The following is a 71633-nucleotide window of genomic DNA, read 5'->3' on the forward strand; positions in this document are numbered from 1 at the left end:
ATCGATAATTGTGTTTTTATTTCAAGACAATTATATTATTAGCAATGGGCTTTTAATGCAAATGAGGCTTATCCATTATGACCAATCCAATTTAATCAGGGTTAGTTTCATTGATTCAACCCCACTAACTTTACTGATTACTATTAAACCGAGTGGTCAACTCTCATCATTCAGAGCAATTCACACAAGGCTTTGGGCCCACGTCTATTCCTAGGGTTAGATCATTCTTCAATGCAACGTCATGATGACAACACCATGACAACAGTGAGAACATCTTATATGCACCATGACCACCATGACCATGGCAGTAGGCAGCGGGGCTCCAGTGGGAGACAATTGCGGGCAACAATCCCTTTCTCCTCCATGTCGCGGTTCAGTCTACTTCAGATTGATGTGGAAGAGGAAAAACCAGAGACGTCGGAGAACCCGACGCAGTCGTTTGAGATTCAAAATATCGTCTGGAGGTGCACACAGCTTTTGGCCGTGATAATATATATATATGATATGATATGATATAGATATCTATGTATAATATGATATTATTTAGATATAGAGCTCCAGGACTCCCACCAGAGCACCCGGAGTGTTCTAGTTATTTACAGAACACGGCCAAAAGCTGTGGGCACCTCCGGATGATATAATGAATCCGAGCCATTGCGATGCATCCACTGTTAACACGAGCGCATGGTACCGTGGCCGCAAGCTGCTCAGGGCCACATCCCCAACCTCCACCTTGACCCGCCTACACAAACGGCACGTTTTGGGAAAGCTCATTGTGGGACTGGCTCGTAGTGGCTGTAATTCTGCACCATGGCTGAATTTCTTGAACGTCTTCGTAAGTACTGTATTAGGGGACCACTAACACCTATATAAAAGCATCCATAAAGTAGCATGCCATGGGACCTTTAACCTCCAATTTTCCACTGTTTGGATTAACTGTGATTAAATGGTTATAGAGGATTAAGATAATATCGCCTAAGACATTTCTTACTTTGCCTTGTCTAGGCACATTGCTCATATAGGCTTCTGTCTGCTTCATGATGTAAACAAAATAATTATGTTTACTTAAAGCATTGTAATAAAAATACAAATTAGTTTTTGATTTATTGCTCCAAGATATATAATTCTTTGCCTAAATTTTTAGTATGCATCTGTAATATGATACTTTCTGCCATTTAAAGTTTAAACTACAGCTTGAGTTATTTGCATTATGTTGGTTCATACATTGAGTGACTACATATAGAGTTTATTGTATGAACGACTGGTTTATTATTTTTTTTTAAGTTCTTGAATCTTTTTAATTAGAAGCAAAACAAGAAATAACATTAAAAAGGAATTCCAAATTAGAAAATGCATTATTATTATGGTTTCTAATACTACTACTACTACTGCTACTACTGGAGTTTGTATATATACGGAAAAAAAAACAAGGCCCAATAGCATATGATAACGAGCATAAGGATAATGATTACAATGATGACAAGTATGTACAGTATATATACATGTATATAATTGTAGTATTATACTATATAATACTACTACTACTCATACAACTCCTACTGATCCTAGTACTACTACTACTCCGAATAAAATCAACAAACTTAAACAATTCCAAACTCCTCTCTGTAAATGGTCCAGTAAAACAAATATGTAATAGTGTAGTAATAAAGATGTTAAGGGTCATCCTAATAATAAATAAATATTGTCAAATATAATAGGACCGGAAAAAGCCCAAGGCCTAATAGCATATGATAAGGTGCATGATGAGGATAATCATAACAATGTATAGTTTGGATGAGGCATGAGCTTACCTTTTCATTTTCATGTCACATAAGACTACCATGGCTCTACCGTTCACTCTTGCTAAGATTTGAGGAATAGAGTTCTCTTTAAATGCCACTCTGACTTCCTGTTATGACACAATCATGTCTCACTTGCATGGTTGACACTTTACTCACTCCCTCTGTGCCTTGCTGGGGATAAGTAGATTACATGTCTGCTCATTTGTGTTTCTAGTCCTCGAAGATGCAATACTTTTTGAATACAAAATAGGATGCGATTTGATAAAGATCCTTATTTCTCTGTGTTCAGGTCAACGATCAAATCTGACAGCGTTATGGCTTAATAATTAATCATGCCTATGAAAAGGAGGAGGTAAACAATCCCCGGTCTGTGCTGGTGAAGGCAACAGCTGTGCAGCTAAATTCGAAATAGGGTTGGCAATTGAAATTGTAGTTCTGGCAATAAGCAGTGATCCTAGACTAATGGTTCAACCACACACATTTAAAACAAGGCCCAGGCTGTATCTGAGGATGTACACTCTTGAGGCAGCACATGTTAATGGGTCGGCTAGCTACACATTCTGCCTGTGGCATCCTTGTCCTCATCCTTCAATGAACACTTACAGCTTTGTTTACAAGATGGATGCCAAAGCAAAAAGTTCAGCACAGTTTTTTGCTTGTTTTAGTTTTTATCTCGTATACAAATGTGTTTGTTGTGGTGGGGCGGGTGGACATTCCTGGTCAAGTTATTTGTGTCCTCGTCCAGCCAACTGCAAAACATCATAGAAAATATAAAGAATATGAAGTATATCTATTTTAAGTGTGACAAACCTTCTTGGAGGGTACATGTCCGTATGGCTTCACTTGGGATATTTCAAGGTTTATTAGTATGATACTTATTGTTTCACACCGACGCATGCACTTCTACTTTAGTTAATCACTTTTTTGTTTATCTTCCTGTTGATTGGTTCTTTATTCTAATTGTTGAGGATATATTTCTGAAACGTGTTAAGCAGATATGTATCGACCTGTGTCTCATTTGTGATTCAATAGTGCCAAAGTGTCGGAAAAAATGTTGGAAAAAAATAGTTGCTGTTTAAAATGGTTGTCTAGTTTGACTTTCAAAGAGTTTCCACCCTATATGTAGCATTGCTAGCTGCAACCCGAAAATGGGAAGCTATGGGGTCATGATTCAACTGTTTCCATCCTGAAACCGGCCCTAAAAATGGAGCTTCCTATTTCCGACCATCTTCTCTCCTCTGCACGCTAGCTTCCTGTAGCCCCCCTGAGCCACTGATTAGCACCCAAACAGCATGTAGCAGTGGCACCTATTTACCATCCAAATATGAATGTGCAATAGCCATTTTGAACAAAACAGGAACCTAAACATTGTATGTCTTAACAGTGAATAACATTTGATTTGACTGAGAAAAAAAAACACATATCTGAGGTGCATAAAAGCGTAAATAATGTATTACCAGATGATAAACGATAATAAACATAGTCTTCCAAAACATTATCCAAGAACACATTTGACATGGCAGTCTCATAATTGACCCGTTGGATGTGTGTGAGTCATAAATATGATCTACTGAGCCGAGTAATGGGCTGCTAATGCCAGCAATGGTATGATGCATTGAAAGTAGAACTTGTTTCCTTATTTAATGAAGCTTGAAAAATCGTTCTGCTGACTGCTGGTCAAAATACAAATGTCTTATTCATAGCATCTAATGTAATACTATTCATTATTTGACAGTGAATCAACTATTTGCACATCATTTAAAAACTGAAAAGCGGAGACGATGGACAACAACTCTAAGCAAGATGATAATGCGCTAGAAACAAATCAGGAAGAAAAAAAGGAAAGGTAAAGAGGTTTTTTTCCATAATGCAATATCGTCATTGAATGAATTGATCATTAAAACGAAATAGCATTGTGTTGGCTTTGGTTGATGGTTCTGACCTCACTGTTTCATTGGTCACTATTATACTGTTTCAGAACAATGTAAGTCAACTGACATGAACCTGCTTGCTTCATGTCCTGGCTTTGTTCATCACATACAAAGCAAATTGATTATGAACGGCAGGAAGACGCATGCACACACACACACACACACACACACACACACACACACACACACACACACACACACACACACACACACACACACACATACACAGGGTCGCCGCTCCCCATATGCGGAGTGCGCAGAGCGCGTGGGGCCCCAAGTACCTGGCGGGGGCCCCCAAAATTAAGGTTGCTAAAAAAATGTTGTGATGATTATTACATTATTACATTACAAAAAATATATAAATTAGTTATGAACAGGCCCACCGTTGTTTTTTCTTAATTGCATACCCTATCACTCAATTCGGGCAAATTACATGTTTTTACCTAATATATAAAAAGAGTCTCCCCCGCTTCCTTGAAATGGTACAGACTTCAAAGCGCTCGTCTTTTTGCATTGGAGGTGGAGCATCCCTTATCGGCGTTTTTTTTCTATACTGAACCTCATACATATACGGCCAACAATGGCACAAGAGCGCTTAAGTGGCACATAGGGTGTCTTATGATGACTTGATTAGCAATTTTAGAAAAGTCGTTGTGCACCTTTGTAAAGCCTCCTGCAGCTGCTGAGAATGCAGACACAATTTAGTATTGCACACTATCCAACAGTTACAGTTCTGCATAGTGTAAGGAAAATATTTTGATTAGGACAATACTGCACTTGTTGTTGTGTGTGTGTGTGTGTTTGTTTTGATGACTTCCTTCCTTTTCCTTTTTTTTTTAACTTATTCTTGTGCATAATTATATTATTATTGAGGCCTCCCTGACCAATTTATGACAAATTATGCTTAGGGCCTCCAAAAGCCTTTCAGCGGCCTTGCAAATACACACATATACACACACACACACGATTGATCACACATGTGCAGACAACCACTCTTTTCAAAGTCAGATGTTTAGAGCTCAATTGTATTATTGACTAGAATTTTGGTATTTCCTCTGTTGGAATTTCTTGTGATTTGCTTTAGTATTAATGTAGTTTCCAATGTCAAGCACTTTAAATTGACCAATGTGTTGAACAGACTATAGCCACTAGATGGTGCCAGTATCTACCATGAAGAATATTGTCTGTGATGCAAAATGTCTCATGTAGTTGCCAATTAGGGTCATTATTGCCATTTGGCATCATAAGCCTCATTTTGATCTCAAAGCGTTCCCTGAGTGAAGCCAGAAGCTCCTGGCTTCGTCTCTCTTTTCACCCATAGCCGACAGGAAAAAGACACGGGTCATCTTCCTTTTTGCCAGGAATACAGACAATTAACAGACAGGTTTCATTCCCGAGGAGCTGGGATGTATTGACTGTGTTGGAGAGCCAATATTCATGAACAGTATCATGAAATATGTGTTTTAAATGGTCGAAGCATTGTCAATCACATTTCCTACAAATTTCTTAATGTACAAATCTCACACTAATGCATCATTCATAGAAACTGTTAATTCCACTCTGTCAAAGGGGAGGGCAGGAACTCTGAAATTGTTATGAATACATCATCTTTGTTTCTTTAATGTATTTATGTGTGTGTCTTTGCATGAGTAAAGATGTGTGTTACAAAGTACATGTAGTGGAATCAGTGGGGGTCCCCAAGAACTCAAAGTAAATGAGCCGTCACTGCTGAACCTATTGGCAGCAGTGACCTGGCAAACATAAAGGAGGCATCGAAATGACCATGGCAGTGCAGAAGAATAGGAGCTGGTGGCATGGGGCGGGGGGCAATACTTGGTGCTTGGAGGCTTTTCTAGAAATGGATACTTAGCAAGAGATGGGAGGGTCTTGTTAGCATGGCTTGTTTACTGCCCAGATCTCATTGGTCCAGATTCAGGTATTGACAAAGAGAGCTCTCCCACCTCTGTCTCCCTGGGAGTTTATATGAGAGTGCATGACACAAGGGGGACCACTGTATCTGGGCTGATCTACTTCAATGTTGCAGCCATTTGGTAGAGTCTATCATGTGTGTGCGTGTGTGTGTGCGTGTGCACATGCGTATGTGTGTGTTGTATGAGAGTGCATGACAAAAGAGGGATGACCGTATCTGGGCTGATCTACCTCAATCTTGGTGCCATTGGGTAGAGTGTATCTGTGTGTGCGGGTGCATGCGTGCGTGCGTTTGTGTGTGTGTTGGGGGTGGGGTATGTTAGAAAGATGGCATGAAAACTAACAATGAACCAGGACTGGCACAGTGTGTCAATCAAGGCTGTGTGTGTGTGTGTGTGTGTGTGTGTGTGTGTGTGTGTGTGTGTGTGTGTGTGTCTGAGTGTGTGTGTGTGTGTGTGTGTGTGTGTGTGTGTGTTTGGGGGAAGGTTAGCGCAACACCCCTGTGTCTTCCCTAAGAACACGGCTCCCCTCACACCCCTTATCTGCTGCGCTCATGTGTTTCAGCAGAACATGGTACAGGCATTATGAATATTACAATTCTACAGATTTTTTTTGTTGATGTTGATGATTATTATTGGCACATATATTAACATTGCCTGCTCTTTGTTTATTTATTGCTACAAATAATTACACACAAGGAAATACATAGGTATTTGTATGTGTGCATATATCTATATATATATTTATATATAGATATATGGAAATAAACAAAAATTTGAAAAAGGTTTTGTTAAAAAATTATCTATCTCCTAAAATATTTTCATAGTATACTTTTTTTATAGTATAAAATAAAACAAAAGGTTTGTTTTAAAATGAAGGGATTATCGGACAATGGGAGCAGCACCTCATTTGCCCTCTTCTGCGGACTAATGACATGTGTAACCTACAAGAAATGTCATCCGAACAATAGCAAGTAGGATAATCTCAACTGGTGCTAAGGCCAAGAGGCGCTTTAAGGGGATGGGGGGGGGGGGGGGGGGGGGGGGGGGGTCAGTGCGTGTGTGTGTGTGTGTGTGTGTGTGTGTGTGTTTGTAGGGGGGTGTTACTTGGTGAATACATGGGCTGTGCCTAATCAAGGGCTAGCAGAAATCCTCACAAATGAAGGGGGGGGGGGGGGGGAGTCTCTTGGGAGTCTCTTGGGTGACTCATTTAGAGGCTTTGAAGGAAGCTTTTTTCCCTCCCTTGCTCCAGTAACAAAACAAGCCTTCTGCCTAGACACAAAGAAAGGTATTCGTTCTCCTTTCTGTCTGTATGTTCCCACCGTGCACCACCACGATTGGCCCAGACCTCATAGGGGGTTCTGTACCCACTGTCCTGGTCCAGCGAGCCCACATCAATTCGAGACACGGTACACCCCCCCCCCCCCCCCCCCCCCTCTACATTTCCTATGGAGAGATTACTGGGCTTTTCCATTGTTCCACTGGCTGAGTCCCCAACAGCACGCCACTCCTTTCCTTCCTTGTGTATTCTCATAAAAGTGTGAAATTCGTCATTTTTTTTCAAAGTCCCACAACGGCCAAAAAAATGAAGAGCTGTTTGTGATATTTCATTAGGAGTGATTCTTCTTATTCTTCTTTTTACTTTTCTTTGTTTTTCTTTTTGATTCGCAAGCATTTTTTGAAAATCTGGCTCGGGAGAGACAGATCAGGGGATAGCATAATTTGATTACTCAGAAAAATATATAAATGTGTAAAGATGCTATCCGACAATTTAATCTTGAATATTTACTCAAATATTCAATTGTGTTACGAAACCACAAACTCATTTCGGTTGGGTCATGAATAAAAAAACAATACACGTGTGTAATCAAATTGCAGTGCTGCATCTTAAAGTTTAACGTTTATTAGTCACCACAACATATTACTATATTCTATAGGCATAGTAGCTTTGCCTTTGCCAATTCACGCCTGCTCAGTAGCCTACACACACAAGTTCAAACTAACAAGGTTCTCTTTATTCCTGGAGAGATTTGAACTGCGTTAACGGTCACTCTGGACAGGCGTGGTGGAGCGCCAGAGGTCGCCAGAGAGCACTCTTCCATTGGACGGCGGATATTTGCTCAGCGAGGGACGGAGGGAGATTCGTCTGGTGGATGAATTGGCTGAGGGTGGCAGGAGGATAGGAGGCGGGGTGTGTGTTTGTGTATGTGTGTATTTGTGTACAGATGGGACTGTGTACGGCAAGGTTATGTCGACAAGGCATCGTTCTTTACCCGAAATCAACAGACCATTTAAGCGCACAGCTTTAGTTCTTTTTTTCGGAAGACTTGTGACATTGAAACAGAGTTATTGGATGTATTTTTCTACTCGCCGGTGACGAGGAAGCACCCGCTTCTTACAATAAGTGGAGTTGACTGTGTCTGTGTCCATACACAGCGGCAGGCTGCCAACAAAGGAAATAAGGTGAGAGATATTTCAACCTGTTTGCTTTTTTGAATAGAACAACATTGATATGGTCCTGATCGGAATTGTGTGTCGAGCGGCTTTGGCTCACCTGCTCCAGGGCGCACCATTTGTAACTATCTGGAGTGGGGTTAGTGGGTCGCCCGGCCGGACTTTGTTATCGGCATTGGACAATAATAGTTGCGTTGTGCCTTCTGTTAGTGTAGCCGGCTACAGTGTATATAGTTGTGTTTTGGGTGATCAGTAGGCTAGACGTGTAGTCCACAAGTGTAACGCAAATTGTCCAAATATGCTAGGTTTTATGCATATTGTTAATTTTTAATAAGGCTCCGCTTGTCATTCAAATAATCTTATGATTGGCTAAAAAAGTTAAATGGATTTTTTTGAGGAGTGCACTACGTGATATGACAATGTGTTTTTCGTGTTGGACAGTCAAGTAATGTCCCATGATTGCGATTTTATGTGATGTTTGAATTAAATTGTGGAGCGTGTAACAGCGTGGAAAGCTGAATGCTTTTCATGTGGAGATACGGTCAGACGCCCTCTAGTAGGATGACAGAAATGCAGACCGCTTTTTGATGCTCTTGGTTTCTGCTCCGCAGCCTGTGTGAATATCCTGTTTCCTGGCCTCAAGAAACAATGGGAGAGAGGGCAGGCATGTGACATCCTGCATGGGTCTTGTGTCACTCTTGACCATAAACATAGGGGTTGAAGAACTAGGCCAGACTCGATCTCGTTCACACCAGACCAGAAAACAAACAAAAGGGGTTTCCCCAGTATATAAAGTATGTACAAACAACTTGTGGCTGGAGTAAATCTCTTGTCAGGTGTAATTTTTTCCTTGTAAATTGGGATGGCAAAGCAAAGCTGGATTCTAAACAATCTTTGCCAATGAATTTGTCATAGAACAATAAGAAAAGTATTTGGTATGTGGTTTAATCACTGACTCACAGTCACTGACTCACTCACCCACTCACTTAGAAACACAAAGTGACGCATGTATAAAATTGCAAAGGCAGCGGGACATTGTCCTGTACTTAGTCTGGGACGTTCATTCGCTTTAATGGGGTCAGCGCTTTCAATTCAATCAAACTATCAATTGTCAGAGAACATTCCAACGCTGTTTGGGTAGCCAGTAGAGGCAGATGTTCGCTATCAATCAATGTGAATCCATTCACTCTATAACCATAACATTAATTTAGAAAATATCAACAACATGCTTCCGTTTCCAAGCTGTGGTACTAGCAGAGAGATTACGAGGCCTCCTGACAACCTGTGAACGGCCATCCTCATATGTTCCCACTCCCATGTCGTCCCTTGCTTTGTCCTTAAACAAAAAGTCAAATAAGCATTTTTCGTGTGTGTGTGTGTTTGTGTTTTACTAATTTCTTTACTAAGTGTCCTCAATGCAAAAGAAGATCGGCAGTCATATGATACTTCGCCAGAAACGAGTGTACCTGCTAGGCAGGTTTGGACAGCAGGATATACCTCTGCACAGACCACAGGTGAAACTCTTTATCAAGTACAAAGAGAGCACATACAAAGATAGGACGACGATTATTCTCTTTGTTCACCCGTCGGTTTTTATATAGTCTACACGTGACTTAAAAATAGACCTACAAAAGCATTTTGCTGTTTTCTGATAAAGCGTTCTTGGTTGTTTTTTGGTTAGACCGTTTGACTGGAGCAATGGCAAATTGTCGTTCAATAGTTGTTTGTGGGTCAACTGTAGTTGATGGGCTTAGCAGCTGCATCAATCAATGCAGTTCCTCATTCTGAAGCGGGGCATCTAAGGTAAAGGGTGTTAAAGATAAAGAATAAAACAGCCCAGACAGATTGCAGTACCCGCCATCAAAGTATCACAGCGCAATAAGGGTGTTTCCAAAGATGACATCCAGGTCTGTCAGATATTAAGCAATAGAGTAGGTACAGACGGTGCTGCGTATGGAATAATCAGTATTTGTTGTTGAGGGGGATGATGGGGGAAAGGGGGTCAATGTTATGACCATCAACTGGACTGCCGGTTCATCGGATGGCTCTAATTCGGCCCTTGATTGATCCATTGGGGATAGGCGTGTGGTGAAAGCAAGGTTCATAACGCCGCAAGTCATGTCAACAGGAATCTGCTCCTCGTTGGCTGTGGAGCCCAGGCCGTCCATCTCCCAGCCTGTTCCTTCTCTCACGACCGTCTTTGTTCTCTCAGACAGGATGTCCTGCATGAAAACAGTCTGTACCTTACATTTTTCACAGCGCATGCTACACAGTGTTGCAGACATATTCTGCGATATCCCACGGCCATGGTGTGCACTTTGGAGGATTTACTCTGGATTTGGATTTGGAAAGCCCCAGAAATTGCAACTTCCATGAATACATGTTTTGTAGTGGAGGTCCGTTATACAATACAAAAAACATGCTGGTTTAACGAGTTCAGAGTTATCATACTATATAATTAAGGCATGGTTCTGAACATTTCTCTGTATTTTATGACTAATTCAATTCAGTTTTGGGTCGGATTGCAAGGTTGCATTGACCCTGTTATTTGTGTGACAGATTTCAATATTCAAATACCTATTTTGGTTCTTTGGTTGCCCATAGCAGCATTTATATTCAACGCTGACCAGTGCATTTGAGTAACAAATTCCCTGGGATGCGCACTCTCATTCGGTCTGAGGAGGCTCTCCAAGCAATTCCTTTGGGACACTGTTTCCATTTCATTTAAGACCAAAGAGACTGTATTAAGCCACTGCAATATACTTCAGTCTTTTAATAGACAGAGAGGCAATCCCAGGCAGTTCGTAACACACACACACACACTCTTGATTTATGTACAGTAGGCCATCGATTGGGCCCACTTCATAGTGGTGTAGTCGTAGTAGTAGTAGTAGAAGTAGTGCTCTCAGGGGGATTGTGTAAAATACAGCCGGGGATGTCTTTGTTTACATACAGAACGGCAACTTGGAAATTGTAAAGCTCCTCATTATTCTTTAGTGAGTAGACTTTGTTTATTTTGTCATTCGAAAAACCTACCAATCCAGCCAAGCATTGGTTTCAGGCCCTGTGTGTTATCTCGTACAGGTGAAATGGTCGTTGGCAGTGGGTTCCGGTGTCTGTTGCTCTGTGAGCCAGGAGCTGTGATGTCTCCCAAAGCAAAACAGCTGTCTGTACTGTACTCTGTACTGTGTTGTTTCCATACATCTCTATCTGCTATATTAATCCCAGTCTGGTTCCGAGTGGACCCATTGCTCCCTTAGTGGTTCCCATTGCTCCAGGCTTTTGTTGTTGTTGTTGTTGTGGAGGGAGAGACATGAACCTGTGCCGGCCTGCTGTGGTTCCCTGTAGATAAACAACACCATAGCCTTAGGCACATCTCATAGGAGGGCACTGCCCTCTCTGGTCTTGTTCTCAGACAAGCAGAGTATAGCTCTGAGGCAGGGAAAATGGAAATAGCAACAATACAAAGCCCTCTGACATCTATTTCTCTCTCTCCCTGTCTTCCTAGCTCTCTGTCTATCTCTCTCTCTTTCAGCTCTGGGTTTTGTGTGTGGGTGTGCATAGTGTTTTTTGTTATAAGTGGGGTCTTTGCTTTGGGGTTTGTAGAATCGGGGGGGGGGGGATGGATAGAGAGTGATTCTTCCTGTAATCATGCTGCTTCTCTCAACCCATTCACCGCTCTCTGACTTTCTCGGCAACACACACACACACACACACACACACACACACACAGCACCCGTAGAGTCAGTACTCTGGGTAATTATTATTGAGAGGGAGGGGGTGTTGGAGATACTAAATGGTAATGGCCAATAAGAGACTCCGAACGGGAGTGGGAAGCGCTCATCAACGGATGGAGCGGGAGTGGAGGGCCTAGCCCTGTCATTATCACCCCTGTCAGGGGCCAATGAAGACGTACACAATATCGAGTGTGGAGGAGCCCTTCGTGCTCCCTGAACACATGTACCCCAAGGCCGCACGCCGACCCGGGTCAATAAATGCTCACCGCTAAAGGTCCCGCGCGACTCCTTCACACGGAAGCTCCCCGCAGGGGGGGGGAGGGGGACAAGGGAGAGGGAGGGAGGATGGAGAGGAGAGGTCCTGTCCATATATACACCTCCTTTCTTCTCAAGCCAGAATAACGGTTTGTTTTCTTGCCGTGCTGATCGTATGTTGGGGGATCTGTAGTATCTCTCCCTCTCTCTCTCTCTCGCTCTCTCTCTGAGAAGCTTAGGATTTAGTGTTAATAGTGTCACATGAGCCTCTTCCTTTACCGGGTTAATCCGACCTCCCCCTTCCACCCTTCACTCAAACCTACCCCACCACTACTGAGCTAATACATAACCCCCCCCCCCCCCCCCCCCCCCTTGCTCGCACATACATGGGCTCCTTCACCTGACCATGGCAATCGGCCTATAAACTCCTCAGTTGCGCTGCAGTGAAGAGTCACCTTGCAGCCTCCCAGGATGGTGAGCGTGTGTGTGGGGAGGGGTGGTCATTATCACCTGGCCGGTGATCCAGAACAGAGGGGAGCCCTCCTGCTGTTGGGCCCAGCCAAACCCCTCCCAGAGCAGGGAGATGGAGACAGGACCTTACTGTGGGGGAGGAGGGGATGCACAGAGCCTGGCAGTCTCCCAGTGGGTGGACAGTGACAGGCGGCCTGGGAGTGGACAGGCGGGGTGGTCTGGTCCTTTGATGATACAGTAGGAAGCAGGGAGTCTGTTAAGGGCTAAACGGTCTTAAATTCAATGGGGATATTCGTCATAAGAGCGATTGTTATTTTTAATTACACACTGTTCATAGGCTGCTTCCTGTATGGGCTGAGCACAGGGGATATCCTATGAGCAGGAGTGTTTGCCGTAGCCTTTCACCCAGTACAGTCCATTGTTGTGAGTACAACCCCATACACACGGCCTGCATAGTAGCCACTGCCACGTTCACAGAGGCTGGGGCCCTGGTGGGCATTTATAAAGACAACAACTAAAGATAGCCATCAGCAACATTCGCAGCCTCTCACATGCTTTCCATGCCCTGGGGGCCGTCGTATCGCGCTAGTGGATGATAAACCGATGATTGTGGGCCGGCGTTAACATGACCTGGATACTGAGAGAAAGGGGATACAGTGGCAACATGCGCCGTGCACCCCTAAGCAGGCACCCTTCCAGGTTGTGACAGGTGTAGGCCACCCTGGGTTGTAAGGGAATACCGGTAAGGTAATATGGCAAGCTTAGTGCACAGGCCAGGGCTGCGTCGTCTTTTAGAGAAAGATTATTAGATTGAAGGGCTTGGGTTTAGACTTTGTACTCTGAGGTGTGAATTTAAGCGCTGAGGTGCAGTTAAGCCATTACCTCTCGCTAAAAAGAGATAGCATTGTTAATGTTGCGGGGGATTTAAACTGAACTTTATTACAGTTATCACTGCAGCAGTGGTAAAGCATTGGCTCTTGCGGGCCAATCGTTTAAATTCCAATTCAAGCTTCATTTCCGCTCTCAGACACGCATTGTGAGAAACGGAGTGGGGTTTCAGACCACCATGGAGGGACACACATTTGTCAGGTGGATTCACGTATGTCTCCGTACAACAATAATCTAAACAACAACATTTCATAGAACAAGGGTCTGTTAGGAACAGCAGTCCTAAATTAGTGTTGTGATTGGGCATGTATGTTTTCATTGGCCAGTGAGAGCCGTAGCAGGGATCCTATTAGGTAGTTAGTCAATTAGATTGGCTGCGATAAGCCAGAGGGTCCCATGATGTCATCATCACTAATCACAACCCCCCAAACCCGCTAATTAGTCATTATATCCTCATAATGGCTTCCGCTGTTGCTGCAGTGATGCAGTACATGCTTAGTAGTTTTGACTATTCATTTATAAAGGACACACGCTACAGACACATCAATATTACGTTGAGTCGCCGATACCAAGCTACCAAGCTATTAACCTTTGAATACCACACGCATTCGCAAATGGGTATTAGTCTGGATCCTTTGATTTCCGAAGAGTGTTATTAATGGGCACAGACCAAAAAGCCATTCGATAGACCTGCAACAAAGTCATTGTATCAAACCCGGCCCATATTTGACAAACGGTTGTGATTGGCAAGACCCGGGCCAGTTCTTCTGGAAATGTGTCTGAACAGGAGGGGGGCCAGACGCATCTGCCAGAGCAAATAAAACGAGCTCGCAGATTCATCTGGTTCCCAGGAGTACATACCAGTATTGATTTTATTATTTTTTTCATCTGAAAGTTAAATAGCCACCCATAACCAAAGGCTCGGAATTCGCCAGATAGACAATATTAGCAGGACTAACAGAAAGTGCTTGTGTGGCACAGTTATTGTAAACCGGTGAATATCGGCACATCAGTGGCCAATATATCTGTGAATAAGAACAAATGGTCAAATCAGTGTTTTTCGAAGGGTAGGTTTGTCCCATCCCCTGTGCTGTCTGGGCCTCCTTCCCTGTATGTTCCCATAGGGTTTCAGCAGGGCTGTGACACTAGACTCTTGCCTTGCCATGGGTTAATAAATATTTAACAATGGCCGCAGCACTAAACACGATGTTTCGGTTCATGGTTCCAAAACATTCAATTGGTTATTGTGATTTTGACTGATGACTATCACACTATGCGTTACCGTATAAATATGGTAACGCATAGTAATATTTAGGGTGGCTTTGTGCTGCCGCCGCTGTGCTCTGCGGTGTTGTCATACAGACGCTGATCCTTATCCCTGCCTCAGAGGGTTTCCTTGGCACATATTCAACACGGAAATTGGACGTAATGTGTTTATGTCGTCTGTGCTACCGGCTTGTAATTTGTCCATATTTATAGATATATGGCCAATGTCATGTCAGCCACATTGGCCGGTCCTGAAACAAACAATGGAATCAGCATGGGGGGGTTGAACATAGTGCCAACCAAACCAAAAAAAAGGAAAGGTTACGACAGATTTCAGAGCGATATGCTCCACTTTATGGATCCTGCTGCGTTCCATTTGTCTCCCAGTCAAAGCGCGTTCTTAATGAAGACATTAAACTATGATGCATGAACCAGAAAACCAACACTTTGAGGTCACGCTATTCGTATTTTTGCCATCCATTCAGGTCTCTTTCATTTCCCCCCTAAAGGCTCATTACCGATGATCTGTGTTGCTGCTTCTTCCCCATCACTCCCTCCCTCCCCCCCTCACTCTCTCTCTCCCTCTCTTTCTCACATCATCTCATTCTCTCTCGTCCTTTGTCTCTCTCTGCTGCCCTGTGGTGCTGCTAAAGCCAAGCCATTCATATTCAGGCATTCTCTTGTTGATGATATTCAACACCAGTGGCCCGGGCCTACTGTCTCTTCTGGCCTTCTGGTGGTGGTGGAACAGCCTCCACCACTGATCCGGGCGTCCTCCGTCCCCCCAGGGAGGCTGGGCGGGTGGGTGGGGGTGGAGGGGCATATTCTGACACGGCAGACTGCATGCGGGCCAACACGGTGGCCTCTGTTACTACCCCCCCCCCCCCTTGCTGTCCTCCACCTCCCCCCTCTTCAGAGCATCTGGTTTACACACACACACACACACACACACACACACACACACACACACACACACACACACACACACACACACACACACACACACACACAGATAGCCATGGCCTCTCACAGCTCCAGCGTTGGTCTCAGTGCTGTCCTGTATCACAAATAAAGGGCGCCCCAAATCCTGAGCCACAATCGGGACAAGTCAATGGGTCCAGTGGTGGCCGACTAAGCCCCTCAAGGTCTCTTCCCCCACCCCCTTTAGCCTCTTTCATACTGCAGTAGCCCCCCGACCCCTGGCAGGCCACACAAAGCAGAGCCTGACTGTATATTACCACCCAAAATGAGAAAGGAAAAAGCTTTGTGTGTCTCTCCATTCACTCGGCGGCACAGAGCTTCATCACATGGCTGTAATTGGCTGTGATTGAGACGCCTTGTGGTTTTAGCTTAAGCTGATATGGTTGCGCCTAAAGTCGATTTTATTCCAAAATGGATGGATGATTGTCTCACAGTAACAGAGGGGGATGTTAGTCCTCGGGATAGACGGCTCCTGGAGGCGGGAGCGTGTTTCAATATTGATCAAGCTGTCGCAGTGGGGGGTACCAGCCACAAGTTATTTAGGGTCAGCGTGAAGGAGCTGATGGTGGCAGCAGACACAAGGGTTATGTTGACCAAACAGGCTGGAGCGAGGAGAGAATGTACCCAATGTACTGCTGGAGTTCATTCACCCTCAGGTTTTCTGAAATGCTTTTAACCAGCACCATGTATAATTAATGGATACAAAACCGTCCCCTGGGTGTGCTGCTGTTAGACAGGGACTGTATACATTCCAGCTGACAGTCCCAGAATGTACAGTGGGGCAAAGACCAGGTCCACTATGGCAGCTCACCACTAGATCACTGGAATAGGGATGTGCACATTGAACCGTGTGTGTGTGTATTAATATGAATGTGTTTTATATATGTGAATATCAATGTGAGTGTGTGTTTCAGTGTGTGTGTGTGTGTGTGTGTGTGTTTGGATGTGAATATGAGCGTGTGTGTGTTCATGCGTGTACGCCCGGCCGCGGTGCCAGCCAGGTGTATGGTGCGGTGAGCGTGGTGCTTGGCCTGTCAGCTGTGCGTACCATGGAGGCCAATAGCCTGTCATCTGCAGACCTGCGCTGGATGACAGCTGTTTCCCCGGCCCGCATTCAGCCCCACAGGAGGCCTTCCCCCTTTTTAGTCAATTAATCTGCCACTTACTGTACGGGGTGATTGCCATCCATATGAAACAAGCCCAAGGGGAGGGGGGGGGGGGGGGGGGAGGGAGCGAGAGAGCGAGAGAGTGAGAGAGCGAGAGAGCGAGAGAGAGAGAGAGAGAGAATCTTGGCAGCAGGGGCTGTTCATGACACGGCCCATCTAGTATCATCCGCAGAGAACCGGGCTGTTAGGGGACCACGCAGACCTCAGAGAGGGTTAAATTGGCACCCGCAGCCTTTCTCATTCGTCTATCTTTTTTTTCTAGGCCACGCCTGAGTGTGTCAAACACGCCCGGTTTTGCATGTTCAATGAGAGGCACACAGTAGGAGAGAAGAGGCCTGGGTGGGTATGGTATTAAAGAGGGGAATTGCAGATAGGCCAGTAATGACACATTTGAGACTTCGCGAGGTAAATGCATTGGCTAAGTGCTCTGCTATTGTGCCAAGAAATATGGATGGTAGAAGTTCTCCATCTGCTGGCCGTGAATAAGAGCTGCAGCAAATCAGAACGACGGGAACATAATAGCAGAGTTGACAAGCGCCACAATCGATGTGTGCTGCCTAACTTGGAATGTACCTCGATGCATTATTGCGTCTTAGGGTAGCAAAAAATGTGAAACAACACGTTGTTCAGGATGTAAGCTGCACAGTCATCAGTATGTTTGACACATTTGAGTTGGGCTTGGCAGACTGGAGCCTGAGGTCATGCTGTTTACGGCTGTGGTGCCAGGCTGGGGACAGAGACGGAGAGCTCAGAGTGGTTCCACTGCAATTTCCTTGACAAGTGGCAGCGAAATGTTTTTTCTAGAGAACAATTAATGTTACATTTACAAAAAATATTTAGAAAAGCTTGTGTAGGCTACTAGGCTCTCTATTTGCCTTCAAATTGCTTCAGGTAAACAGATCCTGTTTTGAACTCATTTAGCATTAGCAATTCAATTTGGCCTTTTAATGATGACATGCTAAATTTGGAACCAGTACAACAGTGGTTTTTAAAATCCAATCATGTGGCGATTTGGAATGAATATTGCTCTCTGAGCATTTGTTCCAACCATCGCAACCACTAACTGAATCTTAGCGGCACACGCGCGTGTAGGGGATAAAGAATTACTTGTGCCCGACACATCTGCTGTCGTCACGGCTGATGTCACTCAGGACAGCTGTGTCCCGGCGTACACGTGCCTCTCGTCTTTGTCCTAATTGATTCTGTTCACCAACGGTCTCGGCTGCGCGGCCGGTCTAAATATGGATGCCAAATGAAATTGAACCTCCAGAAATTGATTCATCCACTTCCTGCGGTGACTGATGTGAATGTTATAGCATTAGTGCCGGGTGATGTTGCCATATCCATTTGCTGAATGCTTTTTGATAAAATGATACCACAAACATGCATGGTTGTTTGCACTTCAGATCGACGAGTGTGTCCAATGAGATGTCTGCAATTTATTTTGCGCTAAACCTGTATGTCATTCATCCCTGTACTACAAAGCTCATTTTCAAAATGTGATCTGCACAAGGTTCTAGGCACAAGGTCATTCAAGGCAGAGTTTTCTCAAACCGTGGGTCGGGGCCCCATCACTGGGCCATGGTGCACGAGCTCCTGGGACTACAAAAAGAAAAAATATGTGCATTTGACAAATCCCATTTCCCATCCCTCTGAAGACTGATTGAACCAAAGTTCTATATATATATTATTATTAACCTATGTAATTGAGAAAGCTGGTGTAAGGCTCCATAGAGAAATAACCGTTTCATACAGTACATGACTCAAAGTCTAAAAGGAATCAACACATAAATACATTTGCATAATGTATGTTAATTGCTCATGGTTTCATTTCCAAATCTTCTGCAGCTGCAAATGTTCAAAAGAGACCATCCTAGTCACACAGGAAAAGTAGTCGTACAGCAAAAGCTGTCACCTTTGAGGCTGTGTGATGATGCTTCGCAGAAGCAGGGCCAAGTCTGACACCCACACACACACACACCCACCCACACACTCACCAGCTCTCCAGACCTCAGTTTCTCTGAACTCGCAGCTAAAGGTCCTGGATTCGATCCCCCAATGATTACAACCTATTTATTATAGACCAGCTAATGTCATTTATCTGAATTCAGTTCACTGTAATTAGCTTTGGATTAAAGTGTCTCTACCTACTGATTTATTTGTAAATTAACATGGTATGTTTAGTGAAAGCAGAGGTCCCTCTGCTTCTCCCCCTGTTTGCCGACTGTTGTTGTCAAGGATTCCAGGAAACTGTTTGTGTGTTTGATGGGTCACACAAACAAACAGCAGGAGATAGCTTCCAGATGACACGCAGCGCCCTGTAGACGCACAGGGCAGCCCTCTAAGCCCTGCACGTATTTTGTCTTGTCTTGTCTCGCTCGTTTTACTGAGAAAGAGTGAGTTTTACTGAGAAAGCACCCCAGGACGCTTATGCAATGCAAACATATAGGGATATTTACTGGAGGCAAAAGGGGCTTCCCGTAGAAAAGGTCAGTGGGTGTGGTAATGTTGCTCTCACCAAGAATTATCCCCAGTCACATATATCACCTGTCCCTATGCAAAGGTGAGCAATTATTATTTTCCACAGTAGTTAACTTGAGCCGGAAATTACAACCTAGCTGCTAAGAAAATGACTGATGGGCCGTCCCCCCAGGCAAGATGAACATTGTATGATGCCGAGATACAGCAATAAAAAGTAATAAAGGGGATTTAATCATTCCGAGGCTATACTATTTGCTTTCTTAATGAAAAACTCTAGAAAACATTCTAAGAATATATTAACCCCCCCCTCCCCCCTCCTAAATAAAAACAAACAAACACACCAAAAAAAAAATGGCAACGGCAAGCAAATTTCCACCAAAGCACTAAAATAAATTCAACCACTACAACGGTTTGTGGGCGAGAATGAGTCACACCCAGCCAGTCCTCCCTGGTCACCCTGGGTGTTGATGATGTTTGTATACAAGAGGGACTCAGTGAGTTCCCTGTATGCTCCGGTCCTGGTCCCTTGAACTGCACTGCATCCACTGAGGCTGCGTGATGATGCTTTGCAGAAGCAGGGCCAAGTCTGACACCCACACACACACACACCCACCCACACACACACCAGCTCTCCAGACCTCCAGTTTCTCTGGGAAAATGACCTCATCTGAAAGTCACAGTGGAACGTTCTGTTTTTTTTCTTTGGTCTTTGCCATTAAAACACAAGCACACAACAGCCTCCAGTGAGAGGCTGTGGTGCTCAGAGAAGGCACAGCAGAGGAGGGCTGTGTTCACTCACAAGGGCCGAGGTGGGGGAAGCACATTGGAGCCCTTTTACACAAGCATCACTGGTCATCACCTCTCTGCTAAACGGTGGGCAATCCGAGCTTCAAGGTGCAGCTTCAGTTTCCGTCGGTCGGCGATCGGTAGGAAGGCTGGCGAGCAGAGGGCAGAAGGCACTGCCGGCCCTGGCAATGCGCATCATGTCTGGGGTGGAAGACCTGGTGGCGTCGAGCGGCCAGCTAGCCTGGTCCCTGGCCCAGCAGAGCCTGAAGAGGTGGTACCAGCGGGGGGTGGTCGCCCCTTGCCGACAGCTGATGGACGCCTGGCTCCAGGTCGGAGGATGCTACCAGGTGGGGCCGACGCTAAACCAATTGATCAGAGATGAGGATGAGGATTGCTTGCTTGTTGGGGTTGGATGGGGGTGGGGGGTGGTTGTGATTTGTTTGACTGACCGCGACGATTGGTACCTGCTCGTTGCCAGATGTGTTGTGTTGTTTTTTTTTTAAAGTTCGAAATATTCATGTAGTTTGGATTCCCTGAGACTTTCCCCTTTCAACTCAAGTTGAGGTTGACAATGTGTGATTTAGTGCTGACTCGGTCAGCACTAAGGGCAGGTGTGGGTGCACGTGTGGGTATCTGTGTGTATTTTTAACAAGGGTCTGAGAGCACATATGGAGCTGATTAGAGAGAGCCGTGTCCGACCGTTTGATCTCAAGTGTCCGGCTGGAAGTGGCCTTTGAAATGCCGCTCACTGTGGAAGACCTGATCAGTTTTCCGGTCCAGTTGTTTTAGGTTGTTTATTTTCCATTCTGGTGAAGGTTCTCGGTTTCAAGCCCGATGTTCACAGTCTACCTGTTTAAGGCATCTTGCTCAATGACGCCTACATGCAGAGGTTAGACTTGTCATGTATCACAAAAGGTTGTCTCACACTATTTCCCAGAATCCCTCTGTGGCTGTTTTTCTTTATGTACCTACAAATCATCCGCTTTTGAACGCTTTCTGTCTTTAGCCTCTGGTGACGGTAATGTGAGAATTAATCATAGAACCCAAAATGTTGGTTGGGATGGGGGCTGGGGAGGTGGAAGGGGAGGTTTAGCTGAAGGGTTTGTGGTTTGCCTATAGGCCGGGTCCCCCTGACCCCTCTGTGGGTCAAAGAGAAGGCTGGGGGGAGGTCAGGGGTGTGTGTGTGTGTGTGTGTGGGGGGGGGGTCATGTGAAGGTGGTAGCATCAGAGAAGCCAGTCAAGTAATGGTGAGAGATTTTCAGGGAAAGGGCAGGACCTCCCCAATCATGGTCAGGACATAGCGTTGACCTCCCTCTTTTAACACCATGACCTGCTCTCCAAGGAAGCCCTGCACTCTTCAAACCACGGCTGGGCCCAGCGATGGCGCTTCACTTCTAGAGCCAGTGGGCCAGATCACCACTATAGCTTTGGTTTCCAGGACTTCAAAAACGCAGTTCTGTTTTTTGAATGAAATGCTAAAAAGGTAAATGAGTGCTGATTAAATAAATATTTGACTCAGGCAGAGGAGCTAACGAGCCTTTCGTGTTGTGGTATGGTTGTGATGTCACCGAGGCACTAAACAAAGCGCCATTGATTAATTGATCCAAACGAGTATTGTGCAAAGAGCCTTGGACACAATACCTTGTAAGAGACACTAGGGGTGACCAGGGGTGATTCATGCTGGGACAATGGTTCTTCTCTAACCGACCGCAGTAACAATTATTTGATTTAACCAGCCACTCAGAATTCAGCTCTTTGTCCGTTGGTTCAGTTATTCTTCCCTCTTTTGAATATTCATTCATTCAACGTTTTCGAATTTGGGCCCGATCTGCAATCTTATGCTATATACTTTATTATGTCCCCACTGTTACTATGAAGATATGGTGCTTTCATGTCCTTTTAGGAACATATACATATAGGAAAAATGCCTGAGACATTGAGTCAGCATGAACGACATAGGACATATGTAGAAATTGAGCAATTCACAGATGTCAAAGAAGTTAAAACCATATACCAAGTCATTGCGGCGGAGACTAAAACAAGCCTTCAGACTTTCCGTTGTCTGAGGAGTAATTCATGGAACAAACGTAGAGACCTTTGTACAAAAAAAAGAAAAAGGTTAAAGTCATGTCTATAAAAACGACGGCCAGCCCTGTTGTTGTTTTATGAGCCAATGTGTCGTGGCGGGGCAGCCTTTAACACCAGACCTTTTGAGGCCCACCCGTCCTGCGGTTGCGCTGGGCGTCAACACCCAGCCCTGTTTCCACGACCACAGAGGCACCGGGCAGGCCGCCGCGGTGGTACACACACACACCATGTGGTTTCCACTCTCTCACAGATTGTAGTGGATGTTCCTGATGTCTCTTCCCGTGCCACGCCGTTAAGCACTCAGTCACCTGTTAAGCCAGGCTGCACAGCACTCTCAAGGTTTTCCGAGTTTCTCTTTTTTACTGAGAATGGGAGAAAAATGTGTTGATTCTCTTTCTGATAGTTGAATCAATTATGAATCGCATCAAAGCAATTCGTACTCGGGCACGGTACAGATGCCCTTGTGTGAGTGCGCCCTCAGCCCTGTCAGAGAGGAGCCACTAATGAAAGCGTCTATTTCTGCAGATGACGGAAGGCCGCCTGTGCCAGATCCACCTGCTGGACGACAGGAACCTGGAGCTGCTGGTACAGGTAGGAGACCTCACCTGCGTTCTACTTCCTGGTGGTCAGGCTGTTAATATGTCTGTGATGCATCAGAGTCATTTCAGGGTGTGAATGATGTTTGGCTGCATAGCAGGTTACACTGTACATGTGAGGACGTGGTCGATAGGATAAACACGTAATTCTTTCAAAATCGTGTTTTTGTCTTTTTTTCCAGCCCAAGCTCCTGTCCCGTGAGCTTCTAGATTTGGTGTCTTCACATTTTAACCTCAAAGAAAAGGAGTACTTTGGGTTAAGCTTCATCGACGACACGTAAGTGCATTTATAGTCTGCTTTACAGGCTAACATCGAACAGACAAGTTAGTTATCGTGGCATATTTGCAGCCTTGCTGTGTCATAGTTTGTGTTGATAGACTTACTACACATCCTTTCAAACCCTGTTTCAAAATGGTCAGGCCTACTTTATGCTGATTAATAATGTACAATAGAGGATATAGGCTTGGTAGAAGGCAATTGGCTGCATGCCACGAGCGACCATCTTGGTTGTAAATGCTTGCAAAGTAGGGGAAATGAATACATTGACAACCAAGATGGAAACAAGATGGCCGCTAGGGGAATAATGCCCATAGACATCGACATCTAGATAACTTGACTATCTCTCCCCAGTGGTCAGAACAACTGGCTGCAGTTTGAACGTAGAGTCCTTGACCACGACTTTAACAAGAAGAGTGGCCCTTTGGAGCTGCGCTTCCTGGTCAGGTAAGGTCTCTAACAGCAGGATTATGGGGATTGTACATTACAGTGTCAAATTACAATGCCTGCCGCAAGTTTTAGTAATTCATCATGAAATGAATTGTCATTATGGGGATAAATTGCTGTGTTTGACACTGCCACAGTGTTTCAAAACAGACATGGAAAAACAAAGTTTTCCCCCTTTGAGAGGACTCAACGCCCTTGAGTCCTCTCAAAATCCACAAAAACTCTCATGATGCATTCTGATGTACCCGCCCTATAGTAAAATAATGCCACTCTTGAAATATCTGTTTTGTTTACAATCATACAATTGACATTCTAACTGAATAAATCAATAATACGATATGGTTAAAAATAAGTGGATGAATGCCTAGAAGTTTTCTTTTACTTTTGAAGTGGTAACTGTCATGATTTGATAGGGCGATTGCTGGGGCAATAGTAAGTCGTGTCCAGCAGGTGGCAGCAATCAACAATGTTTTAGTTATCTTCACAAGGCTATAATTGGCTTACGGATGCTCTAGCAATACAGGCTTAGATTTTAAGTTTATTTTTTGTTGACAGATTCTACATCGAGAAGATTACATTCTTGAAAGACAATACAACGGTGGAGCTTTTCTATCTGAATGCAAAATCTTCTGTGTGTAATGTAAGTCTTTGACCGTCTTTTAAATATTATTATGTTCATATGATGTTCTTTAGAAAATATTGTACTATATGTGTATATATATATATATATATATATATATATATATATATATATATATATATATATATATATATATATATATATATATATATATATATGTATATATATATATATATGTATGTATATGTTAGTTGCTCGAGAGCCCCCAATACATCTGAATCCACTGTGTGATAAAATAAACTATAGTTATCGATTCATTAGTAGCTTATCAGGTTACACGTAATAGTATTTATTTGAAGGGCACATGTGGAGAGGTGAAGTGCATTTGTAAGAAAATATTGAACGCAAAGGTTATTTTATGCTTTGTCAGTCATGCTTCAATTTATGTACAGCAATCTTTTCTCTCTCTCTCTCTCTCTCTCTCTCTCTCTCTTCTCTCTCTCTCTCTCTCTCTCTCTCTCTCTCTCTCGCTCTCTCACACACACATAACCCTCTGGAAATTTGTAATTCAAGTATTACATGAAGCAAAGGAGGCGTGGTAGGCTACCAACCGATTTGTTTTACATTTTATATGAACGCCTAAACAGGGTCTTATCTGTGATCGTTCGTGTCAATAGGACCTTGAAGTCCTTTTTAAATTATAAAACCGTTCCCCTTTTAAACGTTTGTTTTCAGTGCTATTAGTAATTAATTGTGTGGTTCTAGACTGCACGCGGTCAGGCAAGTCTTTGTAGTATGTGGTAATGCAGACTTTTCGCGGGGTGGCAGACTTGTCTCCACGGGAGACGGAAGATTGTTGAACCTGCTCTCAGAATGTACCATTTTCAAAAAGGGGTGTGGTGTAGTTTAATCTATAACGTCCGACCAAAGTTTGGTTTTGCACTAAACAAACTAAACGCTGTTATTTTAATAGTTTACCGCTATATGGAGGATTACCTAAACGTACCTTTACACATTTAATTATGCAACATTTTTAACCGCAACCTCAATGTCAAAGACAATGGTTCAGTCGGTAACAGTGGGACGAGGTACGGTGGGGCTGAGAAGATTTCTCTCAAGTCAAGTGTTTCCGATGTGCTAAGCCTGTTTTTCCACCTACCGTCTCTCTTTCTACGCCAGGAAACCATTGAAGTGGAGAGCGAACACGTTTTCAAGTTAGCGGCATTGGCGTTGCAAGTAAGTACACGAGACGTGGCGTGAGTGGAAACGGCGTAAACGTTAACCCACGCGTACGGTCGGGCCATTTGAAAGCAGACGTCCACGGGACAGTCCGGTCCCGCTATTGTTAACTCCGTGTGCTTCGTTATTTCGTCTCCATTGAACCCACTGGGTATACATTTAGTAGCCCATTACATGGTATTAGGACGAGCTTGTCGTAGTCTGCGAGCGTTGTTTTAGTTTAAGTTTGAAAGGGTTGATGCGTGACGCTGTCGTCCCACTTGACTCATTGTGGGACTTTCTTTTTGTAGGAAGCCAAAGGAGAACACACAAGGTAAGCAAGCATCGTCTGTCCTCTCTTACTCTCTCAAACTGTGACTCGTTGTTTATAGTTTGTATGTGTTCATAGTGGCTCAATCTGAACCACGTAATACGTTTTCAATGTTTTTGTTTAGAAATAATGGCAATGGAAGAAAATAGTTTTTTATGCTGAACTGTTTGCTCAGTGTAAGGTTTCAAGCTATAGCTGGGCTAATGGATAATGTTCAGCTTCATAGGTTAAGCTTTAAGTTGAACTTCCCTTAGGTTAATCATTGTCTCTGTGTTGTGCTAGAGTGACATTGAACCGAAGCCTCGGTGGTCTGGTGCTATCAACGTGTTATGGGTTTTTCTCTTGGCAACATACCTGCGGTTCTTCCCCAAACACTTGTGTGCTTAGGTCCGTATGGTTGTGTGTTTAGCTTTTAAGGGCTGGGAAATTTATTTTCGAAAAGCTTTATTTGTGTGTGTGTGTGTGTGTGTGTGTGTGTGTGTGTGTGTGTGTGTGAGAGGTTGTATGTTTCGGGGATTGTGCATGGACTACTAGGAATCATTAATCAAGTCACCAGGAGAGATATTTATTTATATTTTATTTCTCTAAGCGATAAGAGAGAGTCATGACCTTGTGATTAGAGTGTGTGGTTTATTAGTTGGACCTATGTTGTCCAGAGGAGTGAAGGACGCAGACCAACGCTGCCTCTGTCCAGTAAACATAACACCTTCCTCAGTAAACGACAAAGCATGGGTGCCACCATTGTACCCAAAAAGGCCTCTGCGCTTTATCACAAACACAAAGCTTAGTGCTCAGTAAGGAGTTATACATGTATGGTTTGAATACCCATGCTACCTTCTTTTATTCTCAGTCACTCCAACTCACTCTCTTCCTTTCCTTCTCCTGCCTCTCTCTCTCTCCCTTTTCTTCTCTCACTCTCCCCAAAAAGTGAAATGCTTCTATTTCTGTTGTGTCACCCTATAATCTTTTACAAGCATGGCTGGTTTTTTGGTAATTAGTGATTGCAGATTGCTCGCTGATGCTCAGAGAACCTTCATGCACCAATATGTTTTCTGCTTTTATACCGCAACGTTTAATCCTCAAAGCGTAGCCTGTGTGAGTTACTTCAGTTGTGACCCCTGCAAGTTCATGTATGTAGGTGTAGGGTTGGGCTGTACTTTGTCCTGTCTATGAAAGCACAATAAAGCAAAAGCTGCCAACATATAATCTGCCAGATTTCATCCATCTGGATGGATATGCATACTACAAGTCCTACTGCTTTCTTACTGAGATACCAAAATAATCTTTTTTGACTACTAATCCTGATTCAAAACAGGATGTTCTGAAACCCTTCCCTGCTTTATGAACCCTTTTACATTATCATTTAGGTGTGGAAATTATTTGTGGATAAGGGCAATGTTGCCTGGACATTCAGTGCTGTAACGAAGCAGTGGTAGTACAATACAGTACTACAATCTTCTTTGGTCGTACAGTTCTCAAAACGTCCAATGTTCCCATGAGTATGTTCATTACTACATTATGTTATCAGACTTCTTCCTTTTATTTTTTGTCTTGCGGAAGCAGAGGGCTAGTAGTGCAACATGTGCGTTTCCTCTGAGCCAGAGAGAGGTGAAAGGTGGAGCGCTGGGAGATAAGTTGTGGAGGAGTGGATGCAGGCCTCCCTTCTTTCCAGCCGGGGCTTTAGTTGTCTGGGTGGGATGAGTCAGGCGTGAGGCCCTAGCCATAGTGCTGTTATTACACGGGTCTTAGAACCGGGTTTTAGAACACACATAAAACTAATGGTCACCCGTTCACGTGGTGGGTTTTACTGCTGTTTGTACCGTCTAGCTTGACATTAACGCTGATGAAGAAAATTAAAGTGGTGCGTCTCTCCATTAGTGCTGAACAGCCCCTTTTTTTTAATCAAATTAAATACCAAACGTTGACTGCTTATAGTTTTGTTGACTGCTCGTCAGGACAAACTACTCTAATTAAGGAAATAAGTAGCCCCTGCTACGGGACTCTGCCATTATGGATGACATTTAATCAACGAAATGATGTACTGATTCACATAGAAAAATAATCAATGGATGACTGGCCAACAATAATATACGTAAGGGGCAGGACTGTAGCGTCCACTGACTGATGTAACTGGCAGCCTTCACTTCCACTTCCTCTATTCAATGAACCCTGGGAGAGCTTTCCTCCTAATTATTAAACTACCTAGCCACCCACCCCGTCTCTCAGCCCACTGGAAATAGCTGACACATACAAACTGCCCCCCACACGCTACGTGGGCACACAGGCCATGCCAGGGCCCGGGGCTGGGCGTCTCCCTGGCGCAGGAGCCACCGCCACGCTGCGGGGAGATAGCAGACGTCCTAATGAATTCCAGATTGCTGACAGGGCGGCTGTGGAGCGCATTGCCCTGGCAACGCCGGGCCCCTGCACCCCCTCCCCCCATAAAAACGTACACCATCGAACTGCCAGTGAAATGCCATGGCAGCAGAACCCACTCAACCCAACAGAGGTATCTACTGGGGGTAGGGGGGCGCGGGGGAGGGGCAGTTGTCCTGTGGATTTTATTTTTTTTCTTCCAAACCATTTAGTCCCGTAAACTGGTTCCCATAACTGTATCGTCATGAGCCTTGCTTCAACATCAGCAGATGTTAAATCCCATTATTTTCAGGGGCCTTGAGTGAAGCAGACTCGCTGCCTTCACTTTCATGAAGGTCTTGTTTGGGTCATACGACAGTTGGCCCAACAGGATTTACGGTAGTAATTTTATTTATGGCTAGGGCAGTCGACTTCCTGCCGAAAGGTACTGGGTTTGATCCCCATTTCCTTAGCCTACCTTCAGGGCCCCTTTAGCCAGATGCCCCTATCGGCTCCTTAATGACATGTATTTGAATTCACTCTGGGTTGATATGGATAAAACATAGCGAGAAAATAGTAAATATAATTGGATGTTCACCGGTACCTTATGATAGTACATCACGTGCAGTACATAGCACTACACAAAGTACCTAGTACATCAAGCGTATTCTGGTTTGTCTAGCCCACAGGCTTGAGTCCTGTCTTTGAGGCCTATGCCTCAACTGAAGAATCATACAGGACTTGTCCAGTACCTTTCACCACTAGCTCAGTCTGCCAAGAGCTGCTCAATGGGGTCTGTTCAGGCCTCTGGTGCACCTTCCGTCGACCCCATAGTCGACCGTTGTTTGGCAGTAATCGTAGAACCAGTTAATGCCCTCTCTCTCCCTCTGTCAGACTATCACTCCCTCTGTCTATCTCTCGCGCGCGCGCGCACACACACACACACACACACACACACACACACACACACACACACACACACACACACACACACACACACACACACACACACACACACACACACACACACACACCACAGGGTGTTGGACCTATTATTGTGTTCATAAGCTCAGTGCTAAACTTTGTTCATACATCTGGCTCAATCATTGTTTAATCTGCACTGGGAAAATAACATACTATGGCTCTCTGGCTTTACATAAGATAACACTGAAGTACATAGCCTTCTGAGAACCTACCTTCAAGAACAGCACTTTCTTCTTCAACCTCATTTCAAAGAGCCACGAGTCAAAAGATAAATGAGTTTTGGCAACACATGAGTGGATCCCGTACCTAGACTTGGCGTGCACCGGTCGTCTACTAGATAAGAGACGAGGAAGGGGAAAGAAAAATTGCCTGATGCTGCACCTTTCCCTCTGTTTTACATGTGAGTGAAGGCTGTCTTGCATTAAGACATATCAATTCAAACCACACTGTGAAAGCACAGAGACCTAGAGGGAGGGCTCTCCACTGTGGGAGGCTAACTGGGGGTTAGCTGCGACACTTGTTTCTTCTTGTCATGTCGTGAGACTTTGGCCTCCCGGGAAAGTATTTGTATGTAGAGGCGCACGTCATTACACAGCAGTAACATGCTAGTAGTCACGGTACCCCGTTTGACCCTTATACAATTGATTAATTCATTAAGCCTTTACATTGAATAGTGTTTTTTTATTATTAACTGGTAGGGGTTAGGCATCTTGCTAAGGGATACCATTGGGGTTTATAACTAGAACCTTTCGGCTGGGCGCTAAAAAATCCAGAGAAACCTGCGTACTTCACACAGAAGAGGAGCGCCCCCCAGGTCAACCAGACAAGTCACAACCCAGAGCCCCCCTGCTGAGAGGCTGCAATGCCAACGCCCCTGAGCTGCCCTGCCAACACCAATAACACCCTTCTGACCCGCTGTAACTCATTGTAGCTCAACGCGTCTCAACACCACTCCGCCGTTAAGACGGAGATGAGTTGCAGCTCTTATCCACAGTCATAACAATGCTTTCAAGGTACCGCCTGGCTCCATCTGCATGCATTTATTGTTCTTGTTTCTCTCTGTTCCTCTCCAGCTCTGAGACCGCCAGGGAAGACCTGAAGCAGCTCACCCTCCTGCCCACCAGAGTCCTGAGGGAACACCCTTCCCTGACCTACTGGTGAGACCTGTCATATAAACCCCATCTGCTCACCTTGGAGCAGACCAACACAAGCGTGGGGGGGGGGGTGGTTGGTCAACTAATCCTTGGGGATTACATGGACCCCCATAGATACCCCTGGGTCACCCAAGACCACCCTTGCCACACCCCCTGATAGACCCCCTAGCACTAAGTGGGGTTGATGGTCGTTAACACCTGGTTGCACAAAGCAATTTGTGAGGCTGCAGGCCGTGAGGTGTGCAGGGCGAGAGGGGTTTAGTCTCTGGTGGGGCGTCTAATTAACCCTCATGCTTTGATAATTAAGTTTAGCCCCTCAACGCCCTGGCCTACATAAGGAAGGTGCATAAACCCTGTCCATCTGAAAATATCTGGTATATTCTGCGCTTACCCCTGCCCTTCTTACATTATTCCTAAACTTTGTCTAAGGCCCATCGCAACATGTTAAACCACAACACTTCAAATCAATAGGCAGTTTATTATAGTATGTCATTTTGTGTTCATGTGTGTTTGCGTGTGTGTGTGCATGTGTGTGTACGCACTTTGCCTCACGGTCTACCACCCATGCTGCAGTGAGTCTGCAATCCCTGCAGCCCTGTGAAAAGGAGCGATTACTGTGTGTGTGTCTGTCTGTCTGTGTGTGGGTCTGCGAGCAAGAAAGAGAGAGTGAGCCAGAGAGCGATGGAGAGGGCAGTGAGTGCCATCGGCGGGCCAGGATGTATTTTCTGCATGAGCAGACAGAATGGAGTTTTGGGAGGCCCATCCCACACTCCTCTCGTATTTTTTGGGGGGGGGTGGCGAGGCCCTTGATGGATTATTCATTTAAAAGTCTTATCTTTTCCATTGCAGCGAGGACCGAGTTATTGAACATTACAAGAAACTGCAAGGAGTGAGCAGAGGAGGGGCCATCGTTCAGTAAGTCAAGAGCGCATTCCAGCTTTTGAGTAAGAATGGATTGTGATCGACCAGCCTGTTCCCGAGTGCCTGCTTATTTTTCTTATGTAATACTTTCCTTTTATCAATAGCGATTATTATTTTCCTCTTCAGCTGCTCTATGCTCTAGAGGAAGAAGGCGCTCTCCACTATGCTGGGAAGTCTAATTAATTAGGACAGGCCTCTTTTTAAACTGGGCAGCCAGCCAATGGGCTGGGATGGGGAGGGGGGAGAGGTGCAGTCCTCTGTTATGCATGCGCTTTCTCTCAAAGCAGCCGTAACTCGAAGCAATCGGAGGTCGAGTCGATCAATGTACCCCCCCTCGCCCCTATGTCTCTTGTGCGGCCACTGAAACAAATTGATGGGCGGGCTACTGTAAAACGGCTGTACTCTGAATGGGCTGTGGCTTGAATCCCCCTCAGCCCGCCGTGTGATGGCCACTGGCTGACAGTGATGAAGTGTTTAACCGGCAGTATGGCCGCTAATGTCTGCCATTCTTCCTGAAGGTATCTGTCCCTGGTGGAGTCCCTGCCGACATACGGAGTCCATTACTACCCTGTGAAGGTGAGCGAGGTGGCCGGGGTCACACAGTAGCTTAACCTTGCTCTAGCAGCTTTCAACATGCCCCGTGCTCTTCGTCTACTCCCAACTTACCAATGCATAAACGCTGACAGTATTCTACTCAAACACTCACACTGGGCCCTGCAGTGTACTTTTTGTTTGTAGTTTTATTGTGTGATTAAACTGGCCATGTCTTAGCCTGTCCATATGGTTAACAAGGCTACACGTGTTACACAACGGAAATATTTTATCACTGTTCAACGTAGCTAACCCTTACCCTCGTCAAAACAGCTAATTAATCAAGATTGTTCTTATTACATGTAAACAGGGCAGATCCAGGATGAAAGACATCTTAATGGGAAGGCTTTCAAATATAGATTTACAGTTTATAGTTCAGTTGGCCACAACTGAGGGTAACCCCTACTTTGTCTTCTTGGCCACCACATCTAGCCTGACTTTCCCTTACCTGGACTCATTAAAGCCCGGTGTCTGACGAGATCAAACAGAGGCATTAAAAATGACTCCGCCTGGCTGCATGGGGCCTTTTTTAAGGCTTCTTGAACGCATTTGATCTCCCCTTGTGTTGCTCATGCTCAGAGCATAATGGGGTAATTGCTTTGGAAACAACCCCATTTTCTGTTCCCCTGCCCCTTGCAATAAACCCTCTTAATTGTGTGTGTGTGTGTGTGTGTGTGTGTGTGTGTGTGTGTGTGTGTGTGTGTGTGTGTGTGTGTGTTCCCATTCCTCCCTGCAGGACAAGCAGGGGATACCCTGGTGGCTCGGGGTCAGCTACAAAGGCATCGGCCAGTTCGACTTGCAGGACAAATTAAAACCCCGAAAAGTAAGTCCCGCTGACGTACCTCCCCCCCTGCATCGACACTTGATTTCAGTGTTTTGTTCTCATTCACATAGTTCCCTCTGTGCTTAATAGGAGTTTCAGTGTGGTTTTCTTGGCAAAATATTTGCAGGAGGAGGCGATAAACCTGGTGTGTGTGCATGTATGTGTGCTTCAGTTAGATAACTTACAAGTGCTCTTTTAATGCGAGGTTCCCTCCGCTGGTTAATAATCCACCAAACTGTAAATAGTGGTTTGAAAAGGTAAAGCTCAATCAAGCAGAGCTCTATGGGAGCGATGGGAAACTTACAGAATCAAGGTTACTCACACAGCACAAACAAGACCAGACCCTGAGCTCTTGACAGCCCAGGAGCTCTTATCCCAGTTTATGACTACACACGCACAGGTTGTCACAACACAGGCTTATTAGTCACTTTCGATAGCAGCCCAAATCCAGTCCTTATTCCCTGTGACTATCTACATGACTGCTACACCACTACTCCCTTCCTACCTGTTCCACATGGCAGAGTGCTGCTGTGGACTAAGCTGGGTGTGGTGTCACACCAAATTCCACAGCATTAATGAGCCTGGCTCACTACAAATTAAAACCCTGGTTGGTGACTCTTTCTTTCTCTCTCTCTCTCTGGATTTGAAGGTGTAATTATAGCAGGGGGGCCTTGGTTGGGTACTGTGCCAGTCAGGGATCATGGTGGGTTGAGTTTGTGTGATCTCAGGGCTGTGGTGGTTGGAGAACACACACACACACACACACACACACACACACACACACACACACACACACACACACACACACACACACACACACACACACACACACACACACACAAAGATTGATGTTCCCCCGTGGGGAGGAGGGAAAGACCAGCGATTTTTATTGCCTCCTTTGTAGCTGCAACTCTTGTTATGATTAGCACAACAATAACTTAGGTTTCCAGAGAGTGAGAGAGAAAACCTCTATCATCTGTTGGATAGTGATAGTGCTCTTCCTCCACGCCCCTTTACTCCTCCTACCCCCTCCCCAGCATACTATTATCGTTATGCAAAGCTGCTTTCTACTTTGTGGGAGAGGGAGAGAGAGAGAGAGAGAGTGTCTGTGCACGTCAGTGCTTTCAAGAAGTGCAGTCTTGCCAGGGCGCATCTTGTTGCCTTCTGAGCCAAGGCCTCTCATTCTATCCCCCTCTCTCCCTCCATTTCTCACACCCTCTGCCTCTTTCTTTCTTGAGCTGAACTTCTCATTGGAGTTGACGCTGGGTGAATGTGGTTACGATAAGCCTCAACCTCTCATTATCTTCCACTCTGTGCATGTCAGTTTCATCACCACTTAATGAATGGTTCTGAGGCTTGAAAAGGCCCGTCCCTCCCCTGTTGTGTGGAGGAGAGGCGGGAACTTGTGTGAGAATCTGAGCACCCTGTCATTTTCATTATTTACCAGTGCAACATCTTAAGGACACTGTCAGCAAAGACTAATGGGAATAGATGATGTAGAGTGATACTAGGGAGAGAATGATTTTATTTGGCCACAGAACTCTGTCTTGACGGATGGGCTGTCCCGTGGACGGCGGTGAATTGTAGCCCAGTTACGATATTGTGCTTCTAGCACGAAGCATGTAGAATGCAAAGGTCATGTCAGGACTGTACATTGCAGTTTAAATCCCTGTGTGGAGAATTCTCGTGGTCTGTATTCCTCTGTGGAACTGCTTGGCACCCTGACAGCCCCTCTCCCAGTGAGCTCTTTATGGCTGCACGCTGATCTGTGTCTATAAAATGTGATGAGGCATTAGAACCAAAATAAATCTCCTTCAATATGGATTCAGTGTTTCACCATGAGGGGGCCCGGTGGTGAATGAATGATTAAAGATGTATTTTCTTTGCAATAAACGGCTTCACTGTAGTCTGTTCATTCCATTCATATTTCACGTGGTGGACGCTTTCATCCCCCTAGCATCTTACGAGAGTGTGAACGATTCCTTAAAGGACAGCTCCATGATTGAGTATTTACCCAGTATTAACTCCAGCATGGTCCCAGAAAGAAGATGACGCATGGACCAGGCGTCAGTCTTATGACAAGTCCAAATACAAGCAGCCGCCTCATGCCACTTCAGTACACACCACTCACGGTCCTCGAGTCGCCCGCTTGCAATGCACACAGCGCCTGGGCCAACCGGCAGCTGGCGTTGGAGGGAGCAGGGCGGGCCACTGGCCTGTACAGGCAGTGTGAGTCACAACCCACAGTTTATATCATGAGGGAAGATCCACAGATCCGCTGGGGGGGATCTTAAGAGTTTACATGGCAAATGAATCTCAATGTTCTGAGGGCATATGAAACCAGTGGTATTTCTTCATTGGCCCCCCACTGCGATACAGAGGATGGAAGACGCTGAGGGTGCATTCACACTACATGTGTCCGTCGACAGATCTCATTGACTTTGCATGGGAGGCTTTCAAAATGGATTGTGGGTCCATCCATTCTGTCGGCTCCGTGGCTTGCGTCGAAAAGTTGAGAATTGTTCAACTTTTCAGGCAGCGACGGATCCGTCGGCCATTGAGATTGCATTACGCAAGTACACTGTTCAATGAAATCTATTCCATTTTTTTTTTTTTATCGAAAGGACTGTTCTTTCCCTTTTGTCTATAGTCTGCGATGGCTTTATCATTCGGTGTGAGCCGTAGTAATCTATTGGGCCATTTCCCATAGAATGAAGGCGACACATGACACCATTGCCTTTGAGGTGTGTTTCATCCCAGTCATACTTTAGAGATGGCCTCATCAGCCACCAGGCTGTTAATGGTTTCACGTTTCCTCTTAAAAAAGTGTTGAGATCCCTCATTTTGAGAGCCAAATGAGATTAGAGTCATTTAGCCTTCATTAGAATGTAAATTGTGAAAGTAACACACCAGTGTGGGTGATACTATGGGGTGCGAAGTGGAGGACGGCACTGCTCCTGCCGGCTCCCATTGTTTGTTAATTACTACGTTCGCCACAATCCCAGCCTGACTCGTTGGCCAGTGAATAGATTACAGCTGCACCACGGCATGGTGCAGCTGTAATCTATTCACTGGCCAACAACTGCTATGGGTTCACTAGAAACCATTTGTAGGGGACCTGGAGGATTCCTGAGATTATCAACCTTTATCTTTACCGTGGAGACCGGGGAACATTTGTCACCCGCGGCTGGGCTGTCTCCTAGGGTCGGAGAAGGGATCACAGCCGTGTATTTGGTCAAGAGATCCACAAGCAGACCCAGTGAAGGACGAGCTGCATTCCTGGCAACAACTACAAAAAAAGTAATGCAGTGCAGCAAGCTTTTAAGGTCTTTCCAATCCGCCGGTGGACATGAATGACTTTGGCTTTCGTAGGGCGGTGTAAGATTCCTTCCAGGCCAGGTGAGCTCCTGGGTGTACTGGGATGCCGAGGCCCCGAGCCGTCCCCACAGGGAGGGGCAGAGCGTCATGGCCACATTAGCCCCTGACATTAATGGTTAGACCAAAGCAGCAGATTCCTTAGATGTTTTCACTGGGAGCGGCTGGACGGCCAGTGTTGAGGGTTCCCTATAAACACCAGGGGTTTGTGTGTGTGTGTGTGTGTGTGTGTGTGTGTGTGTGTGTGTGTGTGTGTGTGTGTGTGTGTGTGTGTGTGTGTGTGTGTGTGTGTGTGTGTGTGTGTGTGTGTGTGTGTGTGTGTCTTTCAATCCAAAATGGAGTCATGTTTGAGCAGTGGATGTTTGCCCCTGGCCTAGAACCGGAGAGGCAGAAGGAGGAGCCAAGCGTCGCTTCCAGGTAGAGACAATACTAGAACCTGCCCAGCTGGTTTGACTGAAAGGGAAGTAACTACCATAGTGCCAGTTATCAGAAAGACATGTACAATGTGTGTGGTGAAAAAGGGGAAGGAAAGAGACAACCTGTAAAGGCTGACTAACTTATTTAGAATTGGATAAATAAGGAGGAGCTGGTAAAGTGGATTGAGTCATCCAGTAAGAAGAGCACCATAGAGATAGTTGGAAAGAATATGAGAGAGAGAGAGAGAGAGAGAGAGAGAGAGAGAGAGAGAGAGCGAGAGCTGTGATGACAGCATGAGGTGTGTGTGATGTCAGAGGGAGGGGCCTGTGCAGGGGCGGCCCCAACTCAGCTGAAACTCTTGCAACACCTATCTGTCTGCCTGAGAACAGACAAGAGAGAGTATTGTTCTGAGGAGCTGCTGCTGCCCTCTGGGAAACTAGCCAGAGGATTCAATACAAAACCCACCGACATCCCTCCGGGGATTTGATAAGAACAGAAGAGGGGGGAGGATAATTATAATTTTCTGGTAAGCACCTCCATTTTGTTCACATTCACCTGCTGTGGTTGGTTGAGATTGTTGTATTATTCCTGAGGAGTTTTTTTTGTTAGTGTTTGAATGGGGATTTGCTTGGTGCGGTTGATCAGGGGCGGCATTTCCACCGAGTTTATGAGAGGGACACGCCGTGAGAGTGTTCATTGATGTGAGAACGGGGAGCTATGGTAAAAGGAGAATCACCTGGAATGCTGCCTTCTGGATGGTGTGATGTGTGTGTTCCTTTTTTCTTATTCTCTTTTTCATCTCCACACAATTGGATTAAGGGAGACTGAGCCATTCTCAGGCAAACTGCTCCAAATTCCTTTGCTCTTGTGCCCGGTGTCAGAGGAGCAGATGTTTCATCCTGCTTAGAAATAGAAAGGGAGAGAGAGAGATAGGAAGAAGAAAGCGTTCCCTTGGCTCATGTGTGGCGTTCTCCTTACCCCAGGGCATATTGAAGTGTTTCAAACCAGTCTACTCTCTGCTCCCTGCACTTGGGGCATTAGTCATAATTGCCCCTCTGTAAGCCTGACCTTACACCTGACTGGCTGGCCGGCCAGCTGGGTCCCAGTGTGCAGCAGTTTAAAGTTGCTGTGAGTCCTGCTGTTGTTTTTTGTTGTCGTCGTGAATGTGTGTGTGTGCTGGTTGTTACAGCACAAGCTTGTAGTCTGAGGTCTGCCTCATTATAAAGTGCTGCAGCTGCAGCCCAGAAAAGAAGCTTGCTGTTTTACTACCTTTCTCTGCTGTTCAGTCTGTCTTTGAGAAATAGATGGCTCTCTGTGTGTCTGATGCTTTTTTGCAGTAAAATCTAATAGGATTCTTTACCGCAATGTGTGTATCAAAGCTAATTTGTGCACTTATTCACACTTAAGCAAACATAGCATCATAGTCATCGTCTTTTCTGTACATAGACCTGGGTTCTCATTGTGTACTCAGTGTGTGTGCCCTCTTTTCTCTTTCTCTCTGCCTACAGTTATTTCAGTGGAAGCAGCTGGAGAACCTGTATTTTCGTGAGAAGAAGTTTGCAGTGGAAGTGAATGACCCTCACAGGTCAGAGAAGTCAAATCCCTTTCATTTTTTAAACCCAGGCTATATGCCATTGCACTGCAGCCCCCCCCCCCCATCCTACTTTACAAATGCTCCTTTTTTTAGCTTGCGCTCTTCTTCAACAAAAGCCCTTCTCTGACTGAAGGATACCAGCAGCCTAATTTAGGGCACTGTGTTAACACATTTAGCTTGTCAAACGATGCTGATGCATCTGTTGCTGGTCTTAACGCTTAACCCTCCATAGATACTTAACCGTTAACTAAACTGTAATTAAAAGTCATTGATCCAAAGCAAGCTCAGTTTAGCTGCTCCTATTCTTCTCATTGTTTTTATCAATACTCTTTGTGACACTTGCGAACCACACGCATGTAATTTTGGTCTTAAGAGTTGCAGTGTTTGCTGTGGCTCATGGCCGTGTTCTTTTCTCCTGTTTGTGCTCTCCAGGCGCACAGTGACAAAGCGCACCTTCGGACAGGCAGGGCTGGTCATCCACACCTGGTATGCCAGCCACTCTCTGATCAAGACTATCTGGGGGATGGCTATTAGTCAGCACCAGTTCTACCTGGACAGGAAACAGAGCAAAGTGAGTCACGCTTTCTCCCTCCATCTCCCTCCCTCAGTTTCCATGTTCTCTGCCCGCCTCCTCCCCCAACCCTCTTTCCCATCCACCTCGATACCCACATGCTCTGGGTCGCCCCGCTGGTTTTATCATCGTGTTCTGGACTCAGTCCCTCCTTCCATTTATTTTTTCGATCTGTGTTGATACAGCTCTGTCTCAAGTATTGGGCAACGTCATAGTTGTGTTACTATATCAACCTCTCCACATGCTCAGGATCCCCCACTGTAAACAGACCAGCATGCATGCATGGTTGATATGGTGAAACACTTAAAAAACACCCCCTGATGCTGGTCATGGGGTCTATTACACACCATGAGTGGTTCAGGATGAGCCATCCGTTCTGGACGACGGTTTTTGGCTGCAGTCAACCGGGGAGGCTGGAGCTGTTCAGACTCCGCCTCTCTCTCTCTCTGTCGGAGGCAGATGGCACATCCATCCACTCCGCCACCGCCCCTTGATTAATGAGGAAGCCGTGCGCGGCAAGCGCTGAGCATTCAAATGGGTCTTCCCCGCATCGCACTGCGACACCATTAAGATGAAATACCGACCTGGCCGCCTCCGCTTCACTGATTACCCCCCCCCCCACCCTACCCATCATTTTACTCATTCCCTCTCTCCCTCCCATTCTGTCTCTGTCTTTGCTGGCCCAGGCAAAGCTTACGGCCACAAGAAGTTCAGGAGACATCGCCATGGACCTGACGGAGATCTCTGTGCCGAGAATCAGGAAAATGACCAGCACCGAGACGCGGGACCAGCTCATCATGGCCAGCAACGGCAGCCTGATATCAGCCGGTACGCAGGCCAGAAAGAGCTACCTGACCTTCTGTTTGTAATCTGGGGAGTGAACGACCCGCCATCATGCTCGTTGTTATCCAGCTGACTCATTGTCTTCTGCAGGTTCAGTCGACTCTGAGATCGAGGAACGGAAGAAAGAGAAGATTTCTGATCTGAAAAAGAAGGAGAAGGATCTGGAAGACAAGCTAGCCAAGAAGATGGAGGAGCTGAAGAATGTCTGCATGAGAGAAGCCGTGAGTTTGTTGCCACGGACGCTTTTGTTGTTGTCCGTGCAGTGTTAGCTTTGCCAACGTCTCCGTCTGACTCCTTATGGTGTGTTTGGTTTGAAGGAGCTCACGGGACAACTGCCCAAGGAATACCCTCTGGGGGCCGGGGAGAAAGCCCCACCCATAAGGAGACGCGTGGGGACGGCCTTCAAGCTGGAAGACCCTTCCCTCTACGACAAGGTGCGTGTGGTCATTGAGTTGTAATTATCCCTTTCATCGTCTTCTTCTTTTTTACCACTTGGGACACTTTCTGCCACATATTGATTCAATCAGTAGAATTGCAGCTGCTTAACATCTAACAATAATATATCAATCAGTGTATTGACGATTATTTAGAGTTCTGGCAGATCTGGCAGATCTTCAGATGTACTGTCCAGTCTATAGATCGATGGGGATCAATGTGCAATCAAGAGGGTATGATTAGGTGGATGGCATGGACTAACAACAAATATACACCAGGACCCGTACCTGAGGAACCTGGAGAGCCGCTTCGAGCTGCAGCAGAAGTTTGTGGAGGCCTCCATGAAGCTGGCCAACGAGGAAGACCTGGCCAAGACGGTGAAGAAGAAGCGGAAGAACAACTACCTGGATGCCATGAGGAAGCTGCAGAGCATCGAGGACGAGATCAACGCCTACCGCAAGACGATGGGCCAGAAGCCTACCCAGAGGGCCTCGCTGATCATCGCTGGTAGGCAGAGGTTTTCCACCGTGGCTCTAAATGCTAGCTGTAAAAGCTACCCGTGAGGGTGGTGTCAGTTCCCCCCACGCAGCTAGCATCACGAGGAGCTCGCTGGTACATTTAGTTTTTATTATGATGATGTTGATGATAACGGTATCCATACCTCAATGGGGGAACAAAAAATGGGTTTAACAGTATACTTATTATGATGGATGGCCATGGATATAATTATGTTGTCAGTCATTTTAGTACTTCATTCGGGAAATTGATGTTTTGTTTTGGTGTTTTGTTGAATGTGTGTACTATGGGGGCCGTTATGAAGTTGTTCCTCTCTGCCCTTCTCAGAAGATTCCAACCCTTCAGAGCTCAGCTCGCTGTCGGACAGCCTCACTCTGGACGACGGTGAGTACAGAGCCTCCAGCCTCCGGTGTACTGCAGTGTCTCCCTTTACATTGGGAGGTCGATTGCATTGGTTTGCTTTTTTTAATGTGCCTCCAGATTTGTCCCTTTTTTTTTTTTCTATTTTAAAGTCACCCCTTATTCTGCGCCACGGCCCGCTGTGTAGCAGAGCGGTGTTAAATGAGCCAACCCTGGGTCACAGCAGTAGTACAAACACAAGGCAGCACCGCTGCATTCTGCAGCACTTCCACCAGCTTTCAGTTTTGTGCAAGAGCTCACGTGTTTGGAGCATACTGCCACCTTCACGCGTTGCTGCTTTGGACCGTAGTGCTAATGTACAGCAGGGTTTGAGCTGCGCTGCTACAACAGTGCACCTCTTGGTCTATTTCACACCATGGTCACCGTTTTCGGGAACTTCTGCGTAAACGTGTGAACCTTTTTATTTACTGCACAGCATGGCTTCAGATGTACTTCACAAGATGTTTATTGTTTTCTGTATTTCAAAAAGAAACCTTTTTATTTTGACATTTTTAGAACTATATTACTTTTGTGAACCAAATTGACTTTTGATTGGTCAATATTAAAGCCGCCCGCCTGCAGGTTTCCTCCCGAGTTGGAGTTGACTCTAGTGCTGTCTGTTCCCTTCCAGACGATGAGCTGGGCTCTCAGAGGCTGCGGTCCAGGTCGGTGCAGTATTCCCCCCGGCCGCACCACGCAGACACCCTGGACATCCACTACGGCCAGGACCGCCGGGCCTCGGAACAGCCCCTAGACAACAGGTGGGACACGCAGCGCAGCCGGTGTACACACAACTCTGAAGAGAAGCTGCTCATACCTGTATTATAGCGCGCTAACCAGCCTGTACAGACCTGCAGTGTAGCAGCACGGCTACATTCCAGCCAGCCCTCCTCGCCTTCCTTTCTCCTCTTCCTTCCACCTCTCCACCGTCGTCATCCCCCACCCACCCTGCCCCTAGCCCCTCTGCTCCCTTATCAGTCTGAACGCGCCAGCTTTTAAAAATAGAAGGGAGGGAGCGTGTTGCTGCCTGTCAGGGAGCACTAGACAGCTCCAGACGGAGGGAGAGAGAGAGAGAGGAAATGAGAATGTGGCTCTGGCGAACGTCCGTTTAAACGCCACTCTGCCTAAAAATGTTGTATGCTAACGCTGTGGCTTGGAAGATGGAGAATCTGGTGCATTAGTCTTTAGTTCGTTTTGAATGAACTTGGATATTTGTAATACTATTAATGAATAATGTTGTTTTTTTGGATGCCAAACAGTCATGTTTTCATTGTTGCTGTGTCTTTGTTGTAATGTCCTTTGAGGGCTGAGGGTGAGGTGAGCGTGGCCTTGGGTTTGTTTATGTGTTTGTGTATGTGTGCTCCTGGGAGACGCTGCACGCTGTGAACCTCTTATCTGGTGTTCCTCAGATTGAGGTACGGCCAGCTCCAGGAGCCACTCTACTCTAACCACGGGGTCTTATCAGGCCACAGCAGCCCCTACAGACCCCCTCCCCGCCAGCCCCGGGATGCCCGCAGCATGCCCCCCACCCCTGTCCTCCCCCGCAATGCCTTCAGCAGCACCCAGCTCAGGTAGGCTGCTGCCGTGACACACACACACACACACACACACACACTCAAATGAATACCTACATTTACACCCGTCCGAGCATTCGTTCAAATGCGAAAAGACACACCATCATGGAGAAATATTCAGAAAAGGCTGCCATCTGCCTCGACACTAGATCAGCCAACGCACTGCGTCTCTTGAGAGTCTGGTGTGTGCCTCTGAGTCATCTAGGGGAGAGCCAGTCACCAGCTCTCCATGCGGCTGTTGGCCCTCAGGATGTAACGCGGAGGCACCAGAGCGCAGACCCCCTCTGATCAACGTGTCCCGCTGTGCCCCCAGGTCCGACGGCGGGCCGCAGCATTTCCGCCAGCGCAGCGGCAGCCTGGAGTCCCAGTCCAACTTCCTGCCCGACCCGGAGCCCCCCATGCCCGCCTTCGCCCAGCCCGGCCCCCGCCGCAGCACCAGCACAGACCCGCTGGACGACGGCTCCTCCTACACCAGCCAGTCCAGCGCCGAGCACAGCGGCCACCCCCACCACCACAGCACCCGGGCCCCCTCGCGCCAGCGCGTCCGCGGCCGCCGCAAGGAGCTCTACGCCAACACGGGCAGCATGCCCAACCTGGCGCAGCACCACACGCAGCCGGAGCCCCGCACCCAGGCCTACCAGCCCCGCCCGCGGCCCACCACCACCGCCTACTACGTCACGGGCTACCCCAGCTACCCGGAGCCCGAGCCCTACTACCACAACGGAGGCTACGCGTACGACAGCAACGAGATGGAGGGCCACTACAGCGTCAACCCCTCCCACCATCAGCCCCAGCACCCGGCCGCCTACCACGCCCAGGACGCCTACGCACGCTATGGCGACGAGCTGGACGGCGGCATGTCGTCCGTCTCTAACCTCTACGCCACGCTTCGGCCCTCCAGGTCTCGACCTTCGATGGTTCCGCCCCAGCACCACCTTCAGCAGCAGCACCATCCGCAGCTGCAGCAGCACCATCCGCAGCAGCAGCTGCAGCACCACTATCAGCAGCAGCAGCAGCAGCAGCAGCAGCACTATCAGCAGCAGCAGCAGCAGCAGCACTATCAGCAGCAGCAGCCGCCCCAGAAGACCGTGCACAAGGCCCTGGTGGCAGAGCACCTGAGGGGCTGGTACCAGCGCAACACGGGCGTCAAACAGCAGGAATACGACTGCGAGTACGACCGGGGCTCCCAGCAGAGCCTGGGCTACCAGACCATGCCCACGCCCTACGCAAGGTCCTACTCGACAGGTTAGTAGACTCCCCGTAACGCCCTACCGCTGAGCTGTACTGTGTATGAGCAAGCCGTGGCGTCGTGGAAAGATTGGGTTTCATTCGTCCAGGACAGGATATTCAGGGGTCACGGCACAATTGCACAAATGTGAATAACTGTTAAAGGTCCACTGTGGGAAGGTTAACACTGTGCTAAAACGTGACCACTCTTGTGGGTGCGGGTCAATCGGGGGGTCACCTGTTCAATGGAGGCCAATGTGTGGCATTATCTTTTTTTTGTTCTTCCTGTCTTCCCATCCCTGGTCCCACAGCGTCGTGCGCAGGGAACTGGCAGGGCAACATGGGCGGTAGCATGGGCCAGTACGACGTGCACGCCCACCAGCCCTATTCCTGCAACACCACCACCGCACACTACAGCCAGCCCACGCACAGCAGGTGAGACAAACCCAACAAACACATCCCCCCCCCGATTCAGCTCCTCCTTATCCAATTATAGCCTCTGGCTAATCCTCCTCCTTAGCACGCTAAGCTAAGCACTGTTGTTAATAATCACCAAGAATGACGATGGCTTCTGTGAATATAATCCCTTTGGTTGTTGGCACGTGCCGAGTTACACTCAATCAACGTGTGTGTGTGTGTGTGTGTGTGGTTGGGTCTGTGTGTATTTGTGTGTGTGTGTATGTGTCAGTGAATTCTCAGGATTGTTATTAATGTCGGTCGGTCTGTCTGTAGAACCTGTAATATTTCCTGGAGTTATGGACTGGAAATTGAGCCGGCTCAATTTCTAGCTAACATGGCCGCCAGGATGATGGAGGTGGGGGGGTGGCGGCGTGGGGAGAGGATCTGTTTGAGCCTGCAGTCGGTTCCTCCTCGGAGCTCCCTCTACCTCCTCCTCCACCTCCTCCTTTCCTTAACCGTCCAGCGGGGCCCCCTGCTCTCTCTTGTAGATCCGGTGTCTGGTACAGCCCCGACGTCCAGAGGCGCTGTGCCCCTCTCCCCGCTAGCCTCTCCTCCTCCGCCTCTTCCTCTTCCTCCTCCTTCCCCACTTCCTGCTCCTCTACCTCCTCCCCCCCTGCCGGCTGTCGCTCCAGGTGGGCGACGTACAGTCCCGGGCCCAGCCCCACCTCCAGGGGGCGGGGCCTCAATAGGCCGACCCTCGCTAAGGCTAGTCTGCCATAGTAAGTAACCCGGGCAACAAGCCAGAGAGCTCCGGCTCTCCGAATGGCTTGTGTGCACAGCGGCCGCGCGGCCTGCCGCTTGAGTTGAGTTGTGCTGTTAAGTTTGCTTTGTTGTCGTTATCCGAAAGTGCAGACCTGCATCGTGCTGTTCCATGTAGGACAAGGAACCTGCATGGCTTGTGCAGCAACAGAAAGATGGCTGCCTTCTTTTCTCTTCCTTGTTCTTGTCAGCTTGCCATCAAGCAGTCACATTTCTCTGTGCGTGCTAGTGTGTGTACGTGTGTGTGTGTGTGTGTGTGTGTGTGTGAGTGAGTCATAACAAGACGTATTTATAACTTCGATCTGAGATGTGATTGCTTGTACCTCCACCCCCTGAGTGTCCCGCCACTGACCCGTGCCCCTCTCGTGCACAGATACAGCCCCCCGGGGTTTGAGTGGAGCCGGAGAGATATGGCCAGGTACCCTGCAGGGCCAATAGAGATGTGTGGTGCTGTTGCCTACGATACTGACCAGGACAATTAACCCCCCAACCCCCCCCCCCCCCCCCAAGCCCCAATTCCTACATCCTACATAGATAATCAGAGGCACAGCAACAGAGAAAGGGTGAGAGACATTAAAAATAACCCCACATGAACACAGTGGTGATGGTGGTGTGGAAGAGAGGCCAATTACTTTAAAAAAAAAGATGGACCGCCATTTCAATTTGGTCTGGTTTCCCACCTACTTCATCACAGGCGTTTTTGATTTGGTTTGGTTTTGGGTGTGTTGTGATGGTGGTGGTGGTGGTGGTTTTGGAGCACCAGTGTGAAAGCGAGGGGAAATGTGAGCCTGCTGAACGCATTTCTGCTGTTCAAACACTTACGTTTGGACGGATGAAGTCTGTGTGTGCCGCTCTGCTGTGATTCAGAATGATTTGACACTGGGTCTCCGCTGGTCCACAGAACACGAGCTACATCGATTCTAATCAACCAAGTAATCCTCTGAGAGCTAAAGTTCAAAAGGTCTCCCTAGGCCCCAAAACACACGTACCATCCCTCCGTGTCCAACACGCGTCGTGTTCCCACCACCCAGTGTTAATTCATTCTGTCATGTGTCTATAATCAGGGCCATCCCTGATGTCCATCACCGTGTGTTACGGCAGCGACTGCATATGAACCCTGTGTGTGTGTGTGTGTGTTCCAGGTCCTACATAGACGTCCACCAGCTGGACGCCCACACGGGCAGCCCGCTGGACAGCCCCGTGGAGCCCGAGGACCACCTGCAATGGCACGAGACCTCCGGCAAGCCAGGGACCATTGTCTAGTCTGTCAGCGCTGTGAACTCTCACACACTTTACGTTGCTGTGCCTTAGACCACACTTACCGGTTTTTCTGGATAAGAGCGACCCAAAGAATTCCATGGAAATACTTTTTCTGAACCTAAGGACAAGAAGACGAACGAGGAAAACACCGTCCCGGGTCTTGGTGCGTGCACAACAAAAAACACTAAAACAAACAAAAGGAGCCATCCACCGGCTGTTGTGGTGCGAGCGCCGGGGCCCTGGGGATGTTTGTAGGTCAATGGCACTTGTGTAGTTCACAGAGGCCTCGTCCGGGCTGGCCCTCCTGGGACTTTGTGAAACAGTGAACGCAACTGGAGAAGGCGGGCTCTGCACTTCCCCAAACTAAATCCAGAGGTTTTTTTTCTTTGTGTGTGCGTGTGTGTGTTGTGTATATAGATAGATTAAGGACGAGGAACCATCCCTTTAAAGTTGGATTTACCGAGCCTCTACAATGAACAACTGCAGCCATGACATGTCGTCCCACGTCTCTGCCTCTCGCACAGACATTATGGCCCAATCCCAATGTCCGGACGCACAGACTTTATTGCGCGTTCTCGCGAAATTATTAAGGCTTTAGGGCTGTCCCAATGTCGAATTCCAAAGGGCGTGAGGGTTTGAGTCCACACTTACCGAGCCCTTTCCGTGAGGCCGCATCAGTGCAGACTTCGCCTAAGAGAATTACCCACAGTTCAAAGAGTTGTGACGTTTACCGCGGAGACCATAGGGAAATCCGGAAATTAGGAAGGTAAACAACAAGACGACGCTACTGTCTATAGAGTGGCGAAGTCACGGCCCTTCCGGTAGAGCTCATGGGACCTATGAGATTGAAAAATATGAATGGGTTTCAATGGAGACAAAGTAATTATTTTCTGGTCCCAGTGTTAATATGCCCCGGATTACACATATGTTTTTTGTGGATTTAAATGATAATTTTCCATGCAAAGAAAACAAAACATTTTCGTGAAGAAGTTTGATAATGTTAGGTTTTTTCCAAGGGGAGGATAAAAGCATCAAAAGAGGTGAAAACCATTATAAGTCGGGGCATGTGGAGAGTTTAAGTTATGCCGATGGGGAGATAGTCGGTCTTGTCCATGCCAGTTGCAGGGAGCGTGACGTCACATACGAGACGTGTAGTCTTTCTCATTGTGTCTTCTCTACAGCCTTTAACTGAACAATTGCACAATAAACGGTCAAACTCTTGGCATGAAAAATTATCATTTAAATCCACAAACAACATATGTGTAATCCGGGGCATATAAAGACTGGGACCAGAAGATAATTACTTTCTCTCCATTGAAACCCATACATATTTTTCAAGCTCATAGGTCCCATTGGCTCTACCGGAAGGGGCGTGACTTCGCCACTCTATGCGCGACCAGATAGGAATTTCTGCCTTTTTTTAGTGAGCCGGATCGTCATCATTATTCAATGCATCCTTTATACTGAAGTATTCAAAAGTAAAAATTATATTTTCTAATATCAATAAATTTCTGTAGCCCATTGTTTTCATTGCATTTTCAAAAAAACGTCAAAATGAGAATTCCCAAACCGGCATGTGTCAGCAACATCTTTGTCATTAAACGTTGTCAAGGTAACATGTGCTCTCGTGAAGTGCTGTCCCAATCCCATATATACCTATCCGAGGCCATGTGGCCTCACACTCGCTCACTTAGCACCTGAGATCAATTAAGTCCGTGAGTCCTTAGTCCTTAGTCCTCAGGGCTCACTTTGGGATTGGGCAAATGAAGGATATTTTGAAATGAAGGATTCAAGGGATTTATTGACAGTGGACGACCCCTCAGCCCGTGAGCCTGTAGCCAATGCACTGCTGTGTGTACTAGTGTGACTTTGGACGGTTTTAGATCCATTTACAAAAGTATTCTCGCCTTTCTCAGTATCAACAATATAATATAACACAGTCCTGCCAAATACCATCTTGGATTTTAATATTACTGGTGCTTTTTTTTTTTGGCACAGCGGAAACTGGGCTGTAGTAAAATATTAAATGAAAAAAGGCACCAATTTAGATGATTTGTTTTTTCTAACAAGCTTGTATCCATGCTGGAATCCATGGACCAGTGGTTTTTTTCTATAAAGCTGTATGTACATGTTGGTATTGTAAATACATTGTTTTTGTTTCATAGCCTGTTTAAAAAAAACATGTAATATATAGTAAACAATCAATTTTTTAAGCTGGATCTTAGTAATTTTTATAATTACATTGTTGATTTGTTTGAATAAAAAAAGTCTAAGCATTTGGAACAAATCATGAATGAATCTTATATTTCCTCATTTATTTAATGTCCTCTGTAAAATGTTCTGTCAAATCTAAGGGAAATAGTGCTTTGGCTCTTAGGGTGGCCACCATTGCTTGGATTTGGTAAAACAAGATGTAATCCTAAATCCATTACATTAAGTAATTGAATATCTTACTCCCCTAATTCCATTAGTAGCACGGTCTGAAGTGGAACAATGCTCTCCACTTAACAGGGCTTTGTTGAAGTGGCCCATTGATCTCACGTCCCATTTGTTTTTACTGGGGGTTGTATGTCTTTGATAGACAAAGCATGTTCTCTCTAACCCATTCTTATTGCCTTTTTGTTTCAGATTTATAAGGTTATCAACATGATGCATATGAGATAAGTGAGTCAACTTTTAATGTACCAACCTAACAAATCTTAAGTTTTCAGAAGAGGCCGAAAACTCTGTCTTGTCAGGCTGGTTTTTGAGTCTCTTGAGCCGTAAAAACCAACCAAACCAGTTTTTAACAGCCGACCCGCCCTCCGCGGCCCATAAACTCCTCTGGTGTCATCCCTGGGAAACCCATACGACACGGCCCTCACCGTGGGCGTCCATGTAGAGAAGCTCTTGACATGTCCTCAGGCATTCTGCTCCCCCGCACCCCCTCTAACAACTCACCTCATCTCCCCTCCCTCCCCTCCCTCTCATTAAACACAGCAAACTTCTCAGCCCTGCAAGTCAGGCCATCCCACTATTTCGCACCACACCCATAACCTCTTAAATCCAGCTCGGAGTTCACCAGCTGCATTCAGTCCTGTGCTCTCTGTCTCTCTCGCTCTCTTTCTCCGTCTGTGTACGTCTCTCTGTTCGTCTGTCCCTCCCTCTGTTATGATTCTGGGCTGGAGTGAACCTTATGTGTAGTAGAAAGGAGAGATAGATCCAGCTGTCTCCGTCTGTCCTTCAACCCGCTCTGCTCGACACCAGCTGCACACGCAGTTCAAGGGCGGCTGCTCTCTTGGCTGGTAGAGATGTGGCTCTGTTAACAATGTGCCCCTATATGCACCACTACAAACATGCAAAAACAACACTCCTGGTGTCTACAGCAGATGAGGACTGCGACGCGGCCGCACCCTGTTGTTTGTTGTCGCTGTGCAAATTGAGTGGAACCCACTCGACGACAAACAACCGCTGAGACTTGGGTGCCTGTTGCACGTCCCATGATCTGACACGTTTCCCTCTCTCTGCGCAGACAAGAGTCGAGGGGGTAATCAGTGGCTTAGCCGCCGGGGTGTCACGTGGTGTGGAACGACGCTGGTCAGATCAAGGAGGTGAAGACTCATTCACCAGCGAGAGAGGCTTGTGGAGGTTGAGTTTGTTGGTGTTGGTAGGTGCACAGTTCTCCTTGTGAGGCTTGTATTAAAGCCTGGTCAGCCTGATGGTACGGATGCCAACAGCAGCAGGTGGCAGCCGCCGGACCTGCTCACACGAGCAGATTGTCGTTGTGAGGAGAGTAGCTTGCCAGCCACCCAACCGAAAACCAAAGCTTCTCAAGGAAGACGAGTGGTGTGGGTCGCTTGGGGTCACATCCTCTTAAGGGTGCTCGAGGGAGCAGTAATGCATGTACAATTATGGCAGCTTTTCCCCTTTCCCCAACTCCTATGAGTGTGTTGTAAAGAGTAACGTTAGCTAACTTTTGTTTTGCTTTTTGCTTTCCTGGAATGGTTTGGATTGTGTTGAAATACAAAGAAGACTAAATGTCAGTTTCACTCAACATGCTGTTAAAACGTGCCGTCAAAGTCATGAAGGAGTAAGAACTGTATCGGAACAAAAGACTGTGCCAAGATCTCTAGTCTGTTCAAAGTATGCACCAAGGCCTGAACCTGTTTGCTGTGAAGTCTACTCCAGCAGTCGTGTGTGAGTGTGTCTGTGTGTGTGGACAGTCAACACAGCTGTCAAAGGATATTGAACAAGGGCCTCTTCTGTACCCCTTGCAGGACTAACCTTGAGGTTACTGTGTGTGTGTGTGTGTGTGTGTGTGTGTGTGTGTGTGTGTGTGTGTGTGTGTGTGTGTGTGCGCACTGCTAGGTTGCACAACAACCTAAATGAGGTACATTCAGATGAGAACACGCCTCAGTAGGAGAAAGCCCTGCAGCCCCGATCTCAACTCCTCTCCACCACCTGAGCACACAGACAAGATCAGACCGTGAAAGTACTTTCCCTCCAAGACTCCCACTCTCATACTCTGTGAGCTGTTTACGTTTACAACAGGGCTTGCACATCAGCAAGCATCATGGGATTTTTGTTGGCAATACTCCCAAAATATTGAGAGGACTCAAAAGAGTTCTCAAAAGAGGACTCAAAAGAAACTGAGGTAACCTCGGCTAATGAAAACGTTGTTTTGCCACGTCTCGCATGAGAAACGCAGCTGCTGTTTCAAACACAAAAATGTCTCCCCATAATGAAAAATCATTTTACAATGAACGACTAGACCAAAAAGCCATTACCACTAACATAATAACTAAAACACTTAAATGTTCCTATCCTTCCAAAATGAAGGCCTGTCACGTTGTACAAGCCCTACACCATCAGCAACTGCCATCGCAAGGTGCCACGTCAAGCCCAGTGAGACGCAAAACAGAATAAATACATCACATATAAATAGGTTCATTATTATTTGACTCAGCGATTTACGTCACCCGTTCCCCATCTGCGAGCACTGCTGCTTACACAACAAATAACAGCGTGGAGCGTGCTGTAAGTCTACGCTCCAGATGCTCGAGCGCTACAGTCCCAGCCCGCCACTATCTGCACTCAATTCCAAATGTTATTCCGATCAGAAAGGCCCAGGAGTGCTGACGCAGCCACTGCTTATTTTTTGGGGTGGCGGGGGTTGAGAGAGAGAGAGAGGAGGAGGCAGTGCTGGTGTTGGTGGTGGTGATGATGATGATGATGATGATTGGGGTGGTGCGGTGGGAGAGTGAGGGTGAGTCACATCGTACCGATGGATCCGCCGCTCGTTCTCTCTCCCTCTCTCTCGCTCTCTCTCTCGCTCTCTCTAGGCTGTAATCTTCTGCTGGAGCCCATACAGCAGGATCATTGATTAGCATCGGGACAAGTAGAGGAGAGTGAGGGAGGGAGGGAGACAGTTTCACAAAGTTAACCCATCCATCAGCCCTCTGGGGCCGCTGTCGAGAAATAAACCACCGGGAGGGGGCGGCGGGAATAATGATGAGACAAGGGTCACGACCTTTACTCCCCTTTGAAGGCTCTGCCGGGTCGGATGCGCTTTGGTCAATGCGAACGATGCACTTGGATTTATAGCCTCGGGGTCGTGGGTGTGGTGTATTTCAAAGGGACTTCCTTTTGTGCCACCAGGTGGATGGAGCGACCGGCCTATCAGGTGTCCTGGTTTGTCCTAGGACACGGCCACTCGTGATGTCAATAAGGGGTTGTTTATGAGACACTGTGAAGCCGCTAATCGGCATCACCCCTGGTTGTAAAATAGGGGCCCTTTAAGTGAGGTGAGCGTAGATTCATCTCATAATGTTGCCATGATTATGTATTGAGGGCAAACATTGAACTGAGAATGTGTTGGGAGTATTTGATTACACAACTTCAGCATGTAGTGACAAGATACAGTTTCAAGGAATTTACATCTGCGACCAATTAAAAACAGTTGAAAAAAGTTATTTTCTGCATCATCAATCTATCTATCTATATTTGAGAAAAACTATTGTACACAAAGACCCCAGAGCCGCTGTGTTTTCAGATTCAGTGTATTGTCTTATCATCATCCTGGTGTCACTCGGCACATTCCAGACCGCTGATACAAAATGTTTTCACAGTCAAGGAACGTTCACATGGGGACAATTTAGGTTAAACCACAGTTCTTATTCATATCTGCAGGACTTCTTAACCAACAGATGCAGCTTTTCAAATCAGGGCTCCATTGCATAGATGACGGTTGTCTTGTTTCACAATATACCAGAAAGAGAATTGGAACAAAACAGTAAATAAATACCATACGTGATGCCAGTAAAGTTAAATAGCGGTCTGAGATGTGTAACAGTGTTCTGCTGGAGAGGAGGGACCTCAGAGAGGGGGGTTCTGGGTGAGTAACCCTGAGAACCCTAAAGCCCTTCAGGTGACAACCCTGTCACTCAAACATACACACACACCCACGTGAATACATACAAAAAAAAGAATATGTACAGATGTACACAAGTCAGGCATACAGTGCAAACATTCATACATACATCAAACATGCTTATTGACTAGAAGCCTCATACGTATGCACACATATGAAAATAGACTCGTCATACATGCACGTCACACATACTGTACATACACAAACACACACACACGTGCATTCATGCAGACGCTTACTCCCACCCCATGCATAACGGGCCTAAGGGTTGAGCACTATGTGCTCCACGAGAATCAGGACTGCTCTTTGTTCCAAAACTGTTGACCAAACACTGAGGAGTTAAACAGTGGTGGAGGGGGGAGTGTGTGTGTGTGTGAGTGTGTGTGTGTGTGTGTGTGTGTGTGTGTGTGTGTGTGTGTGTGTGTGTGTGTGTGTGTGTGTGTGTGTGTGTGTGTGTGTCTATAGCAGTGCCTCATCACTCCTTCATCTTTGCTTCCAAAAAGTTCTGCATCTTCTGGAGGTTTTCCTCCTGTTGTCCCAGAGCCTCCAGCAGCAGCCCCATGGGGGACCTCTTCAGCCCCGCGCCCTCCATCCGGTTCTCCAGCTTGTTCTTCATGTTGCGCAGGCGGAACGAGGCATGGGCGAGCATCACTGCAGGGAGGGGGACAGACGCACGCGAGGTGCAGCTCCTGTTAGGAATGGCTTCATCTGCTGCCGATTAAAAACACTAAATAACCAGGAATAGAATAAAACCAAGAGAGGGTGCCTGGTTGAAAGCACCCTTAAGTAGCCCTGCTTCGAAATTCAGTTAAAAAAGATCTCTAATGCCATTCATGTTTGACATTACTGAATTGGTTTGGTCTGCTTGTTGTTTCAAATGGACATATAATACAATACAGGCCTAGTATGTAGCCATTTAACATACTCTAGAAATAGGAGGCAAATATGTAAAATGGTGCACAGCCAAAAGAAAGACTTGTGTCTATGTACGGGGACATCTGCGTTGTTCAACTATTCATTCTGATCTTACGAGCCAGAGGAAAAGTGATTCCCGACATGAAGACCATGACGCCTCCCACCAAAGACATCAGCATGTAGCTGACCACCATGATGGCAGCCACAAACGCTGCAGGGTTCTGCTTCTTGAAGGTCTTTATGACTGCTTTATTCTCTCCCGCCCAGACCGAACCGAGGAAGACCGCCGCCACCACGGCCATCCCCATGAACATCCCCACCGGGTTCAGAAATCTGCAGGTGGACAACATATGGACGGGTCAGAAAACCAACCGTCAATCCTGCCGCTCGACTGAAACAATTCGTGTGGTACCGGCGCCCCCTAGCGGCACTATACGATTAGTGCATCATCATGGCGACAAACATGTTCCAAAATAAATGCAAAGTGCTATCGAGGTTTATCGATAAACAAATGACTCAAGGTAACTATTAACTAAATTTCCTGTTGTTAGTAGGCCTATTGTCCTTCACAATGTAGTAGAGTGGGTCTTTAATGGCCTCGAGAGGCAATTTGGATTGCAGAAATAGTCAGACATGATAATCAATAAAGTCAGACAAGATAATCAATAAAACACACAATTTAACAATTTCAACAGTTGCACAAGTGTGGTCATGAGAAATGACCACTCTTCAAATGACATACGGTGTGTGTGTGTGTGTGTGTGTGTGTGTGTGTGTGTGTGTGTGCCAATGAATCATAATATGTAAATTAAGTTAAGTCACTCTCAGTCATAGTCACATGTTGAGAGATGTTTGGGAAATGCTGATACACTGGCCTAAAGATACACATCTCTGTGTACAAGTCTTATTTTATCCACTCATAGCAGTGGAATTAGCTCCAGCCAGCTGGTGAATGGATGGATTAAGTTTAAAGCATTAGGTATAGCGTCTATTTTATACACTATAGGCCTATATACTGTATATATACAGATACATACATCTATTTATCTTCTGGTCATTTAAAGCAGACGGGTTGGATTATTCTACAAACAATCTGACTTGTTTTGCTTTAATCATCTTGAATTGACAAACCTGCTATTGGCAGCTAGCTGGTGATGAGGCCCACCTTTGGACTGATTAGTATAGATGAGTTTGAGTGTCTCTCTCTGGACTTCACCCCCTCGGCGTCAAAGGGGAAGTCCTGTTGGGCGAAATGACGTCATCTAATGTGTTCACTATTTACAGGGCGCAACCTGACTGGACAGAGTTTAGTTACCATGGTAACGAGATGTCATCCCTCCCCAGGGGAAAACAAGTGAGGCTCCTATTTTTAGAGAAAACGTGGAAGCATATTCAGGGGTCTCCTAAACGAACTTAAAAAAGCTATACAGAGGGTCCAACCATTGGTCTCTTCCCCTGTTTTGTTAAGTTTTATATGAACTTCGCGGTCAGTCAAGTCAATTAACCTCAACATTTTGCTCCAAATGAATACCTACAGGGTACTTAGATATTATGTTACGTATTGTATCTGTATTATGTTGTTAGCCTAATATCACACAACCAAACATGTAATGAGAGACCCCGCCTGAGAGCATGGGTAGGATGACTGGTTTCGAGCAGGGCCATTTAGAGATAAAGAAAAAGAAGCTCGAAGTAGCTCTGGTTTCGAGGCTCCTCGGGTACTTGTAAGATCATTTGAATGTTAAACAAATACCACATAAAGGGGTAGGGGTATAGATCCGCCCCAGCAAACATCCGCAAGTCAGGATGTCACGGAAGACTCGACTCAAGACATACAATGTCTTTAACCTTAATCACATGGTCGCAGAAATAAAAAAGTTGTAAAAATGCACTACTGCAACAAACATAAATAATTCTAACATCAGTAGTTTACGTGGCAGCACAAGACCTCAATCCACTTACCCGACTAAGAGGAACACCACGATGGCCATGGCTATATAATTGGTTTGATAATACAGGAGGTTGTTTATAACTCTGTTGTTCCATTTTGCCAGATCTTTGAAGTCTGGTTTGGAGAATCTTTCCGACCCAGGGAAGAAGTCGTCCCACGGCCTCAGCGCTGTCAGCTCCAGTTGGGCCATCGGGGTTGTGATGTGATCCAGTCTGACAGCAACAGGGCGCGGGGATCAGCAAGGGGGAGTCTCGCGAGAACCAAATAGGTTTATGTAATGTGTATGTAAACTCACTTACTTACTTCTTACTTACTTACTTATTTACTTACTTACTTACATACTTACTTACGTACTTACTTACTTACTTACTTAGTTACTTACTTGCTTAGTTACTTATTTACTTAACTGCTTACTTTGACAAAGCGTAAAACTCTGTGCTATACATCATGTCGAATAATATTAACTGTTATTATTATTATTATTATTATTATTATTATTATTATTATTATTACATATACAAATATATATTTTTTACCTCTGTTTTCGTATATAATAATAATTCATGTTTTCTTTTAAGTATCACAAATCAACGACACAACGCGAGACTGGTTATCCTAAACCCCGCCCTGTTGTGATGTAGCGTTTCGTTATTGGTCAACTGCCACATGCGGGGAGAACACTTCCTGCAACTATCGGAAGCAGGTGGCTGCAGCAAACAGCTTTGAAGGATGTTATGGTCGAACAGTTGTATGAGTCTGAAGTCATCGCTATCCGTTAGGTTTGTGGTTGTTATTTTTCTTCCTGTCTGTAGAAAAGGGAGGTAGATAATTTGTCAATGTTGCCCACGTCAGCCCGCATTGTGTCAGATGGTTCCTTGGTTTGCTGAAGGATGCAACACTCATGCAATACACATTTCTTGCTCACTGCTTGATTTGCATCATTGCCTAATGTGAAGGGCACACACGCTTACAAACTATTTGGTCTGATCTTTTTTTTTCAGTTAGATGTTGGGCAGAATAATTAGCCCGCTGTTGATCAGAAGACCACATCTTATTTGGACACGTAACCTCCTCACCATGAAGTTGAAGACCTGTGAATTCCAGTCCTTGTTGTCAGAAGGATTGAACGCTGTAGCAGGTACGACGCTTGCATGGCCAATTCTCTGATTCTGCGGTAATAAACTGAATGTCATCAACCCCAGCACCTATCACCCATGTAATGGTCTTCTGTATGTCTACTACCAGGTCTATTTGAAAAGCACCAGTTTGAGTTGAGAATTGCAGGGGGTGCTGTCCGCGACCTGCTATCGGGCAAGCGCCCGGAGGATGTGGACTTTGCCACAACGGCCACTCCGGAGGAGATGAAGCGCATGTTCCAGGCGGCGGGGATCAGGATGATCAATAACAAAGGAGAGAAGCACGGGACAATCACTGCCCGAGTAAGACTCTCGCGAGTGTTTGATCCAGGGCTAGTTGAGAGAACTTGGCATGACTTCAAAACCTGGCAATTAAAAATACAATTCCTGTATCACACAGTGTGCAAATAATGGTGTTTGTTGGTGTGCCAATTTTTGTTCACTGCTGTGAAATAGGCCTGAACAATATTACTTTATTATGGATGTTTGATAGAGCCCAAATTTTTATCTTTTGGAAGCAGTTGGTCTACCAACAGTGGTGCTAGAATTCCTCCGTCGTCAAGGTGATGTCTGCTGTTCCATTGGCAGCTTCACAACGAGAACTTTGAGGTGACCACTCTCCGAGTGGACGTGCAGACTGACGGACGGCACGCCGAGGTGGAGTTCACCACGGACTGGGAGAAGGACGCAGAGCGCAGAGACCTCACCATCAACTCCATGTTCTTAGGTAGTTAATTATAATTATTATTATTATTATTATTATTATAACATAATACAAATTATGATAATTCAGCTGACCTGGTCTTTCTGATTGCTACTCTGCCCTTTCTGTTTTTTAAAACTTTATGACTAAACGGGTCAAATTAATCATTCATATTATGTCAATTTCTCCCGACACACAGAATAACAAGGTACAATTTGTTCAAACATGCTCCCATAGGGTTAGATGGAACCCTATACGATTATTACAATGGATATGAAGACCTGCAGAACCGCAAAGTCCGGTTTGTGGGCAGCGCTGAACAGAGGATCCAGGAGGACTACCTGAGGATCCTACGCTACTTCAGGTAAAAAGGAACGTTGTTGGGATAATGCTGGTATCATCTGCACAACAAAGGGCTGCGTTTCCTCATTTCCATAATCTGGGATCCAGTAGTCCGTCTATGTTATAGCATAACTTCTGATGGGGAGAATGTGCATCCTCCAGATTGCAAAATAGATGCCTGTGTAGAAGAGAGTTTGTGCAAGGAGATCCGCCGTTACCCTTACATTCATATAATTAGTCAATAAACAAATATAAAGACAGCTATATAGTGTTGAACTATTGGCGAGAAATCGTACCAACGCTAAGAAGATATGAATATCCATGCTGTCAAAAGTGTGGATCGGGAAATGTGCCTGTGTGGAACGCCGGACAAAAGCGCACCCTCAATGGTAGAATTACTGGAACTTAAACAAACATCTGTTACAATTCTGCAGCGGACTGGAACCCTAAAAGTATGTCCGAGCCTTTCCAAAGCCCTGCCAGCAACACTATTGCAATTGAAATGCCCCTTCCAACCACATCCGACCCCCTTCCCCCCACCCAGGTTCTATGGCAGAGTGGTGCCCGAGCCCGGGGACCACGAGCCTGCGACCCTGGACGCCATCAGGGACAACGCCTCTGGCCTGGCGGGCATCTCCGGGGAGAGGATCTGGGTGGAGCTAAAGAAGATGGTGGTGGGCAGCCATGCCAGTCACCTGCTGGAGCTCATGTATGACCTGGGCCTGGTCCAGTACATGGGTAAGAGAGCAGTAGGAGGAGCAGAGTGGGGGTTGGATGCTGGGTGCTGTGGTACACCCAGTGCATGTGTCAGCTTGTTCACTTTTAATTGCATGACTTCATTTATTTTTATTATTTTTTATTATTTGAGTACATAAACAGAGGTGGCAAAGTGTTTATAATATCCATCCACATGATTTTCCTTTATTTATTTAAAGTCCTGTGTGAAATGTACTGTAAAATCAAAGGGAAATAGTGCTTTGGCTTGTAGGGTGCCCGCCATTGCTTGGATTTGGTAAAACACAAGATGTGATCCAGAATCCATTGCATAAGGTAATTGAATATCTTACTCCCCTAATTCTATTAGTAGCACGGTCTGAAGCGGAATGATGGCCTCCACTTAACATGGCTTTGTTGAAATGTCCCATCGATCTCAAGTCCCATTTTGTTTTGGCTGTTTTTACATCGCCCCAGGTTTACCACCAGATGGCGACATTGAGGAGATGAAACGCGTGTGGCAGAACGCCAAGGATTCTTCCCCCAAGCCCATGACTGTCTTGGCCGCGTTCTTCCACCGGCCAGAGGAGGTGGAAAAGATGGACCTACGGCTCAAGGTGTCCAAAGAGGAGAAGACACTGGCTCAGTTCCTTGTAAAACACAGACGAGAACTGCACAAGTGTCCAGACAACCCAGAAAGCCTCACCCCCTTCACGGACTTCATCATCGATGTGAGTCGTCTGGGTTCGATCATTAAAGGTGACATATTATACCACCAGGTGTGAGTGTGATAAGCCGCTACAAGCCGTTTGGAAAATCTGCCCGATTTTCCAAACGGCTTGTAGTGGCTTATCACACTCACACCTTGTGGTATAATATGTCACCTTTTAAGTGATTAATCTGTGATTCTGTTTCAATGATGTTAATCCTCACAGGAAAGCCACAATAAAATAGAAATAAATGCTTTAGGTTACACGTTTCTGTGTCCCATAACATTAAGATGCTGGTACACAGCTGGTCTCTATAGCAGTGCTTACTGATTCTGCAAGTATACTGCATGCCTCAAGGATTGGCTTGCTTATCTTTGTTGAATTGCTTCATGTTGTTCAATTTCAGCAGAATTTATCTAGATCATGTAGCAGGAAATTCCCCGGCCTAACCGCCTTCTGTTTAACTGTAGAGAAACCCATAAGCTACGGCAGTGGCATCCGTGTGCTACCCAGTTGACCCAGAGACCCGACCAAGCATCCGTCGAGCAAGCATGAGTCAGCTACTTGTGTGAAAACCTCACTGTTGTAAACAAGGTTTAAATAAGCGGACTGTGTATCTTTGACGCTAAAAGCAGCTCTAGCCAGGAGTTCAATTAAATTGTGTTTGTATAGCCCTTAATCACCATTACAGTCTCAAAAGGCTTAACAGGCCAAATATTTATGCCACCCCCCCTGACCCAAGCCCCCACAAGGGCAAGAAAAATCTCCCTTAATCAGCAAGGAAGAAAGCTTGAGAAGAAACGCAGAGTAGGGGATCCCTCCTTCAAGGGATGGTCAGGAGTGCAACTGCCATAATTGATATGTATACATACAGTCAAAATATATTAAATTGATGATGGGGTGCTGGCCGGTTAAACGTGAGGAGAGTCCAGGCATCCAGTCGCAGTCAGCGCAACGCACAATTTGAGCTGCCGAGTTGACACGTCCTCCCGTCTCACCTCTCCATCCTCTCCCACAGAGCCGTGAGTTGGACACCAAACTCAAGGTGTGCGAGCTGCTCAAGTACCAGGGCGAGGCCCGGCTGCTGGCGGAGCTCACGGACTGGTCCACCCCGCGCTTCCCTGTCAGCGGACACGACCTGAGGAAGCTAGGCGTCACCTCGGGCAAGGAGATCGGCAGCACCCTGCAGGAGCTCCGCAACGTGTGGAAGAAAAGCCGCTACCAGATGGACAAGGAAGAGCTGCTCAGCCACGTCCGCCACTGAGCCACCGTCGAGGGGCCGTTCAGCGAGGCGCCTGGGGGGTCTGTCTTGGATTGCCACGTGTGGGACTGCGTGAGGCGGGGAGGGTTGAACTAGGTGGCAGCTGTGGGGGGAAGGGGGTGGGGGGGGTTGCGGATGAGCTGGTGTGTGGACCATCATGTGGATATTCTCAACACACACACACACACACCACACACCCCCTCCCCCTCCCCCATGGATGAAGACAATCTAAACTGGGTTTGGGTGCAACCACTGCTGTTCCAAATGACCGCCTCCTCATTGGCCCAGAGATGTTTTAAAAAAATATATGAAATCAGCATCCATGAGCACATTGAAATGGCGATTTACTGCCAGCTTCACAGCTGCGGCCGTTTTAGGAAAGTTTGTTAATGACAAAAGCAATAGATTGCGGCCCATCTGTGTTATTGCAGAGCCATTTTTGTTTATTTATTTATGGTTCACGGAAAGGAATTGGGAGAGAACGTGATGGGCTGAAGATGATGAGCCTTGTACCAGTCCTAATTACTTTATTTTTTGTTATGATACTATACACCGCTATTTTCATAGATGTTTTGAGTAATGGATTGGCTGGAATACAAAATGCTGTATCACTACATTCACTTGGTCCAATAATTAAACACATAACCAAATACTGTTACAATTTTTTTATTTGGATAACAAAAGCTATTTTGTTTTGTTTTTGGGCAATATTTGTGCCGCATTGATTTACAATTAAATAAATTCAATAAACTTTTTTCCAAAAAGGATCAACCTTTGAAAAATGTTTCTGTATCTACCCACTCGTAAATCATAATTGCCTTATTTTCTGTTAAGGGTGCCCCTCTCAATGACAGATTTCCTTGTTTTTAGTCACACACTGGTGGCTCCTCCTTCCCGGGTGGTCGAAATACAATAAACCGGTCTGGAGTTGCCTACACCCACCTGTTGCTCCATACGACGTTACACGCGTGACTTCCCACAATAGAGATGTAAGATTATAACGCATACATCGCAGAGCTGGAGTACGGGACGCGCGGGTAGCCTGTCCCGGGTTAGGATTATGATATTTTTTTTATTTCTAGTAGAATCCAGGTCTCGTGTTCCATCAACTTTTGAACCTACAGACTTGACGCAAACGTATTCTTTCATAAAAGGAAACCATGTCTTGGGTCAGTCATAACATCACCAACATCAGTTTCGACGGTGGGCCACCTGGGGACCAGACTAGGGATGAACTTTTGGCTCAAATCGAGATTACCCTACTGACCGTCATATTCATCAGCGCGGGGATCCTGAACGTCGGACTGCTGCTCCTCTTGTGGAAGTGGAGGAAGCAGGTGTCCAGGATGCGCGTCTTCGTGTTCCACCTTTGCATCGCCGACCTGGTGGTGACGTTTTTCCAAGTGTGCCCGCAGCTCGTCTGGGACATCACGGACCGCTTCGTGGGTCCGGACATCGTCTGCCGCGCGGTCAAGTACCTCCAGGTCGTCGGCATGTTCGCCTCCACCTACATGATCGTGGTGATGACCGTGGACCGGTACCAAGCCATCTGCAAACCCATGGTTAAGTTCCAGAGGCGCAGGGCGCGCTGGAACGTTCCCATCTGCGTGGCGTGGTGCGTCTCCCTGGTGGGCGCTCTGCCCCAGGTGTTCATCTTCTCCCGGGTGGAGGTCGCCCCTGGCGTGTTCGACTGCTGGGCACACTTCGTCCAGCCGTGGGGACTGAGAGCCTACGTAACTTGGACGACGCTGGTGATCTTCGTGCTGCCCGTGCTGACCGTAGTGGCGTGCCAAGCGCGCATCTGCCGCACGGTGCAAATCAACTTCCACATGAAGACGCTGAAGACTGTGAACCGGAGCGCCGCGGGCGACGCTTCGGCGCTGCCTTCCCGCGCCAGCGGCGTCGGGGGGGTGTCGAAGGCGCGGGTTAAGACGGTGAAGATGACCGTGGTGATCGTGCTCGCCTACGTTGTGTGCTGGGCGCCATTCTTTACCGTGCAGCTCTGGTCCGTGTGGGACTCGGAGGCGCCCACTGAGAGTGAGTTGATGTGACTGTAAAGTTTTGTTGTATGGAAAAAAATATGAATGGGAAATGCGAGGATTTATGATGTGAGGATTCGAAAAGGGTTAAGGTAGTTTGACTCCTTAGCCAGGGTGCTGTGGGACCGAACCCAATATCCAGTGCATCCTGTATCCTTCAGCAAAATGCCCTAACCACAGCCTACTCGTTAATGACATGCTTCCTTTTTGGGCTATACAACTATGTACCTACTCTGAGTCTATTTGGAAGCATGTGCAGTGCTCCTATTATAACCTACAGCTGACAATAATCGAATAATGCATGGATTCTGTTTGTTTTGTAAAATTTGTCACAAATCGATTTCTGCTTAACTTCTGGTGGTTTTGCCTTCCAGCGGCTGCGTTCACCATCCTGATGCTGCTGGCCAGCCTGAACAGCTGCGCCAACCCCTGCATCTTCCTGCTGTTCAGCGGCACCCTGCCTCACAGGCTGGCCGCGCTCTGCGGCGGCGTGGGCGGGGGCGCGCGCGCAGACGCCAAAGAATCCGCCGTCCACGAGGACGCCACCATGGTCAGCTCCATGTACATCAGCTTCAAGAGTCTGTCAGAGGCCAGATAGTGGATTAAATCAAGAAAAAATAGATGTACACAACCGTGCATATTTGAACAATCTGGGGGGGGAGTGTATTTTGTTAGACTTTCCCTAATTTTTACAGGACTAGTTCTCCCATAGACGCCGTTGGCCAGCGCTGAATACGCACTGATGGTTACACCGAGGGATTGTCTACTCTGTGTGTTATTGTCCCATCCGTTAAGGTCGAAATCGCTGTGGAAGTTGGCAATGATTAGAATCGATAATTCCTCTCAAATGCATCAGAACTAAAGTATTAAGCAAAAAATTATGGAATAGAAAGTACAGATATCTGTGTTAAAATGTACAGAGCAAAAGTACAAATTTGTCAAAAAAATAAACTTTCGAGTGAAGTACTGACAAAGCTGTACTTAAGTAGGCCTATAGTAACAAAGTATTTGTACTTTGTTGCTTCCCAACTCAATCATTCAAATTTAAATAAAACGTTTTTATTCTTAATCAGAAATACCTTATGCTTTTTGACAAACATGATGAACTTCATAATCAGTACAAAATAATAAACTGTTACAAACCCATAGGCGGCCACATCAATGTGCCCATTTGTAGCGTCACAAATGTTGTTTCTTTTGTCTATAAATATTAACTTACTCCATTTTATTGTTATATCCAAAAAGGTGTGCTCAAGCTTGGCCTTAGTATATGCCCAAAAGATATACGTGTGAAAACAGGTAAACAACTCACAATTATTTCCCCAATGAACCTCCCCATTTCACCTCATTTTGAGCTCTTTAGTCAAGCTGTACATGCCATCTGTATGATTTATCTGACATTCAGAGTGAACAACGTCATTAGATTTGACGATTATCTTGGTCGGTACTGCAATCAACTGAAAGAGGGGTGTTTTGAAAGAAATGCGTTCGATGAGAGTTGTCTGGGAGTTGAATGCCTCACTGAACAATACTCATTGATGTACTCACTCGTGTAATCCATCACCACCATCATTTGTAGATATTAGGTATGCAGATGCATACAGTCAAAATGTACACAAAATGCTGTCTTTAAAGCTGAAATTAAGCGTACGTTTTAAGTAAAAGTAATCCTCTCCAATGTTGTACTTTTAAAAGATTTACGTGTGTATATAAATAAGGAGCTCCGTAGGCCTGCAGATAATTTATTGTTTATTTTTCTCTTTTGTTTCAAGATGTTTCAACACAAACACAGAAAAATTGTTTGTGATAACTAACAATATGACAGCTTTTGGCCACCCGTTTCTACTTTCACATTTGATTCTGAGAAATTGTGACAATTCACGGATATATATTTAATGCAGGTGCGCTGCTCTGTAGGCAAACCGCAACGGTAAACAGGGTAGCTGCTTCATCTCTTCTTTTTAGAATTGTAGGCCTATGTCTTAATGTATGTAATTGCTTGTTTGTTTTTCGTATGTGTAATGCACCTTCAGTTGGCACTCCCAATTTCGTTGTATAGGCGACTGTACAATGACAATAAAGGCTATCTTATCTTATCTTATCTTATCTTATATTTTATCTAGCCATCTATTGTCTTGTTTATTTGTAGGCTATGTGAATGAAAGTCTGTGTCGATGCCTCAGTGTCGTGAGCGGACGTTGCCATGAAATTTGTGCTTTTTAGCACGAAAAAATTGAAATGACGTGTCCCAGATCACGAATGAATAGATTAAATGACGTGACAGTGTCACGTATATCCGTGAGACTGGGTTGGTCTGAGACACGGAGGCTCTCGGGTTGACTGAAGGCATTCCCTGCCCCCACACAAAAACACACATAGCGGAGCACCCACAAGCAAACACTCATTGCTCAAACTGTGATAGCGATTACAATTTTGGATGCGATGCAATGTTCGGTAGGAATTTACTTATGCGATTTATTGGAATAGTGTGTTGCCCAGACTCTGCAACGTGTTAAACGGAGCATCATACCTACCAACAGACCGTGGGGGACAGACAATTGGAATGTACACCCTGGGGGAAAATTTGTGTGCAGGGTATGGCTAACCCTCATTCATGGGTATCAGGCTGCTTTATTCGCGTTTGAGTGGTTAATTCTTCTTCTTTGTCTTCAAAGTTGTTCAATGATGTGTGGTCTACAGATCGAGTTCAAATCTGGAGCCTTTTACCTTGGAACCAGGCGAACATCGGGAGCTAATGATTCATTTGGGGAGCGTTTCTATGTTCCCCTGGTCCTATGTTCCCAGGGTCCTATTTTCCCCTTTGTATGTGACCGGGGAACATAGGACCCTGTGAGCAAATCTTTTTTTTGTAGGATGGTAGGGGCAAGTACCGCCTTTTTCGCCTCTGATTCGCCTGTGATTGGTTAGAATGGCTCTCCTCCGATTGGTTATGGTTATGGTTAGGTTTAGGGTTAACCCTCACCCTAACCCTAACCATAACCATAACCCTAAACCTGACCCTAACCCTTTGCACCCGGGGAACATAGGACCTGGGGAACATAGGGATGACCCCTTAATTTACTCTGCAGATGAGGTCTCACTCCCCTTCCATACAAAAATGAAGATTACCATTACCATTAACAGAGGCAGAAGCACTTGGTTAACAACAACACTCCAATACCTCAACCCCATATTAAATCGTTATGATTTGCAAATCAATTCATATGAAAATTATTTGAGCTTTGAAGCCTGTTGCAGCAGCCGCCTGGAAACATTTCCTCGCTTCCTGCTTCTCTCCCCCTCTCCACCTTTCTGTCCGTCTCTCTATCTGTATGTATATCTGTCTGTCTGTGTGTCTGTCTGTATGTGTGCTTACAGTCAGACAGAGAAGCCCACAGCTGGGGATCGGGGGTGCTGGTGGAGTGATGAGCGTGGAAGAGAGAGCGGGCTTGAGGAGAGAGTGGGGTGGAGGGTGCCATTGAAGGATGGTGATTGCAGGAATGGACTGCAGAGTGGCGAGGCTGTTGTTCAAGCAGTTCTGTGGAAGGCAAACCTGAGCCCCCACAGCTGCTTTCCCACAGGTCATCTAGTGTGTATATCCCGTTTTCCCAAGGTGGGTGTGAAAGACCACGTTGTTGCCGTTTAATGTGAGCCTGTTAGTATTACCCTTGTACAAAACTGTGTTGCGCACCTGAAAATATATCACCCCAAAAGATCTGCCTCTACCTCTTATGCATCGCAACCTTTGGATTGTTGCCATTTGACGAAACTCATGTTCCAGACTTGGTAGTGCAGCTGAGGCGAAGTAGTTGATTCTGGTCATACCGCGCCTGTCAGAAATAATAAGATATGAGTCACATCCTTGTTAAAACTTAAGTTCATGATAACTTGTTATCATGATAACACATTTTAAGAAGGCACACCGTTGGAACATTACTGAGGTATAAATGAGAAATCAATCCATGTCTACGTTACACCTTCAGTTCCTTGGTTCCGGTACCTTTTGCTGGCTATTGAGGCAGGGTGACAGAGTAAGTAAAATAAGATTGAGAGAAAGATTGAGCGGGGGGGTATTCTGTCCCATGGCTGTGCCACATGCAGGTCCCTTACTAAGTGGCCAAGCGTCTTGGGATTTAATGATGAGTGCTTGCTTTCAGCAAAGAAACAGGGGGTATAATGACTTTCACATCATCGTTCAATCACTCTCGCTAGCCCAGATCTCAATAACAACCAGGGTGTATGGATGGACACACACGGAAAAGTCTCTCTTCTGAGACCAGGCGAGGAGCATATAGGAGAGCCTGGTGGGGTTTATCTGTTTTCCTCTGCCTAAGAAGAACGTTTAAGAAGTAAAAGTGACAGTTCACCATGGATACAAAAGCAGTCCACAGTGCATCCAGATCCCTCATTGGCATGTGCAAAGAAATATATATATGTTGATCATGATGCTAATGAGAAGCCATGTTCAACATGGGATATGAAAAACCCAGTAGGGCGACATCAGCAAAAAGTAAAGTTGAAATAAACACGTCTGCTATGCTGATTCGGCAAAAGACGCTGCCGTTGCCGCTAATCCAGAGACATCTGCTGATCTTTATACCTTCAATTCTGCCGATGATAAAAATAAACATAAGTGTCAACCTCCTCAACGAGTCTCATGAACTGAAGAAGGTAGCTGCGTAGCTCCGTTCACGGAGACGTTCCTGTGAGCTACGGAGGCTCCTTTGTGGGATACCCAGGTCCAAGGCAGAGCATCGGGCCCCTGGTCAGACGCCTCTGCGGCAGTGTGCCTGCCCTCATAAGGTGGGTCATGTCTGTTATGTGGCCTCAGACAGCAAAGAAACCCATCAACGAAAGCATCAGAGTTTCTTTTCTCCATAAGACTGAGATTCTCTCTTCTATTGCTGGATTTAAGCCCCACTCTGGGACACTGAAAACAGTTTGATTCCCCCACCAGTCTCTCCTATCTGCTGCTGCCTCCATCAGCAGCAGTAGTCAGACATTGACTCAAGTACCATCCGTTTTATGGCTCCCTCACACATTATTTGCGATGGTGGAAAAATTGCTTCTTCTGCTGAAAATACTTACTGACAAACAACGCTCCGAGGGCGATGTTGTGATAGCGTTTGCGTCGCTTGAAAGATTTTACTCGGAAAGAACCAGGCACATCAGCAGAACCAAACAGCCAAGTGAAAACAAAGAGACGCTAACCACTTAAAAGCCACGCAATTGGCCTCCCACATGATTTGTGTGACACTTGGCTAATTATCCATTAAGCATGTAATATGAACAGGTTAAGATGTCTGTCTTAACGTGAAAGGCGATAGAAGCGTTCAAATTCAAAATGACGTGTGACCCTGCTCGCCTTGAAGCCCATTGTTGCTATAGCGATGGCCAGCAACATGTAGACAACATGACTTATAGCGGGCAACAAAGAACTTACTGACTCACAATCTAATAAGGTAGCCTAACCTTTACGTCCTCCATATATCCCTATAGGGGCAGCCATGTATTCCTCAATAAGTACTATATCTGAAATGCTAATGTTGATAGTGGTTGCAATTAATTTAACCTCTTCAATCCTAAAGCAGATTGCTTCACGCCACCATTGATCAAAATCTCCCCCTGAAATGGTGCACCTGTAATTTCTAAACTCCAAGGGTTGTACCGTAACTTTTGTTGGGGGGGCGGGTCAAATAACGTTTGTTCCCCTTTTACTTCATACCATTAGATCAGGAACATCATCTTTCGGGGATCCCTCATGTTCTCAATAAACATGGGGTACTAAATGTAACCAGCCATGAATGTAGCCAGCCATGAATGATTCAGCAGGGCGACAGCAATGCCAGATATATAAATAAAAATGGGAATCCGATTCATAGTACAGTCATCTGTCTGGGCCCAAATGCCCAGCACAAGGTTTTGGAACAGTAGCACAGAACATGCAGACAAAAACCATGCCAGACCAGAACAGGAGTGCTGGTGGTGGCTTTACTTCTACCATTGTCTAAAGCCAATGGAAGGTCTAAATAAATGTTCTCAGTGGAGGGCTTTTGAAGGGGCTTGAAGGTGGTGATATTGAACTTTTCACTCCTTTCTTGTCCAGAACTGCCTCTAGGAAATTGCCACTTGGCCAGGATACTGTCAATGTTTAAAGGGGATTATACCACCAGGTGTGACTGTGATTAGCCTTATTTCAAAAATCTGACCCATATGACATCACCAGTGGGCAGTGTTGGGAACATTCCTTTAAAAAAGTAATTAGTTATGGTTACTCACTTCTTGTTCCAAGAAGTAACTGAGTTAGTAACGTATTATAGAATTACTCTATAATAAAAGTAACTATTTACCAGGGAAGGTAACTATTTGCGTTACTGTAAAAAAAGAAAGTCGCTATATGTCAAAGAATTGGGATTTTTCTGAGCAGTTTTCACTTGGCCTTAATGTGTTAAATGGTTGAACTGCCCATTCAAGGCCCTGATATACTTCCAACTGAATTTTAATTTGCTTAGTTGCAAAGGCTGTGGAACATTTGCCGAATACTACAGAAAATGCCAACTTTTCATCGGATTGCTCCGGACTCGCCATTTCTGCTGCTTCATCGAATCTGTTTGGTGTGTGCGTGTGTGTGTGTGTGTGTGTGTGTGTGTGTGTGTGGCGGGTGTGTCCTGGCTTGTGTGTAAAAACACTGGCTCCGATTGGCTACCATGAAACATGACTCTCCCTTAGCCAACGCGTTCGGATTACGCAGTTAATTCTATCAATTCATAGTAACGCACCGCATTTAACGTACAGTAACGGTAACGGCGTTGTAACAACGGAAACAGTAATTAGTTAGATTACCCCGTTACTGAAAAAATAACGGCGTTATTTTAAACAGCGTTATTACAAACACTGCTAGTGGGTGTGCCCACCTAGATCTATGCTGGATAGATGAGCAACGTTTACTTCAGTCAACTGGGTAGGCTGGTAGACTAATATATCCAGCACAGATCTAGGAGGACACGCCCACTAGTGATGTCATATGGGGCAGATTTTCAAAACAGCTTGAAAGGCTAATCACACTCACACCTGGTGGAATAATATGTCCCCTTTAAAGGAGACATATTTTATTGTATAAAATGTCTCCTTTAAGGATTTATCTGCAAAGGGCTTAAAAACTAATTGATATATAATAAATGTTATTATATACTCCTTTCACGATTCATGCCCTTTGTATTTCTTTGGGGAAAAAAAATCATTAAAAGCAATCATTGGAAGAAAATGTCTTTGAACCATGGACTGTATAAAATAGGTTTCTATGCCTGGAAAATGGTTGAATGTCAGAAAGCGTTACAGTGAATATTGGTTGTGATCTCTGTTATAAAAACCACACTCTGAATGTGAGGTGTATTATTTAAAAGTAAGCAACTACATGACAGGATTCTGCTTAGCCTTTAAAACATAAATTATTATTATTTTTTATTATTAATTTTAATATTAGCATTATTAATATTACTATTATTAATATCACCATTATTATACTTTTATTTATATTGCACCTTTTAAAAAACGTTTTTACAAAGCACTTTAACATACCAAAAAACTGTCATGTAGATGAAAAATACAAACTAGGAAGGAAGGAGCTTGCATGAGCCGTGGTAGACACTCAATTAATCCTTATAATAATGTTAAATTATAAGTAATTAAAAATGCATGCAAATTGTATAAATTATCCTAGAACATAGAGATAGCTCCCCTCACTCTAATTGAAAAGGTTCAGTTAGTAAGCATTTGCATTGGCACTGTTGTTGAGAAGTCTGATATTGAGGCTATGCCGACCTCTTCTTTATCTTGTAGAATCCTTTAGTTGTCTTGGATCATGGCAGACATGTCCACTTTCCCTCAGTATGTCAAGTAAGTTGGCCCCTCCTGCCATGGCTGGCTTTCCATCACATGTCTTCCCATGATCATGCTCCACTAAATAAAATACTCTGCTGTCAAGAAGTTTCCTAAAATAAGCTATTTTTCATCAATGAGAGATCTTGACTCAAATTAAAATACAATCAGATACGAAAACACACACAAACACGCACATGCACACGCACATGCACACGCACACGCACACACACACACACACACACACACACACACACACACACACACACACACACACACACACACACACACACACAGGCTGATTAGGATCTCAAACCAGCCTCTCCTGCAGGTCTCTGGAGGTGAGTCAAGGGGGACAAACATACAAGCTCCACACTGACTCAACCTTGGACTCAGCCATGTCTCTTGAGTCCAAGGTCCTGTCTCTCCGGTCATCTCAAGACCTTGTTCCCGTAAGCCCTAGACCCTAAACCTAACCCAACTCAACCTAGCAACCAGCATCTCCACCCAGCACAACCGCATTAGAAGCCAAGTCTCTTTGTTATTAGGGATCTTCCTGGCTCTCCACCATTAACTTGCTCTCCCCTTGTGTTTCACTCAAGGTAGTCACTGATGTCTGTCTGATCAACAGCAGTATGACTGAGTTCACTTTCTTGAGAACCTGTTACACTGGGAGGATGGAGCAGGCTGTCAGTCACGTTCTTATTATGGTATACGGGGTGGATGGGCAAAAATATTAGTTAGTTTTTTTTTTTTGGGCTCCTTGGGTCTTTATGGGTCTTTGATTTTTTTCCACACTCACACAATTAAGTGGCTTCGGTTAAGCAAAAAGTAGGAGCCATCAAGGTTTTCAATTTACGAAGGAGCTGTTTCAATGTGAAAGTATCTCTTTCTTTCGGATTGACTACTATTAACCATTTAGAAGGCACGTTTATCCAAACCAATTTACTGTGGAATGTTAATTAAAGAGTAGGTTGGGGGTTAAGCATTCTGCTTAATGACAAGCCTCAACAAGGTTAGTTATTATGCTGTTGCTGTTCTTGGGTTTGACTTTTTCTCACCAGAATCAATCAACGACAGAATCGTAAGAGTACACGTCAAATCAATCGTGTCTGTCTGATGTAATGGGTCTCAGGAAAGCTGAGATCCATGCCACACATATATTACAAGAGATATCCATGGAAAGGAATGGATATACAATAACTACAAGCACTTTTTTACAGAGAGACAACAGTTGTAAAGATTGATTTATATCTATTCATATTGAAATAAACGATTTAAAAGAAAAGTTGTAAAGGTTTTTCTTCTGTATGCTCCCTTCTCTCTGTACCAGGAGGACTAGCCTCCTTCAATAATGGAAGACCTTTCAATGTTTGAAGGTCCAGCTCACTCTTCAATATAAAATGGATAGCTCCTCTTAGCCTGGCTTGGAAAGCTTTCGATGGCTGTAGTGCTTCGTCTTGTTGAGCGAAAATGTCTAAATTAAATAAAAATAGATAGCCAATTCCTGAAAGTGTCCTTTGGAGAAACACATTTCAGAGAAACGAGGTGCATTTAATGGTACACGTAATACCTTGTTTGTTTGCACTTAACAGATCGAAATAGTCCAAGCTTCGATCATTTCTTCACATTACG

The 71633-nt window shown here is 45.8% G+C and overlaps 4 protein-coding genes across 8 annotated transcripts; 3 read left to right on the plus strand and 1 right to left on the minus strand.

The window, feature by feature from the left end:
• The first annotated feature begins 7902 nt into the window (after positions 1–7902).
• Positions 7903–48221, plus strand: frmd4ba (FERM domain containing 4Ba). Of its 5 annotated transcripts, none has more exons than XR_013812294.1 (24): positions 7903–8124; positions 22760–22825; positions 23013–23107; positions 23462–23554; positions 24110–24194; positions 25314–25370; positions 25664–25686; positions 30096–30179; positions 31026–31091; positions 31616–31673; positions 32425–32511; positions 37812–37888; positions 38330–38468; positions 39155–39296; positions 39402–39532; positions 39629–39745; positions 40025–40253; positions 40590–40646; positions 41293–41422; positions 42071–42232; positions 42549–43480; positions 43774–43897; positions 45054–45243; positions 45823–45961. XR_013812294.1 is itself a non-coding variant. In XM_079748161.1 (24 exons), coding segments are annotated over exons 2-24 (3186 nt in total). In that variant the 5' UTR covers positions 7903–8124; the 3' UTR covers positions 45824–45950. The 5 variants fall into 5 exon arrangements, 4 of the variants coding, with proteins under 4 accessions (XP_079604287.1, XP_079604288.1, XP_079604290.1 ...); XM_079748161.1 differs by lacking the exon at positions 45054–45243 and adding an exon at positions 44410–44640 and having other exon boundaries at positions 45823–45950; XM_079748162.1 differs by lacking the exon at positions 45823–45961 and adding an exon at positions 44410–44640 and having other exon boundaries at positions 45054–45173.
• A 4537-nt stretch (positions 48222–52758) lies between these two features.
• arl6ip5a (ADP-ribosylation factor-like 6 interacting protein 5a) lies at positions 52759–55405 on the minus strand (the record flags this gene model as incomplete). Its single annotated transcript, XM_079747361.1, has 3 exons — positions 52759–53000; positions 53380–53597; positions 55227–55405. The coding sequence occupies 3 exons, from the start codon at positions 55403–55405 to the stop codon at positions 52825–52827; spliced, it is 573 nt and encodes a 190-aa protein (XP_079603487.1). The 3' UTR covers positions 52759–52824.
• A 500-nt stretch (positions 55406–55905) lies between these two features.
• trnt1 (tRNA nucleotidyl transferase, CCA-adding, 1) lies at positions 55906–60789 on the plus strand. Its single transcript, XM_079747259.1, has 8 exons — positions 55906–55994; positions 56217–56353; positions 56461–56654; positions 56940–57078; positions 57292–57418; positions 57941–58134; positions 58588–58841; positions 59839–60789. Exons 2-8 carry the CDS (start codon positions 56221–56223, stop codon positions 60082–60084), a joined length of 1287 nt encoding a protein of 428 aa, XP_079603385.1. The 5' UTR covers positions 55906–55994; positions 56217–56220; the 3' UTR covers positions 60085–60789.
• A 452-nt stretch (positions 60790–61241) lies between these two features.
• On the plus strand, positions 61242–62718 carry avpr2b.1 (arginine vasopressin receptor 2b, tandem duplicate, 1; the record flags this gene model as incomplete). Its single annotated transcript, XM_079747616.1, has 2 exons — positions 61242–62118; positions 62495–62718. 2 exons carry the CDS (start codon positions 61242–61244, stop codon positions 62716–62718), a joined length of 1101 nt encoding a protein of 366 aa, XP_079603742.1.
• Between the last annotated feature and the right edge of the window lie 8915 nt (positions 62719–71633).

This window comes from Pollachius pollachius (genome assembly GCF_949987615.1).
Source record: "Pollachius pollachius genome assembly, chromosome: 12".
In the NCBI taxonomy this organism is placed as follows: domain Eukaryota; kingdom Metazoa; phylum Chordata; class Actinopteri; order Gadiformes; family Gadidae; genus Pollachius; species Pollachius pollachius.

Bases quoted from the DNA above. Each gene is read 5' to 3' on its own strand.
- frmd4ba (XM_079748161.1), top strand. From the start codon at position 22,760: ATGACGGAAGGCCGCCTGTGCCAGATCCACCTGCTGGACGACAGGAAC. The intron at 24,195-25,313 runs GTAAGTCTTTGA...TTTCTACGCCAG, and splicing joins CAAAATCTTCTGTGTGTAAT to GAAACCATTGAAGTGGAGAG. The intron at 25,371-25,663 runs GTAAGTACACGA...TTCTTTTTGTAG, and splicing joins TAGCGGCATTGGCGTTGCAA to GAAGCCAAAGGAGAACACAC.
- trnt1 (XM_079747259.1), top strand. From the start codon at position 56,221: ATGTTGGGCAGAATAATTAGCCCGCTGTTGATCAGAAGACCACATCTT. The intron at 57,079-57,291 runs GTAGTTAATTAT...ATGCTCCCATAG, and splicing joins CATCAACTCCATGTTCTTAG to GGTTAGATGGAACCCTATAC. The intron at 58,842-59,838 runs GTGAGTCGTCTG...CCTCTCCCACAG, and splicing joins TCACGGACTTCATCATCGAT to AGCCGTGAGTTGGACACCAA.